The 72,089-nt window shown below is 47.3% G+C and overlaps 2 protein-coding genes across 3 annotated transcripts in view; both read left to right on the forward strand.

Moving 5' to 3' along the window:
* Positions 1-32,889: 32,889 nt before the first annotated feature.
* LOC127583192 (complement C1q subcomponent subunit B-like) lies at positions 32,890-50,542 on the forward strand. 2 transcript variants are annotated; one of them, XM_052038954.1, is made up of 3 exons: positions 32,890-33,011; positions 41,592-41,786; positions 42,840-50,542. In XM_052038954.1, exons 2-3 carry the CDS (start codon positions 41,603-41,605, stop codon positions 43,394-43,396), a joined length of 741 nt encoding a protein of 246 aa, XP_051894914.1. In that variant the 5' UTR covers positions 32,890-33,011; positions 41,592-41,602; the 3' UTR covers positions 43,397-50,542. The 2 variants fall into 2 exon arrangements, with proteins under 2 accessions (XP_051894914.1, XP_051894913.1); XM_052038953.1 differs by lacking the exon at positions 32,890-33,011 and adding an exon at positions 33,058-33,111.
* Positions 50,543-60,330: 9,788 nt separating this feature from the next.
* LOC127583193 (complement C1q subcomponent subunit C-like) overlaps positions 60,331-72,089 on the forward strand; it is an 18,302-nt gene continuing 6,543 nt past the window's right edge. The window contains exons 1-2 of the mRNA XM_052038955.1: positions 60,331-60,439; positions 65,152-65,331. Of these exons, the coding sequence (XP_051894915.1) occupies positions 65,163-65,331 (169 nt within the window). The 5' untranslated portion in view covers positions 60,331-60,439; positions 65,152-65,162. The remainder of the gene's footprint in view (positions 60,440-65,151; positions 65,332-72,089) is intronic.

Below are 72,089 nucleotides of genomic sequence, written 5' to 3' on the forward strand. Positions count from 1 at the left end.
GGGGGACCAAACCTGTCCACAGTGCTCCAAGTGTGGCCTCACCAATGACTTATACAACTGCAACATGATGTCCCAACTCCTATACTCAGTGCCCTGACTGATGAAGGCCAGCGTGCTAAACGCCTTTTTCACCACCCTGTCTACCTGTGATGCCGCTTTCATTTAACTATGCACTTGTACTCCTAGGTTCCTCTGTTCCATGACACCACCTATTGCCCTACCATTTATTATATAAGTCCTACACTGGTTTGACTTTCCAAAATGCATCACCTCATATTTATCTGTATTGAAATCCATTTGCCACTCCTTGGCCCACTTCCCTAACTGATCAAGATCCCCCTGTAATCTACAAAACCTCCTTCACTATCAACAACAACTCCTAATTTTGTGTCATCTGCAAACTTAGAAGCCCTGTGTATTTGCATCCAAACCATTTATATCAATAACAAATAAGAAGGGACCCAACACCGACCCCTGCAGGTCACCGGCCTCCATTCTGAGAAACAATCTTCAACCACCACCCTCTGCATCCTACCTCCCAGCCAATTTTGAATCTACCTAACCAGCTCTGCCTGGAGTTCATGGGACCGAAACTTCCAGACCAGCTTACCATGCGGGACCTTGTCAAAGGCCTTGCTAAAGTTCAAATCAACACCATCCACTGCCCTACCCTTATCTAACCTTCTGGTTACCTTTTCAAAAACTCAGAGATTTGTCACACACATATTTCCACACACAAAGCCATGCTAACTGCTCCTAATCAGACTCTGTCTATCCAAATGTAGATCCTGTCCCTCAGAATTCCCTCCAGTAACGTCCCCACCACTGATGTCAGGCTGACCAGCCTGTAGTTGCCTGCCTTGTCCTTACTGCCCTCCTTAAACAATGGAACAACATTATCCACCTTCCAGTCTTCGGGAACTTCACCAGTGACTAACGATGAAGCAAATATCTCTACAGAGGGCCTCTGCAATTTCTTCTCTAGTCTCCCACAAAGTCTGAGATGCACTCGGTCATGCCCTGGGATTTATCCACCTTAATGCACTGTAAGTCTGCAAATGTCTCTTCCCTGGTGATAAGAATATCCTTCAAAACATCTCAACTTGTTTCCCTTATTTCTTGAGTAATCATGATTTTCTCCTCAGTAAACACCAAGGAGAAACATTCATTAAAAATCTCACCCATCTCCTGTGGCTCGAGACATAGATGGCCCTGCTGATCTCCAAGGGGACCTACTGTCTCCCTTGACACCCTTTTACTCTTAATATAGCTACGGAACCTCTTGGGATTTTCCTTAACCTTACCTGACAGATCCACCTCATACCCTTTCTTGATCCTCTTGATTTCTCTCCCAAGTGTATTCTTAATCTTTTTATAGTCATCAAAGGATTCACTTGTCCCTGACCTCCTAAGCCCAATGGGCGATTCCTTCTTTTTCTTGCCCAGAGCCCTAATGTCCCTTGTCAGCCAGGGTTCCCTAAACTTGCCAAGTTTACCCTTCACCCAAACAGGAACACGCTGCCCCTGGACTCCTGATATCACACTCCCACTTGCCATTCATTCTTTTCCCTTCACACAGGGAAGGGAAAAGAATTCTTTGCCTCATTCCTCCAAAATTAGCCCTGCTCCAGTTTAGGACCCTGACCTGTGGGCCTGTCCAATCCTTTTCCATCACTATCTTAAAACTAATAGAATTATGGTCACTGGAGCAAAGTGCTCCCTGACTGCCACTCCAGTTACCTGCCCTGCCTTGTTCCCTGACAGGAGGTCCAATGTTGCACCCTCCCGAGTAGGTCACTCTATATATTGACTCAGGAACCTTTGCTGGACACATTTCACAAATTCCACCCCATCCAGGCCCTTAACACTCTGGGTGGTCCAGTCAATACTGGGAAAATTAAAATCTCCCACTAATACAATCCTGTTATTCTTGCAACTATGGACAATTTCTCTACACACCTGCTCCTCAAGTTCCCCCTGACAATTGGGGGGGTCTATAATACAGCCCCACTAGAGTGACCCTCCCCTTCTTGTTTCTAAGTTCTACCCATACAGCTTCACCAGACAATCCCCCAAGAATGTCATCTCTAAGCACTGCTGTTACATCCTCCCTTCTCAAAAAGGCAACAGCCCCTCCTCACTTACCTGTACCTCTGTCACACCCATAGCACCTGTATCCAGGAACATCGAGCTGCCAGTCCTGCCCTCTTCTCAGCCATGGTTCTGTTATGGCTGTAACATCCCATTCTCTAGAGCCAATCCACGCTCTAAGTTCATCCACCTTACCTGTTAAACCTCATGCACTGAAATAAATGTAGTTTAACTGGGTATTCCTTTCCCTGCCTTTACTGTGCCCCTGGCTATCCTGATTACAACTTGCTCTCGTTGGCTACTGCTCTATCCCTTGACTTGCTCCTGCTCAGGGTCCCACCCACCTGCCAATCTAGTTTAAACCTTCCCGTGTACCACCAGCAAATTTCCCTGCAAGGACATTGGTCCCTCTCTGGCTCAAGTTCACTTGCCCTCCAAATTTCTTTCTTAAATGCTCTCCTTCGCCTCCTCTGTGCCTCAAGGAACTCACTTGATTTCGGTTGCCTTTACCTGTCACTTGCTCCCTATTTTTTTCTGAATCAAACCTTCAATAACCTTTGTCATCCAAGGTTCCCTAATTTTGCCGTCTTTTTTTTCCCACTTGTTCAATGTTGTTTTACCCACAATCATCTGTTTCCAATCTTCATTTGCCAAGTCCAGTTTTGAGCAATTAAATCAGTGTTCCACCAATTTAGGATCTTAATTTGAGGCCCATCCTTGTACATGCAGGCACAGTAGTGTAGCAGTTAGCGTAACGCTATCACAGCACCAGTGACCCGGGTTCAATTCCGACCAGGAGTTGGTACGTTCTCCCCGTGTCTGCATGGATTTCCTCTGGGTGCTCCAGCTTCCTCCCACATTCCAAAGATGTACAGGTTAGGAAGCTGTGGGCGTGCTGTGTTGGCGCCGGAAGTATGGCGACACTTGCGGGCTGCCCTCAGAGCACTCTGTGCAAAAGATGCCTTTCACTGTGTGTTTTGATGTTCATGTGACTAATAAAGATATCTTATCTCTTTTTACTACCTGAGGTGTTTGGCACACTGGCCTTCATCAGTCAAGGCACTGAGCATAGGAGGTGGGATGTTATGCTGCAGTTGTACAAGACGTTGGTGAAGCCGCACTTCGAGCGTTGTGTGCGGTTTTTGTTACCCTGTTATCGGAAAGATGTCATGAAGTCAAAAGAGTGCAAAGATTTATGAGAGGTTGCCTGGAATCAAGGCCTGAATTATAGGGAGACGTTGGGCAGGCTAGGACTTCATTCTTTGGAGCATCGGAGACTGGTGGGTGGCCTTATAGAGGTGTACAAAATCACAAATTGGCTTTTCCTGGAACTAATCAAATGTTCAAAGATGAATAAAATAACAAGGAAAAGAATGGAGCAGCACGGCGATTCAATTTACCGCGGCTTTCTGAAAACACAAACCATTTCTTCCTTCCCTTCTTACCTCAACTTTCAAGAAATCCAAGCCAAGTTCGTTGAGAATCAGTAGATCATTTTCAGTTGGATTTGTCTCACATGGGGTAAGCATTTAGCTTGACAAACAGGCTCTATTTTGTTCTGTTGTTGAATTCAAAGTTAAGCAACCGTGGAAACCCAGGGTCACATTTGCTGAGGACAATAATTCATAGACAGGCCAAATGTACAGGGCCAATTTCTTGACGAATCTTCATGAGAATCCCACTGTGACTGACCTTTTGGAAGGAAGGCATAAATTAGGCTGAGCTTCAGCATAGTTTGTAGCATTTCCAAAATGATGAAGGGATGGAAAGCACATGGGGAGAGACTTAAAGTGCAAAGGGCAACTACCAGTGCGTCTCCACTTTGATCCCACTGTCGTCCTGAAATCAATTTCCCTATCCGTCCGCTGTAAGTAACACAGTGCCACGAGGTCGATTCGAACAAATACCTTTATTAGCAGTGCACTGCTAGGAGAATTCTCTTCAGCACTCACTAAGAGTCACTTCCCGAGTTCTCTCAGTACAAAGGGGTAGACAGAGATTTATACAGGTATTGTCACGCACACTTTAATGAGTCAGGTGCCGGAGTTCTTGGTTGAGCAGGAAACGGACAAAGGGCTACTGCAGATGGACAAAGAGCAGCCTCACACCACAGGTTCAGCTAATCATTTTGCAATCGGGTGAGACAAAGGCAGGTATCACCTTCATTGTTTGAGACAGCCTTCCCATTTCCAGTTAAGATTGACCATCATCTCCATAGTCAAGCATAATGGGAATCCAATTAAGTTCCAGACACAGCAATTACCACACAGCACCCAGCCCAGGAAAGCAGTGGTGTGGCTGTTCTGGCCTGAAGGACACTTTTTAAATCAGTATTTCGAGCAGCCATAATTCTCATCCGTCTTAAGATATCAATACAGTTCTAGTTTATTAATCCTACACCTCCTCACCACCAACTGCAACATTACCATTAAATTTGGATTCTGCTGGTTCTGCGTAATCTAATGTTGAACATAAAACATGAAACACAGCACAGGTACAGGCCCTTCAGCCCACGATGTCTGTGCTAAACATGATGCCAAATTAAACTAATCAATTCTGACTGCACGTGATCCATTTCCCTCCTTTCACTGCGTATTCATGTGTCTATCTAGAAGCCTCTTGAACACCACCATCGTATCTGCTTCCCCAGGCAGCCCATTCCAGGAACCAACCACTGTCTGTAGAAAAAACATCCTCCTTTAAATTTCCCCACTCGCACCTGAAAGCTATGCCCTCTAATACTTGACATTTCTACCCTGGGGAAAAGGTTCTGACTGTCTACCCTCTCCATGCCTCCCATAATTTTATAAACTACCAATAGATCTCCCCTCAGCCTCTGACACTCTGGAGGTAACAACCCAAGTTTGTCCAACCCCTCCTTCTAGCACATGCCCTCTAATCCAGGCAGCATCCTGGGAAACCTCTTCTGCATCCTCTCCAAAGCCTTCAGATCCTTCTCATAACGGGGCAACCAGAAATGCATACTGTACTCCAAATGTGTCTGAACAAGAATTTTATACAGCTGCAACATGACTTCTTTACCCTTATACTCAATGGCCTGACCAATGAAGAAAAGCCTTCTTTACTACCCTACAAGATATTGAGAGGAATAGATAGAGTGGACAGCCAGTGCCTCTTTTCCAGGGCACCAATGCTCAAAACAAAGGGACATGGCTTTAAGGTATTGGGTGGGAAGTTCAAGGGTGATGTCAGAGGGAGGTTTTTCATCCAGAGAGTGGTTGGTGCATGGAATGTGTTGCCTGGGGTGGTGGTGGAGGCTGATACATTGGACAAGTTCATGAGATTGTTAGATAAGCATATGGAGGAATTTAAGTTAGAGGGATATGTGGGAAGAAGGGGTTAGGTAGTCTTAGGTGTGGTTTGAAGGTTGGCACAACATGGTGGGCCAAAGGGCCTGTATTGTGCTGCATTGTTCTATGGTTCTATGGTTCACTTGTGTTGCACTTTCAAGGAGCTAAGGGCTTGGACCTTAAGATCCCTCTGTGCATCATTGCTGCTACACACCCTGTCATTAGCTGTATATTTTCCCCTTATATTTCACCTCCCAAAATGCAGCACCTCACACTTTCTCGGATTAAGCTCCAGCTGCTGTGTCTCCACCCGTATCTGTAACTGATCTATGTCCTGCTGTATCCTTTGACAACGGTCTGCAACATCCTAATTTTTGTGTTTCTGCAAATTTACTAACTAAACCAGCCACAACTTAATCCCAGTCACATCATAAACTGAGTACAGAAGTTGGGAGGTTATGTTGCAGTAGTAGAAGATGTGAATGAGGCCACACGTGGAGTATTGTATTCAGTTTTGGTCATCGTGATACAGGAAAGATGTTATTAAACTGGAAAGATTGCAGAAAAGCTTGACCAGGATGCTGCAGGGCTCAAGGGACTGAGTTATAGGGAGAGGCTGGACAGGCTGGGACGTTTTCCCATGGAGCTATGGAGACTGAGAGATGATCTTACAGAGGTGTATAAAATCACAAGGTGAATGCACTCAGTCTTTTTCCCAGGGTTGGGGTATCAAGAACTAGAGGGCGTAGGTTTAAGGTGAGAGGGGAAAGATTTAATAGGAACTTGAGGGGTAACTTTTTTACACAAGTTCCACACGGTGGTTTGTGTGCGGAACGAGCTGCCGGAGGAAGTGGTTGAAGCAGGTACAACAACAACTTTTAAAAAACAGTTGGACAGGCACGTGGATAGGAAAGAGTTTGAAGGGATATGGGCCAAACGCTGGCAAATGGGACTTGCTTGAATGGGCATCTTGGTCAGCATGGACCAGTTGGGCTGAATGGCCTGTTTCCATGCTGTATGTCTCCATGACTCTATGATGAACAATAGAGGTCCCAGCACTGAGCCCTGCAGAACACCACTGGTCACAGATCTCCAGCCAGAGTAACACCATTACCCTCTCCTCTATGGCCGTGCCAGTTCAGGATCCAAACTACCAAATTACCATGCATTTTCATCTTCTGGATCAGCCTACCCTGAGATACCTTGTCAAATGCCTCACTGAAGTCCATATCGACAACACCCACTACCCTCCCCTCATCAATCACAGTTGTCACCAGGAGCAAGAGGGAGAGAGTTGAAAGCATGGATCAAAGGAGTCATCCCAGCCCACACCACTCTGGGTGACCCTCACCTCCAACACACAATAGGTAGGGAGGCAGTGAGGTCCACATGCTACCTACTGAAAATACCAAGTGGGGTCCCCTGCGCCAGGGGATGTATCAGCTGCCCCCCATCACACTGCTGTCCCTGGGCAACAATAAATATGCAGGAGACATTTCAAAGCTGCTGATGTAGCCGCAGTGTGAAAAGAAATACACAGAGAACATGGAACATAGAACATTGAACAGTACAGCCCAGGAACAGGCTCTTCAATCCACGATGTGCTGAAGTAATTAAGCAAATGATACTTAATCTCTTCTGCCCACACAATGTCTATATCCCTCCATTCTCTGCACATTCATGTGCCTATCAAAGAGCCTCTTAAACGCCTCCACATCCTTCCTATAATGGGGTGACCAGAACTGAATGCAATCCTCCAGATGCTGCCTAACCAGAGTTTTCTGAAGCTGCAGCATAACTTCCTGACTCTTGAACTCGGTGCCTCGACGAATAAATGCAAGCCTGCCGTACGCCTTCTTTACCACCCTGTCAATCTGTGCGGCCACTTTCAGGGAGCTGTGGACTTGGACCCCAGGATCCCTCTGTACATCAACACTGTTAAGGGTCCTGCCATTAACTGTGTCCTGTCCCATTACATTTGACCTCCCAAAGTCAACACCTGACACTTGCCCAGATTAATCTCCATCTTCCATTTCTCCACCCACATCTTCAACTGACCTATATCCCGCTGTATCCTTTGGCAACCTTCTACACCATCCACACCACCACCAATCATTGTGTTATCTGCATCCACATCCACATTTTAGAACACAGAACATAGAACAGTACAGCACAGTACGGACCCTTCAGCCCACAATGTTGTGCCGAACTATATAAACCTACTCCATGATCAATCTCACCCTTCCCTCCTACACAGCCCATAACCCTTCATTTTTTTCTTAAATCCATGTGCCAATCAAGAGTCTTTTAAATGTGCCTATTGTATCAGCCTCTACCACCACCCCTGGCAGTGTGTTCCAGGCACCCACTGCTCTCTATGTAAAAAATCTACTTCTGACATCTCCCCTGAACATCCCCCCACTCACCTTAAACGGATGTCCTCTGGGATTGGCTATTGCTGCCCTGGGGAAAAGCTGCTGGCTGTCCACTCTATTTGTGCCTCTCATAATCTAATACACCTCTATCAAGTTGCCTCTCATCCTGCGTCGCTCCGAAGGGAAAAGCCCCAGCTTGCCCAATCTTTCTTCAAAAAAATGTTTTCATCCAAATCATTTATATATATCATAAACAGCAGAGGTCCCAGTACAGATCCCTGTGGAACACTGCTGGTCACGGACCTCTAGCTGGAATATGTCCCATCAACCAAAGCACTTTGTCTTCTATGGGTAAGCCAATTCTGAATCCAAACAACCAAGTCACCATGAATCCCACGCAGCTCAATCTTCTGAATCAGCCTCCCATGAGGGACCTTGTTGAGTGCCTTACTAAAATCCATGTAGACAACATCCACAACTCGACCTTCATCAATCACCATCGTCACCTCCTCAAAAAGCTCAATCAAGTCAGTAAGACATGACCTGACCCAAAACAAAGCCATGCTGACTGTCCCTAATTAGGCCATGGTTTTCCAAATGCTCATAAATTTATTCCCAAGAATCCTCTTCAATAGCTTCCCTGCCACCGACATGAGATTTAACAGTCTATAATTTCCAGGATTATCCCTATTTCCCTAGAAAAACAGAGGACTGCAGATGCTGGGATCCAGATGAAAAACACAATGATGCTGGAGGAACTCAGAGGCCAGGCAGCATCCGTGGAGAAAAGCAGACGGTCAACGTTTTGGGTCAGGACCCTTCTTCAGGACTCAAGATAGGAAAAGGAGAACCCAATATATAGGAGGGAAAAGCAGAGCAGTGATAGGTGGACAAAAGAGGGGAGGTGGGGTAGGCACAAGTGGTGATAGGTAGATGCAGGTAAGAGAAAGTGTGGGGGAGGAGGGGAGGGTCAAAGGTAAGGAGAGAAAGGGAAAAGAAAGGTAGAAAAAGGAGGCGAGGAAAGGGAAGAGAAGAAGCACAGTGTGGGGGGGGCGGTGTGGGGGGGGTGTGGCGGGGGGCGGTGTGGGGGGGGCGGTGTGGGGGGGTGTGTGGGGGTGCAGTGTGGGGGGGGCGGTGTGGGGGGGTGTGTGGAGGGGGCGGTGTGGGGGGGCGCGGTGTGGGGGGGGTGTGGGGGGGGAGTGTGGGGCGGGCGGTGTGGGGGGGGGGTGAGGATTACCTAAAGTGGGAGAATTCAATGATCATTGTTTTATTTCAACCTTATTTCCCTCCTTGAACAAAGGAACAGCATTAGCTACTCACCAGTCCTCCAGGACCTCGCCTGTGGCTGGAGAGGGCACAAAGATCTTGGTCAGGGCCCCAGCAATCTCATCTCTTGCCTCTCTCAATGACCTGGGGAATGTCCCATCCACCTTCAAGATAACCAATACCACCTCTTTCTTTATCTCAAAATACCCAGCATATTAGCAGTCTCCACACTGATCTCACTCTCGTCCACGTCCTCCTTGGTAACTGCCGATTCAAATTACTTATTGAGGACCTCACCCACATCCTCTGCCTCCTCATACATCTTCCTTCCTTTATCCTTGAGTGGTCCTACCCTCTCCCTTGTTATCCTCTTGCTCTTGATGTATGTATAAAATTCCTTGGGATTCTCTTTAACCCTGCTTGCCCCTCCTGGCTCTCCGAATTCCCTTCTGGAGTTCTTTTCTGGCATCTTTATATTCTTGAAGGGCTGTGTTCTATTTTAGCTTCCTAAATCTTACATATGCTTCCTTTTTCTTCTTGCCATCCTTGTCCTTCCTTCTTACTGGAACATGTCAGATGTGGACTTGCCCAAAAACAGCGGTTCCCAATTAACTCTCCCTCATTCCTGCATAATATTCTTGTAATTTGCCCTCCCCCAATTAAATACTCTCCCTCAAGGTCCATACTTATTTTTATTCATAACTATCTTTAAACTGAAGAAGTTGTGATCCATGTTCTATCAATGACCCCCCCACTGAAAGGTCAGTCACCTGGCCAGACCTGTTTCCCAATACACAGTCCAGTGTGGCCCCTGCTCTAATTGGGCTATCCACTTACTGTTTTAAGAAACTTTCTTTGATGTAACTAACAAATTCTGCCCCATCTAAACCTCTTGCACTGAGGAGGTCCCAGTCTATATTGGGGAAGTTGAAGTCACCCACAACAGCAGTGCTGTTGTATTTACGCCTTTCACTAATCTGCCTGCATATCTGTCCCTCAATGTCCCGGTGGCTATTGGGGTGGAGGTCTGTAGTATAATCCCATCAGAGTGATTGCACTTTTCTTATTTTTGAGTTCTGCTCGTATAGACTCAGTGGACCAGCCCTGCATTGTGTCCCCTCTGAGTGCAGCTGTGGTATTGTTCCTGCAACTCCTCCCCATCCCCACCATTTACCTTTTTCACTATCTCTTCGCAAACATTGAAACCCTGGAACATTAAGCATCCAGTCCTGTCCCTCTCTCAACCAAGTCTCTGTAATGGCCACAACATCATCGTTCCATCCATGGGTGCTTGCTCTGCACCCACCACCCTCTGTTTGAAAATCTTGTTTAAAATCCTTGCCGAGAAGTTTGTCACTGCACTGCCAAGACTGCACTCTGGCAAGCTGGAGGCGCTCACTCACGAGGTCTATCAACACAAGCCGAGACTAGGCTGTTTCTTCCACTTCCCTTCCTTACCCCCAGCTCACTGGACCGAATGTCTAAAGTTCTCCTGGTGCAGGCTCTGAGTTTGCTTCTGTTTTCAATTCTCACCAATCACTTCTCATGGTGTTTCTGGACTCATCAGCCATGGAGTCAAACTTGATTCTCTTACTCCTATTCCCACCCAGCTGCTGATCATGCAACTTCCCTTCCCAGTCTCAGGGTTACCTGATATCATTAAAGGTTCTGGAGACACAAGAGACAGCAGATGCTGGAATCTGGAGCAATTCAAAAAGCACACTGGAGGAATTCAGCAGGTCAGGCAGCATCTATGGAGGGAAATGGACAGTCGAGGTTTAGGGTCTCGACTGAAATATCAACTGTCCATTTCCCTCCATAGATGCTGCCTGACCTGCTGAGTTCCTCCAACGTTTTGTGTGTTGTTACAACTGATCTGTATCCTGCTGAATCCTTTGACAACCTTCCCCACTACCCACAACCTCCAGCATTTTCTGTGTCATCTGCAAACTCACTCATTAGCCCACCTACACTTTCATTTAAATGTCTTACAACAAGGTGAGGTCCCAGCACTGATCCCTGGTCACCGACCTCCAGCCAGGAAAACACCCCTCCACCACCACCCGCTGTCTTCCACGGCCAAGCCAATTTTATATCAAACTTACCATCTCAACATGGATCGCATGTGACTCAGTTTTCTGGACCAGCCTACCATGAGGGACCTTGTCAAATCCTTCACTAGCAGTGTAGAAAACATCCACTAAACCATGCTTATCAATCATGTTGGATTCTAACCAGCACCTGATGCCAACTGCAACCAAATTGTAGTAAAGTCTGGTGTGTGAAGCCCTGCCCTTGGACCCCACTCATCCCTTGTCTAAGAAAGCTGGAAGGTCTTTTCCAAAAAGCATCCCAACGTCTGGCAGAGTTTCCAACCACTTTAAACTCTAACACCACTCTGAAACAAATTCAGGGTAGTTTTTTAACCTTTTGAAGTTGCCACAGAGTGGATCCTGCAAGAGGGAGGTAACATGCCGCAGGCAGGCTGCTCAAGAGCAATGAGTGTAATAGCTTTTATTATAGACCATAGAACATTGAACAGTACATCACAGGAACAGGGCCCTTCAGCCCAAAATGTTTTGCCAAACTAATTAAAATAGCAATTAATTGCCTAACTAAACTAATCCCTTCTGCCTGCACTATGTCTGTATCCCTCCACTCTCTGCACATTCATGTGCCAGTCCAAGAGCCTCTTAAATGTCTCTGTCATATCTGCCTCCACCACCACCCCTGGCAGCACATTTCAGGCACTCTCTGTGTAAAAAACTTGCCCTGCACATCTCCTTTGAACTTATTCCCTCTCACCTTAAACCGTTCATACAGATCAATTCATTACATGGTGCATTGAGGTCGTACAGGGTAAAAACAATAACAGAATGCAGAGTAAAGTGTCACAGCTACAGGGAAATGCATTGTAGGTAGACAATAAGGTGCAAGGACATAACCAGTTAGATTGTGAGGTCAAGAGTCCATCTCATTGTATAAGGGAACCATTCAATAGTCTTATCACAGTGGGGTAGAACCTGTCCTTAAGCCTGGTGGTACGTACCCTCAGGCTCCTGTATCTTCTACCTGATGGGAGAGGGGAGAAGAGAGAATGACCCCGGGTGGGTGAAGGCTTTGATTATGCTGACTGCTTCACTAAGGCAGTGACAGAGTCCATGGACGGGAGGCTGGTTTTTGTGATGTGCTGAGCTGTGTCCACAACTCTCTGCAGTTTCTTGCAGTCCCGGGCAGAGCAGTTGCTATACCAAGCCGTGATACATCCAGATAGGATGCTTTCTATGGTGTATCGATAAAAGTTGGTGAGTGTCAAAGGGGACATGCCAAATTTCTTTAGCCTCCTGAGGAAGTAGAGGTGCTGGTGAGCTTTCTTGGTCGTGGCATCTATGTGGTTGGACCAGGACAGGCTATTGGTGATGTTCACTCCAAGGAACTTGAAGCTGTCAACCCTCTCGACCTCAGCACCACTGATGCAGGCAGGTGCATGTACACCACCCCCTTTCCTGAAGTAAATGACCAGTTTTTTTGTTTTGCTGATATTGAGGGAATGGTTGTTGTCATGACACCATTCCACTAAGCTCTCTATCTCCTTCCTGTACTCTGACTCATTGTTATTTGAGATATGGCCTCCTATGGTGGTATCATCTGCAAACTTGTAGATGGCATTAGAGCAGAATCTGGCCACGCAGTCATGAGTGTATAGGGAGCAGGGTAGAGGGCTGAGACTGATGCAGCCCTACCAGAGTTTTATAAAGCTGCAGCATAACTTCCTGACTCTTGAACTCAGTGCCTCGGCTAATAAAGGCAAGCATGCCATATGCCTTCTTTACCACCATATCAACCTGTGTAGCCACTTTCAGGGAGCTATGGACCTGGATCCCAAGATCTCTCTGTACATCGACATTCTTAAGGGTCCTGCCATTAACTGTGTACTCTCCCTCTACATTTGATCACCAGAGATCAAATGTAGAGGTACACAATTGATCCCACCTCACATTTGGCTGGATTAAACTCTACCTCCTGATCCTTGGCCCATATCTGCAACTCCCACTGTATCCTACATCAATCCCCTACACTATGCACAACACCACCAATCTTTGTATCATCTGTGAACTTACGAACCCACTCTTATTCTTAATTGACATTCCAAACACTGTGAAATGTTATGCAGTTTCCCACTCTGCTCATTATGCTCTCATGTTCCATGTCTAACTGAGCCACAGAGGAGAAGCTTTGCCAACAAATGTGTGCTTGGCAGACATCTGGTGTTCAGCTTGAAGTATTGTTAGTTCTTGTAGGGCCAGACCTTTCATGACCACTGAGCTTGCTGGTCATACACCCAGTTTTCCCATGGGCACGTTCCTCCGATGGGAAGCCAGCTCCCAGCTGAGCAATGAGGACAATGCAGGGTCTTTCTATGCAAAAGTGGCTGGCTCTACCCCTGAAATTCAAGCTAGTTAATTGAACATTTATTCAAATGTTGCAACGTGTTTTCATAAACATTTAAAGTCTCTTGTCAAAACCTTTTGTGCTGTTTACTCTATTGTTGAAGTCCACTTTAGTTCATTGAATCTTCACACATTCCTCAGTTTACAGTTTCTGTTCAACTAATTCCCAATTTCTCTTGTGGTAACATTGCCATAGCAACAAGAAATATTCTAAATGGATTCCTGCAGACAAGAGCTGTCCTGGAATGGCAGTGACAGCAGAAATGTAAATGAAAAATATCCATCTGTCCCTGACCTCCTCAAATTTGCCTCCAATGTGGCCAGGCTAGTTTAGCTACACATTTCTCTGCCGCACGTGAAATTCATTGGAACTGTACTTCATTCATTGTATTCAACTCTTGTTTCATCTGCAGGGCCTCAGGTTGCTATTGTGATTTTTAAGTGAATTCACAGAAGCATATTGCATCTTCAAATTTCTCAAAATAAGATTTGAGATGTTAAGAATAAAAACTGAAAGGTCTGTTCTGTGTTTCTGGTTGATACAACCCACAATCCAGTAGTGGTCTCACTTGCAATTCCATGAAATAATAGTTCTGAAACAAATAATTGGTTTGATATGGATGTGGTTTGAAACATGGAACCATACAGCACAGAGTGGACCCTTTCAGACAATGTGCTCCGTGCCAACCAAGATGCCTATCTACGCCAATCCCATTGCCTGCACTACGCCTGTATCCAATTACGTCTTTCCTATCCAGATACCCTTCCAAATGCCTATTAAATGTTGTAAATGTATCTGTCTTTGCCACCTCCTGTAGCAGTTTGTTCAAGATACCCACCTCCCTCTGTGTGAAAAACTTACCCCTCAGACCTCCTTCAAAGTTCTCCCTTCTCACCTTAAACCTATGCCCTATGGTTTTAGATTCCTTTCTGCCCTGGGAAAAAGATTCTGAATAGTGATCCCACTTATGCCCCTCATTATTTTATGTAAGGTCACCTTTACTCACCTCTATAAGGTCACCCCTCAGCATCCCATTTTCCAGTGAGAATGGACTCAGCCGATCCAATCTCTCCGTTTAACTACAGCTGTTCATTCCATGCAACATCCTTGTGAATCTCTACTGCACTCTCTCTGATAGTACCACATTCTTCCTGCAGTGTGGTGACCAGAACTGCCCACAATGCTCCAAGTGAGGTCTAACCAATACTTTATACGGCTGTAACAAAATGACCCAACTCTTCTACTCATTGTCCTGGCCTATGAAGGCAAACATACCAAATGCTTTCTTCACTGCCCTATCCAGCTGTGTCACCACTTTCAGGGAACTGTGTACTTTCACTCCTGGTGTGCCACAACTGTGAAGTGAGGCATAGGTTCACATGCATCTCCTCCAACCTTGTCCACTGCATTCGGTGCTCCTGATGTGGCTTGCTCTACATCGGCGAGACCAAGTGCAGACTCAGTGACCATTTCACAGAACACCCACACTCAGTCCCCAATGGCCATCCCGAGCTCCCAGTTGCCGACCATTTCAGTTCCGTTCCCAGTCCCACACTGACCTGTCCATCCTTGGCCTTCTCCACTGCCGGGATGAAGCCCAAAGCAAACTGGAGGAGCAACACCTTATATTCGGCCAGGGTAGTCTACAACCCAATGGCATGAATATTGTTTTCCAATTTTCGGTAAATCCCCCACCCTTTTTCATTTTTTTTACCACTTTCACACTCATTCTTTCTCACCTCCTTCTGATCCTCTGGTCCTCCTCCTTTTTTGTCTCCCTTCTCACATTCCCCCCAGCCCCACTTTGTCCCCTTCCACCTCCGGGCTCCATCCTCCCACTTAGAACCATAGAACCATAGAACAGTACAGTACAATACAGGCCCTTCAGCCCACCATGTTGTGCCAACCTTTAAACTTCGCCTAAGACATTCTAACCCCTTCCTCCCACATATCCCCCTATTTTAAATTCCTCCATGTGCTTGTCTAACAATCTCTTGAACCTGACCAATGTATCTGCCTCCACCACTACCCCAGGCAGCACATTCCATGCATCAACCGCTCTCTGGGTGAAAAACCTCCCTCTGATATCTCCGTGGAACCTCCCACCCATTACTTTAAAACCATGCCCTCTTGTATTGAGCATTGGTACCCTTGGAAAGAGGCGCTGGCTGTCTACTCTATCTATTCCTCTTAATATATTGTATACCTCTATATGTCTCCCCTCATCCACCTTCTCTCCAAAGAGTAAAGCCCCAGCTCCCTTAGACTCTCCTCATAATCCATACTCTCCAAACCAGGCAGCATCCTGGTAAATCTCCTCTGCACCCTTTCCAATGCTTCCACATCCTTCCTGCAATGAGGTGACCAGAACTGGACACAGTACTCCAAGTGTGGCTTAACCAGAGTTTTGTAGAGCTGCATCATTACCTTGCGGCTCTTAAACTCATTCCCATGACTTATGAAAGCTAATGTCCTATAAACTATCTTAACTACCCTAAGTTAACTGTGAGGCAACTTTCAGTGATCTGTGTATATGAACCCTCAGATCCCTCTACTCCTCTATACTACCCAGAATCCTGCCATTTACCTTGTACTCCACCTTGGAGTTTGTCCCTCCAAAGTGTACTACCTCATACTTCTCTGGATTGAACTCCATCTGCCACTTCTCAGCCCAGCTCTGCATTCTATCAATATCTCTCTGCAATCTTCGACAGTCCTCCACACTATCCACAACACCACTGACCTTTGTGTCATCTTCAAACTTGCTAACCCACCCCTCTACCCCCTCATCCAAGTCATTAGTAAATGTCACGAAAAGCAGAGGTCCCAGAACCGATCCCCGTGGGACACCGCTGGTCACAGCCTTCCAATCTGAATGCACTCCCTCCACCACAACCCTCTGCTTTCTACAGGCAAGCCAATTCTGAATCCACACAGCCAAGCCTCCCTGAATCCCATGCCCTCTGACCTTCTGAAGAAGCCTACCATGCAGAACCTTGTCAAACGCCTTACTAAAATCCATGTAGACCACATCCACTACACTACCCTCATCAATATTCCTGGTCACCTCCTCAAAGAACCCTATCAGGCTTGTGAGACATGATCTTCCCTTCACAAAGCCATGCTGGCTGTCCCTAATCAGTCCATGATTCTCTAAATGCTCATAGATCTTATCTCTAAGAATCCTTTCCAACAGCTTGCCCACCACAGATGTAAGGCTCACTGGTCTGTAATTCCCTGGACTATCCCTACTACCTTTTTTGAATAAGGGGACAACATTTGCCACCCTCCAATCCTCTGGTACCATTCCCGTGGACAACAAGGACTCAAAGATCCTAGCCAATCGTTCAGAAATCTCGTCCCTCACTTTGCAGAGCAGGCTGGCACTACACTCCAAGGTTTTTCTGCACATCAATATTCCTAAGGCCCCTGTCATTTACTCTAATGTCCTACCAGAATTTGACTTCCCAAATTGCATTACCTCATACTTGTCTGAATTAAACTCCATCTGCCACCACTCTGCCCATCTTTCCAGCTGATCTATGTCCTGCTGTATCTTTGGACAAACTTTGTTATCCATGACTCCACTCATTTTCATGTTGTCAACAAATGTTCTCATTAGACCATCCATGTTCTCACCCAGCAAACTACAAAGGTCCCAGCACCAATCCCTGCTGTGCACCATTTGCCTCCTATCACCAAGTTTGCCAACTGTGTGGGACCTTGTCAAAATCTTAATCTTATCTTAAATTCAAGGTACACCATGTCTACCACACTTGCTTCATTGATTTTCTTAGGTACTTACAGCATAAAGCCATGCCGATTCCTCCTAATCAGTCCTTGCCTTTCCAAGTGAACAAAATCCTGTCTCTCAGAATCTTCTCCAACAACTTCCCACCACTGATGTAAGGCTCAGCAGCCAGTAGTTTCTCCGTTTATCTCTGCTGGCCTTTTTGGACAAGGGATAACATGAGTTGTCCTTCAGTCTTCTAATGCCTCACCCATGGCTAATGGAAATGCAAATGTCCGACCATTCTCCTCCCTGGTTTCGCTTTGTAACCTGGGATAGTTCCCGTCATGTCCTGGGGATTTACCCACCTTAATGTTCACCAGAAACATTAATGCTTCCTCATCCAGACATGCTGTAGAATATTAACAAAGCCCTCCCCTACCTCTCCACTCCCACGTCCTTCTCCCTGGTCAATACCGATGAGGAACATAGAAACATGGAAACAGAGAAGATTGACAGCACACTACAGGCCCTTCGGCCCACAAAGCTGTGCCGAACGTGTCCCGACATTACCAGGCTTACTCTATTTTTCTCAGCTCCATGTACCTATCCAAAAGTCTCTTAAAAGACCCTATTGTATCCGCCTCCACTGCTGTTGCCAGCAGCCCATTCCATGCACTCACTTAGTATTTACTTCAGACCTCGCTCACACCTCCTGGCTCCCTGAGAGAACCGACTCTTTCCTTAGCTACCCTCTTGTTGCTAAGATATTTATCGAAGGTTGAGGATTGTCCTTAATCTTAAGGATGTATGTTCATTAATAATGGTTGCCGCATTTACTGAAACCTTAAATGACTTACTTGAGAATATTTTCACTCTTTCCCAAGTATATGAAATTTCTCTAAATTTCCCCATAACATTAAACCAAAGGGAATGTCACTGTTGTCATATCTGTGAGAGGTGCTTGAGCTTGCAGACGGAGACAGATCTGCACCCATCATTCCTACAATGCGCAGATGTTTGTGATTTGGCTGCCCCCTTGCATTGTGCATTGCCATTCTGTTCAGTAGTGGGCCTTTAGCCTTCAAATCCCATTGCACAACTCAGGACAATACGCAAAGGCAGATTTTGCAATTAGGAGCTGCTTATCAGGAGCACGGATTTGCCAGAAAGGATTGCATGGGGCCGCCTGCCGTTCCTGGAACACAGATGCACAGGATTGGACCAGCTCTGTCTGCACTGAAGGTGAAGGGGACCAACACTTGGGGAAGGTTGTGTTGGCAACTCAGCGGCAACTCAGCAGCATCACAGCAGTTCAACAGAAGGTTGTGCAATGAGTTAGTCAGACACTGACCTTGCAAACAGCAGAGCTAGTCAGTTGGGACCATTATAGGAGGAACTGATTGTGTGGCCACATGTTATCGCAGGGGAGAAGGATTTCTGCATGGTTACACAGTCAGTAAATTCACATAATCCTTGGTGGTCCATTCCAATGCGATCCAGTTTTTACAATACTCAAACCAAAACAACCGTCTCCTCTATAATTGCATAAAGCTGGAGAAACTATTTTACCTCAAATATAAGACAGCACAGAATATTGTAACTGTTTTACTTCTAATCACTCTTGTGGCTGATGTTGTGAAGCAACCACTCAGCCTTTATATTCAGACGGATGAACACAGGAGGTGAGGCCCCAACCGCCATTCTGTAATCAGATCATGACTGGTTTGTCCCTCCTCCACTGTCCTGACTGATACCCCTTTCACCCAAATCCCTCTGTGTCCTTAAACCCATCTACCTAAGCCTTGAAAATACAGTGACTGAGCATCCACAGCTCTCTGAGGTAGAGAGTTCCAAAGAGCATTTCATTATCCTAGTTTGAAATGTCAGTTGTTATTCTAATACTGTCCAGACACAAGAAGCAACCTCTCAACTTTGTCATTCTGCCCAGAATCTTGCAGGTCTTAATCTGATCAGCTTTATATCGTGAGTATGGGCCTTGGAGGCAGAACGCGTCGCCACGTTGGAGACAAGCTGACTGTTCCAATGATGCACCATATCGCAGTGTTCACCTGGATGTCAATAAATGGCAGCGTTTGATCCCTGCTGGTAAACCTTTCTCGAACACGTAGTACACAAAAGCCATGGGTCACCTCCAGAGCATGGATTCTGTGTTCCAGCTTGTGTTTGCCTAATCCCAAACCACAATGGTCTTTGTGAATCAGTGAAAGTTATTGCTGTCTTGTTTCAGTCTGACAAAGATTGAGTGCAGATCAAGTTCCTATGTGTGCTTAGTATCCTGGTTATCAAGATGGAATATGGTCACTGTTATCATGTGGGTTTTTGACAGATTGCCATTGACAGTGGCTGCAAGCATTGGCATTGAATGCCTGGGTGTGAGGAACCAGGGCAAGTTGACTTTATCACCCAGCGAACATCGCTCATCACCGAATGCAAGTTATTGAGTAGGTTCGGAAAGTGGGAGAGAGGAAGAACAATAGGAGGAGACACCAACTGGAGCAAGAAGCTCTGTGGAGAACACAACTATTCACCGTGTTCATTAATAAATTAAATGCTGGATTAGAAGCACAATATAGAGCATAGGCACTGTATATAGGTGTAAAATTACAGAAGATTATCAGATGAACCAAATGGGCAAATGTGGCAGATTTCAATGAGGGAAGAAGTGTGATCATCCACCTTGATCCTGAAATGGACACAGTTCCGATTTGAACTTCACGGAGGTAAATCATTGTTGACAGGGACAAAAAATATAATCAAAGGCTCACGGAAGTTTTACATGGAGGAGGTTTTGTAAGAGGTTGGGACCCTGCTTGTCTCTCATCTGGAGGCCGTGAGCATTGGAGGGATGGCAATGTAGGTTAACAGCGGAAACACGGGCTCCAAGGATTATGATGCAAGGAGGGACTGGACCAACCTTAGAAGGTTGAGCAGTGACCTGACTGCTGTTTTCATGATAATAAAGGAGACAGGAAAGGGTAGAAGAAAGAACTGACTTCCATCAATTGTGAAGCCCAGGAGGAGGGAATGTAATCAAAATCTGAACCAACCCTCTTGCAAGAAAAGTGTGGGAAGAATTCTACTCACGGAGGGTGGTGGGAGCCCAGACTTCAACCTGCAGATCAGTTAGATTTTAGTTCATTTGGTACATTTTGGTGTAAGCTGCCTAGCAGGTGTTCACTGATAGAGGTAACTCATCTCTGAAAACTGCAACTGGCTCCAAATGTTTTTTTTATATAGTAAATGAGATGGTACAATTCATATATCACAGCACTCCGAGAAGTAAGAGGGCAGAGATGAGCACATTTAACTTTAACGTTAGTTCCACAAAGATATTTCCAAACAAGATATTACCTCCAGTGCCTGACTGTAGGCTCAAATATGTGAACTTGTGATATTTTTGCTGTCTTCCAGCCTTCCTTTGGGACAATACAATGGTGCAGCTTATAGAACTGCTTCCTCACAGTTCCAGCAACCCAGGTTCGACCACAATCACTGGTGCTGTCTGTGTCGAGTTTGCACGTCCTCCCTATGACTACAAGGAAGCCGGGTGCTCCGGTTTCCTCCCATAGTTCAAAGACATGCAGGCTGCGGGCACACTTGCCACTGTAAATTGCGCTTGGTATGTATGTGAGTGGTAGATCCCGCTGGGAGCTGACGGGAATGTGGGGAGAATAAAAGGTGCGGTGAATGTAAATGAGTGGTTAATGGTCAGCATGGACTTGGTGGCAGAGGGGCCTGCTGCCCTGATGAATGATTATGACTCATTTATCGGGTGCTCCGGTTTCCTCCCGCATTCCAAAGATGTATGGGTTAGGAAGTTGTGGGCATGCTATGTTGGCACTGGAAGCGTGGCGACACTTGTGGGCTGCCCCCAGAACACTCTACACAAAAGGTGCATTTCACTGTGTGTTTTGATGTACATGTGACTAATAACAAAATCTCATCTTATCTCAGCCTCCTCTTTAAAGAAAAGTTTGGATCATTCCTGTCTGATTTCAAAGATAGTTCATGTGTGGAGATGTGAAATGTTTGTTGGGCTCAATATGAACTGAAAGAGAATTACAAAACTTTATAAGGCTCTTTTACTGTAGCAAATAATCCCAAGGTTACCTGAAAGGAGTATTATCAAATAAAATGTCCTGAAGCACACAAAGGTGGGCAAATCCCCAGGGCCTGATGAAGTGTATCCTAGGACATTGTTGGAAGCAAGGGAGGAAATTGCTGGGGCCCTGGCAGAGATAATTTTGTACCTTTGTTGGCCTGGGTAAGGAACAGGAAAATTGGATGGTAGCCAATGTTGTGCCTTTACCTAGAGGGCTGAAAAGATAATCCAGGGAACTACAGGTGGGTGAGCCTAACATTGGTGGTGGGAAAGTTGCTGGAGGGGATTCTGAGAGACTGAATCCACCTGCATTTGGAAAGTCAAGGACTGATTAGGGACGTTCAGCATGGGCTTGTGCATGGGAAATTGTGTCTCATGAATTTAATTGTGTATTTGGAAAAGAGATCAAGAGGATTGATGAGGGCAGTGTAGTAGAAGTTGTCTACATAGCCCTTAGCAAGGTCTTTGACAAGGTCCTGCATGGTAGGCTGGTCCAGAAGGTTAGATCACATGGGATCCAAGGTGAGCTGGCCAATTGGATACAAGATTGACTTGGTGGTAGGAGCCATAGATGAATAGCGGATGATTGTTTTTCCAGATTGGAGGCCTGTGACCAGAGATCAGTGCTGGGTTCACTGTTGAGCCCAGGATATAGGCCGAATGCAGGCAAATGGGACTAGCTCAGAAAGGCACCTTGGTCAGCACTGTGTGGAGTTCTGGTCACCACACAATGGGACGGATGTGACTAAAGGTGCAGAAAAGATTCACAAGGAGGGCTTGAGTTATAAGAAGAGACTGGATGGGCTGAGGCTGTTCTCTCTGGAGCAAAGAAGGCTGAGGGGTGACCTGATAGAGGTTTATAAAATCATGAGGGCAGAAGTAGGATAGATAATCACAGCCTTTTTCCCAGTGTAGGAGGGTCTAAAACTAGAGGACATCGGTTTAGGGTGAGGGGGAAAGATTTAAAGGAGATCTGAGGGATAAGTTTTTCACACAGAATGTGATGTGTATGTGGAACGAGCTGTCAGAGGAGGTGGTACAGGCAGGTGATAGTTCAATATTTCAAAGACATTTGGTCATGCACATGGATAAGAAATGTTTAGAGGGATCTGGGCCAAATGCAGCCAAACGGGACCAGCTTAGATAGGCATCTTGGTTGGTATGGATGAGTTGGGCCGAAGGGCCTGTTTCCATGCTGGATAAACTCTGCAAATCTATGACTCTAAAATGAGATGGACTTATGTTAATAGATACAAAGGCAGGTGAACAAAATCTTATTCAGGTGATAGATTTTTAGGGGCATCTTAAAGAAGGAAAGAAAGATGAAGAGGTTTCGGAAGGGAATTCCTGAGCCCAGGACCTGGATCATTTAAGGACTGGCTTCTAATAATGAAGTGATCTATCTCAAGAATGCAGAAGGACCACAGATGGAGGAGCAGAGCGACCATGGAAAGTTATTTGGCTGGGTGGTGTTCAAAGAATATCAAACTTGACACTCACCACTCATGTTTAAGTTAAAATAGCTCTTCACATCTTTTCAGTCATGTTCAATACTTGAACTAAGCACCTTCACCTGCACAAAATCTATTTCCATCTCTCAGACCTCAGTTCCCCTGCAGCCCGTTTGCCCATTGACCCCTTCAGACTCACGTATTGCACTGCTCTCTTGAACAGCTGTAAACACCGACTGATGGAATCATACAGCACAATAGAGTCTCTGCGGCCCGCCAGGACTGCAGTCTCTGAAGGAGAAGCACACACAAAATGCTAGAGGGACTCAGTAGGTCAGGCAGCATCTTTCTTTCTTTTTCAATCTTTTTATTCATTTTCAAATTAATACAGATTGATATATAACGTCAATGTTTGTACATGTAATACACAGGGATCGGGGGAACAACCATGGCACAGATAATCATAAAGAACAATAAAATATAAAAAATCTGTAGATCCAATGATCTCTTAGTAAATGAATATAATATAAAAGAAAGGAAAGAAAAAGATTTATTATATATATATGAAAGAAAAGAAAGAAAAAAAATCCCCAAATCAAGAAGAAAAGTTATAAACAATATATCAAACCAAACTAAACGTAACAGAAAAATTTAAAAAAAAACAAAAAAAAGAGAAAAAAGAAAGACTGGACTAAAATTTCTCAGTAGAAGCAGAGCAATATTATGTTGTCAACTCCATTCCTCTAAGTTGGAAAGTTATTGAAAGGGGATCTACATCATGTGAAAATATTGAATAAATGGACTCCAAATATCTTCAAATTTAAGCGAAGGATCAACAGCACCACTCCTAATTTTTTCCAAGTTTAAACATGATCTAGTTTGAGAGAACCATTGAAAAGTAGTCGGGGGTATTGGATCCTTCCATTTAAGCAAAATGGATCGTTTGGCCATTAATGTAACAAAGGCAATCATACGATTAGCGGAAGCAGGTAAATGGCCAGACTCTATCCTTGGTAGTCCAAAAATTGCAGTGATAGGGTGAGGATGTAAAGCAATCTACATTTGAAATAACATTAAAAATATCTTTCCAATATTTTTCCAAAAGAGGACAGGACCAAAACCTATGTGTCAAAGAAGCCACATTCGATTTACATCTGTCACATATAGGATTTATATGTTGATAAAAACGAGCTAGCTTATCTTTTGACATATGGGTCCTGTGAACTACCTTAAACGGTGTCAAAGAGTGTCTGGCACACATTGAAGATGTATTAACTAAATGAAGAATTTTCTTCCACGTCTCTGTAGGTGAAGATGTCTGGAGTTCCCTTTCCCATTCATTCTTCATTTTGTCCAGTGATTCTGGACATATTTTCATAATTAAATCATAGATTATTGCTATCAAGCCCTGCTGATTAGGATTAAGACCTAAAATTTTTCCTGTAATTTCAGTTTTGTAAGGTGTCAGAAAAGAGGGTATAGTAGCTTTTAAAAAATTTCTAATCTGCAAATATCAAAAAAAGTGTGATCTAGACAAATTGTATTTGTTAGACAGTTGTTCAAAAGAAGAAAAACAGTTATCAATGAATAAATCAGGAAAACATACGATTCCCTTCCTTTTCCGTATGGAAAAAGCAGAGTCAACTCTGGATGGATGAAAGAAAAATTTAGATTGAATGGGACTTGACAAGTTAAATTTATTCAATCCAAAAAATGTATGAAATAGAAACCATATTTGTATTGTATGTTTAACAATTGGGTTAATCATATGTTTACTTAATTTGGTAAGTGCAAAAGGGAGTGAAGCTACTAAAATAGAAACTAATGAAAATTCAAGAACTGATTGGTGCTCAAGGTGTACCCATTTGGGGCATTGAATTACATCTGAATCTTGTAACCAAAAAATTAAATATCTTATATTAATTGCCCATGGCAGCATTTGTGGCGGGGAATGAACAGTCGACACTTCATGCCAAGACTCTTTATCACTTCATCAGCGGATGAAGGGTCCCAGCCTGAAACGTCGACTGTTCATTTCCCTCCACTGATGCTGTCTGACCTGCTGAGTTCCTCCAGCATTTTGTGTGTGTTGCTCCAGATTTCCAGCATTCTCAGAATCTCTTGTGTCTCAGAAGGAGCTGGGCAATTCCTCTGACAAGAAATTTCCCTTTATAAGTTTCAGCTCATCCAAATAATGATGCCCATATGTGAACCCCAACTAATTCCCATTTCTCGATAGTGCAATCTCCAGTGGCTCAGGTTGAAGGTTCTTGTGTTTGTGTTTGCTCCTTCCCATGGATTGTGACTTCTTCTTCCATCTCAACTCTCCCCTCTCCCTCTACTGCTGTGACATACGGCTCTGTCTGCTTGTCCTCCTTTCATCTCACTAGGGCAGTTGTTCCATGAGCTGGCACCTCCACTGCCCCTCTCCTCTCCTTGCCCTCCTGATGTCCCCTCAACATTTGGTCAAGCTTTTGGTCATCCTTGCTATTCTGACTTGACATCTGTTTTTTGTTTGCAGCTCTATGGAATATATTGCTAAGGTTGGCATATAAATCAAATTGTTTTCAAAATATGATTCATTATACAGTAACACATGTTATGTAATCTGAAGGAATTGGAACAAACTTCCCCGTGAGTATAGATTATTTTATTCATTCTTTGGCCACTTTAAAATGATTAATTTGTTGTTGCTTGTCTGGCAATGAGAGGTGTGACCTCCCTGAATTTTATCAGACTGCCGACTCCGAATACTTTGTAAACATTTTACTGCATATTTTGCTTCTGATAACTTTCAGCTGTTAGTGATTAACATTTTGTACGATCTTAGTACGAAAGAAGTCTTCTTAATATCATCAAGAAACCCAGCACATCCTTTACTCTCAAAGTGTCACAGAGTTGTACAGCACAGAAACAGGCCCTTTGGCCCACCATGTCTGTGCTAACCACCATGCCTGTCCATACCAACTCCACTTGCTTGCATTAATTCCATATCCCTCTCTGCACTGCTCACTCAAGAACCTGTCCAGATGCCTCTTCAATGTTTTTCCTCTTCCTGCCTCCACCACTTCCTCTGGCAGCTCATTCCAGATACCAACTGCTCTTTGTGTGAAAAGTTTACCTCTTGGATCCCATTTAAACCTCCTCCCTCTCACCTCAACCTATGCCCTCTAGTTTTAGACACCCCTTCCATGGGAAACAGACACTAGCTATCTACTCTATCTATGCCTCTCATCATTTTATAAACCTCTATTATGTCACCTCTCAGCCTCCTTCGCTCCAGGGAAAACAGTCCCAGCTTGTCCGGTCTCTCCTGATAACTCAAGCCCTCCTGTCCTAGTAACATCCTTGTGAATCTTTTCAGCACCCACTCTCGCTTAATCACATCTGTCCTATCGTTAGGGAGCAAGAGGTAGCAGTGGACTCTTGAAAATATGGTGCAATGCTGAAAGAAGTCCCAAGGCTTGCCGTTGTGTGTGAAAGTGTGAGATGCAGACTTCAAACTGAATGTCAGATATACTGCCCTCAGCTGCATGATTCCTCAAACACACACACACACACACACGCATACACACAGGCACACACACACAGACAGACGCACACATGCACACACACACACACACAAGAATACACACACACACGCATACACACAGGCACACACACACAGACAGACGCACACATGCACACACAAACACACACAAGAATACACACACACACGCACACACACCCACATGCACACGCACATGCACACATGCACAGACATACAAACAGACACACAAACACACACACACACAAACAGACAGACAGACACACACACACACACACACGCACAAACAAGAGAGAAATAGGGTTAATATTTCAAGGTAACGTCAAACCAGAACATAGAACAGCATAGCACAGGAACAGGCCTTTCGGCCCACAATGTCTGTACCAACCATGACGCCAAATTAATCCAATCCCATCTGCCTGCACATGGTCCACATCCCTCCATTCCCTGCCTGTTTATGTGCCTGTCTAAATGACTCTTCAATTCCATTATTGCATCTGCTACCACCATCACCCCAGGCCGCACATTCCAGGCATCCAGCAGCCTCTGTGTAGAAAACTTGCCCTGCACATCTCCCCTAAACCTACCCCTCTCACCTTAAAGCTGTGCCCTCGGGTATTTGACATTTCTATGCATGGATTATGGTTGATTTGATGGAATATTTTAATTTCCCCAGTATTGACAGGGTGTATTGTGGAGAGTCATGGCTGTCATGTGACAGCACTGTCTACTACCTGGTCGGAAGACACACGACTGCAAATCAAGGTTTGGTCCTGCCTCACCCATCAGTGCACACCTGACCATTGGCCCCTTTAAGTACCTTTGTACTTGGCCTTGGGCCATTGGCCTTTGTAGTCGATTAGTCCTTGCTGGCACCGAGCATTCACCCCCTGTAAACTACTTGGGCTGGACGCCCCCAGCCCTCCAGCACCAGAAAGGGCGCCACGTGTGCTCGGCTCTGTCTCTTTTGCCATCTTCGAGGGACCACCCTGCTTCACTCCAGGCCGACTACTCTGGAATGGTGCTGGAGAAATCGTTGGTAATATGTGCACTGTTAAAGGGTTGGGGCATTCTAGTTAGTGTCCCTAGTAGTATAGAGCCATGCCTGCACTGAGTCAAGGGGTAGTGGGTATTGTATTGTTCTTCTTTGATTGTATGCGCCTAGTTCATTGTGTATATGTGTGTGTGTTTTATCCCTGGTGCAATTTCCCACATTCACTATAAACTGTCTGCTCGTGTGTTACTCCCGTTACCATTTTCCCATGCTCGTCTTTTATAAATAAATCATTTGCTGCCAGTCTGTGTTCAGAGTCCTTGCTTTTGAGACCCATCGAATCTGTTTTCTCACTCACAACACTGGGCGATCCAGAGGGTTAAGGGCCTGGACGGGGCGGAATTTGTGAAATGTGTCCAGGAAAGGACACATTTTCCTGAGTCCCTACTTGGGACGGTGCAATACTGGACCTCCTGTCCAGGAATGAGGCAGGGCAGGTAACTGAAGTGGCAGTCAGGGATCACTTTGGCTCCAGTGACCATAATTAGTTTTAAGATTATGATGGAAGAGGATAGGACAGGTTCACAGGTCAGGGTCCCAAACTGGAGCAGGGTTAATTTGGAGGAGTGAGGCAGGATCTCACAGAGGTCGATTGGGTGAACCTGTTTGAAGGGAAAGGCAAGTGGGAAGCTTTTAAGAGTGTGATATCAAGAGTCCAGGGGCAGCATGCTCCTGTTAGGGTGAAGGATAAACCTGGCAAGTTCAGGGAACCCTGGCTGACAAGAGATATTGGGGCTCTGGTCAAGAAAAAGAAGGAAGCACACATTGGGGTTAGGAGGTCGGGGATGAGTGAATTGCTTGATGACTACAAAAAGATTATGAATGCTCTTAAAATGGAAATCAGGAGGGCAAAGAGAGGCTATGAGATGGATCTGGCAGGTAAGGTTGAGGAAAATCCCAAGAGATTCTATAGATATACAAAGAGTGAAAAGGTGTCCAGGGAGAGAGTAGGTCCCCTTAGAGATCAGCAGGAGATGGGTGGGATTCTTAATGAATATTTCTCCTTGGTGTTTACTGAGGAGAAAATCATGGTTGCTCAATAGTTAAGGGAAACAAGTGGAGATGTTTTGCAGAACATTCATATTACCAGGGCAGAGGTATTTGCAGACTTACAGCACATTAAGGTGGATAAATCCCCAGGGCCTGACTGAGTGCATCCTCAGACTTTGTGGGAGACTAGAGAAGAAATTGCAGAGGCCCTTGCGGAGATATCTGCTTCATTGTTAGTAACCGGTGAAGTTCCCGAAGACTGGAAAGTGGATAATGTTATTCCGGTGTTTAAGGAGGGCAGCAAGGACAAGCCAGGGAACTACAGGCTGGTCAGCCTGCCATCAGTGGTGGAGAAGTTACTGGAGGGAAATCTAAGGGACAGGAGCTACCAGTGTTTGGATAGACAAGAGTCCAATTAGGAGAAGTTAACGTGGCTTTATGCGTGGGAATTCATGTTTGATTAATCTCTTAGAGTTCCTTAGCAAGGCCTTCAACAAGGTCCCGCATGGCAGGCTGGTCTGGAAGGTTAGGTCCCATGGAATTCAGGGAAAGCTAGTTAGGTGGATTCAAAATTGGCTCAGAGGTAGGAAGCAGAGGGTGGTGGTTCAAGGTTGTTTCTCAGAATGGAGGCTGGTGACTAGTGGTGTGCCGCAGGGATCGGTGTTGGGACCCTTGTTAATGACTTGGATGAAAATACACAAGACTTGCCCAGTAAGTCTGCAGATGACACGAAATTAGGAGGTGTTGCTGATAGTGCAGAAGGTTATCATAGATTACAGGGGGATTTTGATCAGTTGGGGAAGTGGGCCAAGGAGTAGTAAATGGATTTCAATACAGATAAGTGTGACGTGATGCATTTTGGAAAGTCAAACCAGTGTAGGACTTGTACTATGAATGGTAGGGTACGAGGGAATAAAAGTCTTTTCCCCAGGGTTAGGCAGTCCAAAATTAGGGGGCATAGGTTTAAGGTGAAGGGGAAAGATTTAAAAGGGACCTGAGGGGCAACTTTTTCAAGCAGAGGGTGGTGAGTATCTGGAACGAGCTGCCAGAGGAAGTGGGTGAGGCAGGTACAATAGTGTCATTTAAGAAGCAATTGGATAGGTACATGGAGGGGCAGGGCTTAGAGTGATAGGGGCCGAATGTAGGAAATTGGAACTAGCTGGGTGGGTACAATGGTTGGCATGGACTGGTTGGGCTGAAGGGCCTGTATACATGCTTTATTGCTCTATGACTCCATGAAACAAACTCTGACTATCCCCCCTATCTATGCCTCTCGTAACTTTATAAACCTCTATCAGGTCTCCCCTCAGCCTCCAACATTCCAAAGAAAACAATCCAAGTTTGTCCAACCTCTCTAATCCAGGCAACATCCTGGTGAACCTCTTCTGCACCCTTTCCAAAGCTTCCATATCCTTCCTGTCATGGGGTTACCAGAACTGCACACAATACTCCAAGTGTGGCCTCACCAAAGTTTTGTACAGCTGCAATATGATTTCCCAACTCTTACACTCTAACTTCCTGAGGCTTATACTTGTGACATAGAACCCGGCAAGGGTTGGAGGCATATTCGCCATTTATATCTGCAACACCTCCCACTGTCTCAGAACATTCAGAGCACTTTACAACCAGTCAGGTACTTCTGAGGAGTATTCACTGTTGTGGTAATGTGGGAAAGATGGCAGTCAGTTTTGTTTTATTTCAAAATAAACTTATTCATAATAAAAATATATACAAAAGAAGAAACAGTGCAAAGATAATTTACATTCATGGTCGATACATTCAGTCATGCAAACTTTTTGCAAAAGAAAACCAAAAAAACATAGCACCTTTGCCACTCGCATGGCCCTCTGGGGTGATACTTCTTTCATTGTTTGAGGGCTTCCCCACCAACTCAGCCCCTCCATGTGCAGTAGCAGAAGGAGCTCAGTCTGTGGACCTTCCCAAGAGAGCCTTTGCATTGGCTGCCCCGAGCTTCAGTGCGTCCCTCAGCCCGTCCTCCTGCAGCCTGGACTGTGCCAGTCAGCAGCGTTCCCTTACTGACACCTCACTGCGCTGGGAGACCAACAGGTTTTGGGCAGACCAAAGGGCGTCTTTCACTGAGTTGATGAACTTCCAGCAGTACTGATGTCTGTCTCTGTGTGTGTCCCAGGAACAGCCCGGAGATCAGAGAGTCTCTGTCACGCAGCTGCTGGGGATGAACCGGGACACAGACCCTCGCATCCTTCTCCACACCCTCTTAGCAAATCCACAGTCTGCAAAGAGTTGGGTGACCGTCTCCTCCCCACTGCAGCCGTCCCAAGGGCAGCATGCGTTGGGGGTGATGTGTCATCAGTACAGGAAAGCTCTGACTGGGAGGCCCTTTTCTCAATCAGCCAAGCGAGGTTTTGCTGCTTGTTGGTCAGATCTGGTGATGAGGCATTCTGCTAGATGGTTTGCTCAGGGAACCACTCCACAGTATCCATAGTGTCCCTGTCCTGCACTATCTGCCGGATGTTCCGTACTGACCTCTGGCTGATGAACTTGGTCAAAGGTATTTATTTGGAAGAAGTCTTCCACAAAGGACAGGTAGTGCAGCAATGTCCAGCTGATTGGGGCGTTGGGCGGTAGAGGGGCCGGGCCCATCCTCCGCAACACCAGGAACAGGTAGAACCTCAGCACGTAGTAAGACTTGGTGCCCACATCTTTTGGGTCCACACACCGACTGATACAGCCACACATGAAGGTGGTCATCAGGATGAGGGCAACATTGGGTACACTTTTGCCCCCATTCTCAGGGGATTTGTGCATTGTGACCGATCAGACCCACTCCATCTTGGACCCCAGATAAACTGGAAGATGTCCCGCGTGATTACTGAGGCAGTGGAGCAAGGAACAGGCCACACCTGCACCAGGTACAGTGGCCCTGAGAGCATCTCGCACCTGATAACCAAGTTATGACAATCATTTTAATTGAATTTAAATTCTTCAGCTGCATTGATGGGATTTGAACTCTCTCCTCCAGATCGATATCCCAGACCTGTTTTTTTATATTTTATTTTCAGCGTGGTAACAGGCCCTTTCGGCCCAACATGTCTATGTTACCCATTTTAAACCCCCATATTAACCTACCCGTATGTCTTTGGAATGTGGGAGGAAACCGGAGCACCCGGAAGAAACCCACGCAGACACGGGAGAACATACAAACTCCTTACAGACAGTGACGGGAATCAAACCCGGGTCGCTGGTGCTGTAATAGCATCGTGCTAACTGCTACGCTAATAACTTAACCTCTACACTCCAGTACCCACTAACAGAAACACTGCTCCTCCTGTTGTTGGGCCTGGGTAACCGCAGAGACAGGATGCATTTCTTCAGGGTGTGGGCAGGTGGTGAGGCCAGATTGTATTGCCCACATTTAATTCCCATTGAGAAGCTGATGATGAATTATCTTCTGTTGTTGGTCCGTTGGTAAAGATGCTTTTTGGGATGGTGACGAGAGTTCCAAGAGGAGAGTGAGTAGATAGTGGTCCCCTAGAGCCGTGGTGGATGCGACCTTTGTCCTTCCAGGTGGCAAAGGTTGCAGGGTTGTGAAGTGCACTTGAAAGATCGACTGCAGCCAGAACCCTCGGGACAGCAGGGAGTGACGTCGAGAAGGGGCTTGGAATCCCATCGCAACAGCCCACAGGGTCCTGCATGGTGCCAAACATCTGGAGTATTGCTGGAGCTTCAGCTATCCAGGTAAGTGGAGCGAAATGCACCACAACCTGACTATCATACTTGTAAATGGTGGGAAGTGTCTTCGGATTCCGGATACAAAACGTGTCTACAGGCGCTAGATACACACTACAGTGTGCCCCAAAACAGACACATACTGCAGACTATCCTCACCACAGACACACACTGCAGTCGGTCCCCACCACAGACACACGCTGGAGAGTTTCCCCACCACAGCCACACACTGGAGAGTCTTCCCACCACAGACGCACACAGCAGTCTGTCCCCACCTCAAAACAAACTGCAGTCTGTCCCCACTACAGACACACACTGCAGTCTGTCCCCACCTCAAAACAAACTGCAGTCTGTCCCCACCACAGACACACACTACAGTCTGTCCCCACCACGGACACACACTGCAGTCTGTCCCCGTCACAGACTCACACTGCAGTCTGTCCCCACCACAGACACACTGCGGATTGGCCAATCATAATTTGTTCTTCTTTCCCTCTGTTGTTTCATACTTTGTGTAACTTTCAGCAAGGTTCCTGATTCTCTTGGAATGTTGCCCGTTCAGAGGGAATCAGCCATGAGGGACGTGAAATCATTCATTCTCACTTACTCTGGTTCTCGGAGAACATTTCAATTAATTTCAAATTCTACATTGTTTTTCTCATATCTTTAACAGCAAAGTGCAGTTAAAGTTCAATTCTCCAGCTTTTTTTCTGATGGGGAAGTGAAACTTGGCAGTGGTGTTGGTTGAACACAGGGTCTCATTTGGAAGGCTTCATCTCTGCCAGATGGTTTCATGCAAGCTGCACGAACCCTCCTTCTCAGTGCTGCAGTACTTTCTTTAAAAGTTAGTTTACACACTCCACTGGATTTATTCCTTCATTAAACTTTCAGCCTTCACACAGCGTTCAAGGTAGGATGCAGCAAAACCTCAATTGTTTAACCTAACACTCCATGTATTTTGATATTTCAGACACTGGGTAGAAAAACGAGTCAACAAACTTCTTTATTTGGTGAGAACTATGAGTCGGTTATTTTTATTGAGCAAATTGTGTTGATTCAGAGTTTTGTTCAGAATTTTGTTTTAAGAAATCTTTGGCATTTTGGAGGAAGCCTGTGCTCCTGAAATCAAGCTGAAATAAAATAAAAAGAAAGTCATTAGATTATGAAATATTTCAAATGCAACTGTTCCTTATTCAGAAGTAAGTGATCCTATATTTGGAATTATAATTTTTCTTTCAGGTCGTTATATCTTTGTCACATCAATGACTGTCATATGGCTGTTATAATGTGGGTCCAGGGCAGGAATGGACCCTGTGCCTGGTCTACTTCCACTGAGAACGTTGCTATTGTTCATGCATGAACTGTGACACGAGCATAAACAGGAGGCAGTTTGACTGTGGAAGGTTTTGGTGCCCACACAGCAAATAGCATGTTCTGGCAGTAGTTGGGAACTGGAATCCCAGCTGACTTCAGGCTCCCCCTCACCACCACCAGTCTGGAACATTGGTGATGCCAAAGGCAACAAGAGCAGGTGGTCTGCTCTGTTAATGAGGTTCGGGTCTCCTTGCACACATTCCTTCCATGGTCTTGGTGGAAGAAGTGCTTCCCTTCACTCCAAGGTGAAGCATTTGCTAGGCTCCCTTCATGATGACAGAGAGCAGCTGATGACTTCTTCATGTATTTCTCTCACCTGATAACAGGGTGGGTTATGACAAAAGCCTTGTTGTATTCACCACAGTTTCAGAAGATGAACCAATGACTTGGAGCACTCACAGCCAATGCTCTGATGGTGCTTGCATTTGCTCTGACAGAGTCAGAGAACTACACAGCAGGGAAAACAGGCCATTCGGTCCAACTCATCCATGCTGACCAAGTTGCCTAACTGAGTTAGTCCCATTTGATCTGAACCTTTCCCATCCATGGACCTGTCCAAATGTCTTTTAACTGTTGTAACTGTACTTGCCTCTACCACTTCCTCTGGCAGCTCGTTCCACACACCCACTGCCTGTTGTGTGAAAAAGCTGCCTCTCACGTCCCTTTTCAACCTTTCTGCTCTCACTTTAAACCTGTACCTTCTAGTTTTGGACTCCCCTAGTCTGGGGAACAGACTGTGACCATTCACCCTATCTGTGACCCGCATCGTTTTATAAACTCCATAGGGTCACCCTTCAGCTCCTCTGCTCCAAGGAGAAAAGTCCCAGTCCACCCAGCCTCTCCTGATAACTCAACCCTTTCAGTCCCAGCAACATCCTCTTGAACCTTTTTGTACCCTTTCCAGTTTAATGACATCCTTGAGCTGGAAAAGGGATATCACTAAATGGTGAGACCTTTGAGCTCTCATTCTAACACTTCCTTTCCGGCAGGAATTAGACAAGGGCAAGCACAACATGATCCACTCAGCTGTCCTGCTGCCGATTCCTCCGCACCTTCTCCCGATACTGGTTTGCTGTTTTGAACAGGAAAGAACCGGGCCTAATTTAAACTGAAATATCATCCCAAGGGGAGGCATGAGCGGAAGAGTTCACTTCAGCTATCCTGACAGCAGTCTACATCCTACCCCAAGTGGACGTGAAGCGTGCACTCTGTGAACTATACTCAGTAATCAGCAGTCTTGAAACAGGATATGCCGAGGTCCTCTTCATCATTGCTCGTGACTTCAACCAGGCCAATCTCAAGAGTGTGTTACCAAAATACTACCACCATGTCTCCTGTCCCACCAGGGTGATAACACCCTTGACAACTGCTATACAACCATGAAAGATGCCTCTCGAGCCATGCCCCCCCTCCACCCACAATTTGGGAAATCAGACCACCAGCCTGTGCTCCTTCCCCCCTGCATGCAGACAGAAACTGAAACGTGAGGATCCGGTACAGAGAGTCATGCAGTGCTGGTCTGAGGAAATAGGTGAGCTTCTACGTGACTGCTTTGAGTCAGTGGACTGGTTCTTGTTCAAAGACTCAGCTGCCAGCCTTGGTGAGTGTGTCACCACCATCACGGACTTTATCAGCAAGTGTGTGGAGGACTGTGTACCGAAGAGGACAATAAGGGTGTTCCCAAACCGGAAACAATGGATGAACCGGGAGATCCACTCCCTACTGAAGTCAAGGACTGCAGTATTCAAATCAGGTGACCCTGACATTTTCAAGAAATTGAGACACAACCTCTGTAAAGCTATCAGAGATACCAAGAGACAATATCAGTCCAAAATCGAGCCCCGGACCAGCCGTCAGTTGTGGCAGGGTTTACATGCTGTAACAGGCTACAAAACAAAGTCGGGCAGCATCGCCAATAGCGCATCCCTTCTGATGAGTTTAACGCATTCTATGCAGATTTTGAACAGAAGAGGAGTGGTTTGTCACCACCCACCCTGCCAGTCTCCAATGAACCTGAACCCATGGTCACCATTGAGGATGTAAAATCAGTCTTCCGGAGAGTGAACCGACAGAAAGCATCTGGTCCGGATGGTGTCCCTGGCCGTGTCTTCAGATTTTGTTCTGATCAGCTGGCAGGGGTATCTGCAGACATTTTTAACCTCTCCCTGCTTCAATCTCAGATTCCCACCTGCTTAAAGAAGACCACTATCATCCCGGTACCTAAGGAAAACAAGGTAACGTGCCTTAATGACTAGCACTCAGCGGCTCTGACATCCACCATCATGAAGTGCTTCAAGAAGCTGGTCATGGCACACATCAACTCCAGCCCACCAGACAGCCACCACCCACTGCAATTCACCTACCACCGGATGAGGTCTCCCTGGCTCTGTACTCATCTCTGGAGCATCTGGACAGTAAAGACACCTACGATGGACTATTGTTTATTGACCACTGCTCTGCCTTCAATACCATAATCCCAAGCAAACTCATCTCCAAACTCCAAAACCTGGGACTCAAACCTCCCTCTGCAAATGGATCCTTGACTTTGTGACCAACAGACCGCAATCAATGAGGATAGGCAGCAATACCTCCGGCACAATTATCCTCAACACTGGTGCCCCACAAGGCTGCGTCCTCAGCCCCCTACTCTTCTCCCTATACACTCATGACTGCGTGGCCAAATTCTGATCTAACTCCATCTACAAGTTTGCAGATGACACCACCATAATGGATTGAATGACAAATAATGATGAGACGGAGTGCAGGAAGGAGATCGAGAGCCTAGTGACATGGTGTCATGACAACAACCTTTCCCTCAACGTCAGCAAAGCAGAACAGCTGGTCATTGACTTCAGGAAGGGGGTGGTGTACATACACCTGCCTACATCAACGGTGCTGAGGTCGAGAGGGTTGGGAGCTTCAAGTTCCCACGAGTGAACATCACCAATAGCCTGTCCTGGTCCAACCACATAGACACCATGGCCAAGGAGGTACACCAGTGCCTCAGGCTCTACTTCAGGAGGCTAAGGAAATTTGGCATGTCCCCTTTGACCCTCACTGATTTTTATCAATGCACCATAGAAAGCATCCTACCTGGACGCATCACGACTTGGTACAGCAACTGCTCTGCCTGAGACCGTAAGAAACTGCAGAGAGTTGTGGACACAGCCCAGCACATCACGGAAACCAGCCTCCCCTCCATGAACTCTGTCTACAGCAGCCAACATAATCAAATACCCCTCCCAACCTTCTCTTCTCAAGAGAGACATTCTCTCTTCTCCCTCCTCTCATTGTGCAGAAGATACAAAACGCTTGAAAACACATACCACTGGGCTCAAGGACAGCTTCTATCCCACTGTTAAAAGACTATTGAACAGACCTCTTGTACAATAAGATAGGCTCTTAACCTCACAACCTACCACATTGTGGCCCTTGCACCTTATTGTCTGCCAGCACTGCACTTTCTCTGTAACACTAATGCAATATTCTGCATTCAATTACTGCCTTCCCTTGTACTACCTTGATGCACTGATGTGATGAAATGATCTGCATGGATGGCATGCAAAACAAAGTTTTTCACTGTACTTCGGTGCATGGGACAATAATAAACAAACTGTGGTGACTCACCGTCTAGTCGCGCGAACCGGCTCGGCAGTCGGGTCGGGTGGGTCAGAGCAACGAGGCCCAAGATGGCGGCGGGCCTCGTCTTTCTGAGCGACGGGGAGAACCCGCGCGTGGGAAAGTCCTGATGACGTAGGACTTACGTCATTGCCGGTTGTTTTGGGCGGGAACATTCTCCCTTAAAGGGCCCGCGCAAGGCGGGAAAATAAACCAGTTCTGTTTGGCAATCCTCCGAGTAGAGTCTTGTTTTATTCCGCGGTAGCAACCGCTACATTGGTGACCCCGACGGTCCAAACGGCTTTTGGACCTGCGAAATGGACGACAGCGCAGCAGCCAACGCAGTGGCCCTCAAGCTGCCCACATTTTGGACACTTCGGCCCAGCGTCTGGTTTGACCAGGCCGAAGCGCAATTCCACCTTCAGCAGATCACCTCCGACTCCACGAAGTACTACCATGTGGTTAGCTCTCTGGACCAGGAGACAGCCGCCCAGGTTGGAGACTTCATCCAGTCGCCTCCGGAGGAAGATAAGTACCCGGCTTTCAAAGACCTTTTGATCCAGACCTTCAGCCTCTCCCGTCGTGAGCGCGCCGCCCGCCTGCTTCATCTGGATGGCCTGGGGGACAGATCCCCATCCGCCCTAATGAATGAGATGCTGGCATTGGCCGAGGGACACAAGCCATGCCTGATGTTCGAACAGGCCTTCCTCGAACAACTCCCCGATGACATCCACTTGTTGTTAGCTGATGCCGACTTCAGCAACCCCCGTGAGGTGGCCGCCCGGGCAGATGTCCTGTGGAGGGCCAAGCGCGAGAGCGGTTCGTCCTTCAGTCAAATCACCAGGCCGCGAGCCCAACGCCCACCTCGCCCGGCCCCAGCAACCGAGCAGCCACGCCCCAGGAACGCAGACGACGACACGGGTGACCAGCTGTGCTTCTACCATCAGAGGTGGGGTGCGGAGGCCCGTCGATGCCGCCCACCCTGTAAGTTTCAGGGAAACGCCAGGTCCAGCCGCTGCTGATGGCTACGGCAGCTGGCCACTGACAGAGCCTCCTCTTCGTTCAGGACAAGAAATCTGGATGGCATTTCCTCGTTGATACTGGAGCGGAGGTCAGTATTTTGCCCCCGACAGGCCGCGACACTCGTGACAGGCCACCAGGTCCTCTACTCAATGCCGCCAACGGTACAACAATACGGTCTTTCGGCACCCGTACGCTTCAATTACACTTTGGCGGCAGCCGTTTTACCTGGACCTTTACCCTTGCCACCGTCGCCCGACCACTCCTAGGAGCCGATTTCCTTCGGGCCCACAACCTGTTAGTCAACCTGCGAAGGAAGCTGTTAGTCCACTCTAGCACTCTCCGGACCTATCCCCTGGGAGAAATCAGCCCACCAGCCCCGCGCCTGGACTCCATTTTCCTTTCTGGCGACGATTTCGCCAAGCTCCTAGCCGAATTCCCATCGATTTTGGCACCTTCGTTTACAAATTCTAGGCCCACACACGGGGTACGACACCACATCATTACCACAGGGCCACCCCTTCATGCCCGAGCACGACGATTACCTCCAGACAAGCTCCACCTGGCAAAGGAAGAGTTCCGTCACATGGAGGAGCTGGGGATTGTTCGCAGGTCAGACAGCCCCTGGGCCTCCCCCCTGCACATGGTTCCCAAAGCCACTGGAGGGTGGAGGCCCTGCGGCGACTACTGCAGGCTGAATGACACCACCACCACGGACCGCTATCCCATCCCTCACATCCAGGACTTCGCAGCGAACTTACACAGGGCCCGCATCTTTTCCAAAGTGGACCTCGTTAGGGGATACCACCAAATCCCGGTCCATCCGGATGACGTCCCCAAAACTGCGATTATCACCCCATTCGGCCTGTTCGAATTCCTTCGGATGCCGTTCGGCCTTAAGAACGCCGCGCAGACCTTCCAGCGGCTGATGGACGCGGTAGGCCGAGACCTGGACTTCGTGTTCATTTACTTGGACGACATACTGATCGCCAGCCGTAACCACCCTTTCCCACCTCTGCCAGCTGTATTCCCGCCTCTGCGATTTCGGCCTCACGATTAACCCGTCCAAGTGCCAATTCGGACTTGACTCTATCGATTTCCTCGGCCACAAAATCACCAGCGATGGGGCAACACCCCTACCCGCCAAGGTGGATGCTATCTGCCATTTTGCCCGCCCCGACACAGTCAAAGGCCTACAGGAATTCCTTGGGATGGTCAACTTTTACCATCGTTTCATCCCTGCAGCAGCCCGTATCATGCGCCCTCTGTTCTCGCTGCTGGCTGGTAAGGGCAAGGACATCACCTGGACTGATGAGGCTGCGGCTGCTTTCGTTAAGGCCAAAGACGTCCTGGCAGACACCACGATGCTGGTACACCCCAGGACTGACGTCCCGACTGCCCTCACGGTAGACGCGTCCAACACAGCGGTGGGTGGGGTACTGGAACAGCTACTCGAAGGCCGCTGGCAACCCTTGGCATTTTTCAGCAAGCACCTTAGACCGCCCGAACTGAAGTACAGCGCTTTTGATCGGGAACTTCTAGCGCTGTATCTGGCGGTCCGGCATTTCCGATACTTTCTAGAAGGCAGGCCTTTCACCGCTTTCACCGATCATAAGCCTCTGTCCTTTGCCTTCTCCGAAGTCTCCGAACCCTGGTCAGCTCGTCAGCAGAGAAATTTATCCTACATTTCCGAGTTCACAACTGGCATCCAACATGTCTCCGGAAAGGATAATGTCGTTGCTGATGCACTTTGCAGACCAACCATCCACAACCTATCCTTGGGTGTTGACTACACTGCTCTAGCTGACGCACAGCAAGCCGATGACGAACTGCCCAGCTACAGAACCGCAGTCTCGGGTCTGCAGCTCCGAGGTTTCTTGGTTGGTCCAGGTCAGCGGACCCTACTTTGCGACGTTGCGACTGGTCAGCCCCGCCCTATAGTCCCTGCAGCCTGACGGAGACGCGTTTTTGACTCGGTACATGGGTTGGCACACCTGTCCATCAGATCTACTGTCCGACTGGTCGCCAGCAAGTTTGTCTGGCATGGCCTGCGCAAACAGATCAGTGAGTGGGCCAGGACTTGTCCGCACTGCCAGACGTCAAAAATCCAGCGACACACCAAGGTCCCACCACAGCAGTTCGAGCCTACCTGTAGGAGGTTCGACCACATACACGTCAACCTCGTGGGCCCTCTGCTGCTTTCAAGAGGAGCCCGGTACCTCCTTACCATCGTGGACCGGTTCATGAGGTGGCCTGAGGCAGCCCCCCTGGCTGACATCACAACTGATTCCTGCGCCCGGGCGCTGCTCACAACTTGGGTCTCACGTTTTGGCGTTCCGGCCCACATCACTTCAGACAGAGGCACCCAATTCACTTCCAGTCTCTGGGCTGCATTAGCGAACCTGCTAGGGACGCAGCTGCACACCACCACAGCCTACCATCCTCAATCAAACGGGTTGGTGGAACGTTTTCACCGCCATCTGAAATCGGCCTTGATGGCCCGCCTGAAGGGTCCTAACTGGGTTGACGAGCTGCCTCGGGTCCTGCTCGGCATACGCACTGCCCCCAAAGAAGACCTCCGCACTTCGTCAGCTGAGCTTGTATACGGGGCGCCACTAGTTGTCCCCGGGGATTTCATACCTGCCCTTCGGGACCAAGGGGAACAACCCCCAGCAGTCCTACAAAGACTGCGCGAGAAGCTTGGCGCCTTGGCCCTGATTCCCACCTCACGGCACGGTCAAGCCCCATCCTGCCAGCCCAAGGAACTACGGGACTGTAAGTTTGTTTTCGTTCGCAGGGGCACACCTCGGGCGCCATTGCAACGACCATATGAGGGACCGTTCCGAGTCATACGGAATAACGGATCCACTTTTATTTTGGACATTGGAGGCAGGGAACAGGTTTTCACGGCGGACCGCCTCAAACCGGCCCATTTGGATCTGCAACAGCCTGTCAAGGTTGCCACGCCGCGACGCAGAGGCCGCCCACCTAAGCAGCAGCTGGCACAGCCCACGGACCTTGGGGACTGTCTCGCCGGTTCTGGGGGGGGTTGTGTGGCGACTCACCGTCTAGTCGGGCGAACCGGCTCGGCAGTCGGGTCGCGAGGCGTCGGAGCGATGAGGCCCAAGATGGCGGCGGGCCTCGTCTTTCCAGAGCGACGGGGAGAACCCGCGCGCGGGAAAGTCCTGATGACGTAGGACTTACGTCATTGCCGGTTGTTTTGGGCGGGAACATTCTCCCTTAAAGGGCCCGCGCAAGGCGGGAAAATAAACCAGTTCTGTTTGGCAATCCTCCGAGTAGAGTCTTGTTTTATTCCACAGTAGCAACCACTACAAAACTACAATTACCAATCGCAATCCTTCCTGTACTGGGGCGACCAGAATTGAACACAACACTCAAAGTGCGGTCTAACCAAAGTTTAATATAACTGCAACATGTCTTTCTGATTTTTATACTCGGTGTTATTTTGTTTTTACAGTGTAGTCCGATATGACAATGTCACATCCAGTGCATCACCTGGGGTTGCTTCTCCTTTTTGTCCTCATGGTGCCGACTTCTCAAGACACTTGTCCAGCCTCTTCTAAAATTCATGGGACTCCCGGTCGCCCTGGGATTCCTGGACTTCCTGGGAAAGATGGCTCGGATGGATTCCCAGGGGAAAAAGGAAATCCAGGTAATTCACTGATGTCCAGGTATCTAGACCTCCTTTGGTCAAAATGATGACACTGGAGAAACTAAAGCAAACTAATTATGCTCTCCCAGCGGGAATGTACGGTATCAAAGAACTGGCTGAACTCACACCTGTGAAGATCTGAATGAAGAGTAAGTGGATACAGAGCCCTGCTCCCTCCCCTGCTGGGAACATACCCTGGGCAAAGGTCGAGGAGAACAGCATTTCCAGCCTAAAGGTCTTCACAAAACTTGCAAACCAGAGAATGGTTTCAGTTGCTCTGATCAAACAAAATATAAACTTCCAGACTCAACACTCTTCCAAAAGACTCATCCTTTGTTTCTTTATTTATTTATCCCATTAATCTTTTTTGCTTTGCACTGCCATCAGATGAAAGGTCGCTCTGTTTCTCCCTCCACAGATGCTGCCTGACTTGCTGAGCACTTGCAGCATATGACCATTCTCCAGCCTGCCCCCTGACACTGCTCCCTGTCAGCCACTTAAGATAAGATAAGATATTTATTTATTAGTCACAGGTACATCAAAACACACAGTGAAATGCATCTTTTTGCGTTACTGAGAATGTTCTGGGGGCAGCCCGCAAGTGTCACCATGCTTCCGGCGCCAACATAGTATTCCCACAGCTCCTAACCCGTACGTCTTTGGAATGTGGGAGGAAACTGGAGCACCCAGAGGAAACCCACACAGACACGGCGAAAACGTACAAACTCCTTACAGACAATGGTGGAATTGAACCCAGGTCACTGGCGTTGTAATAGCGTTACACTAAACGCTGCTCTACCGTGACACCCAGTAGGTTGCTGGAATGTGGGCTGGAGTTTGTCAGTTTGACCCTACTCTTCCCCTGAAGATTCACAGGAAATCCCCATCCAAGGGGCCAGGGGAGACATGAGAGAATGAGTCCTTCTTCTTACCTGAGTATGGTGTTCAAGCCCAATTCGACTCGTAGACTGGCTCTACTTTCCCAACAGTTACTGCCAAAAGGATCCAAACAGGTAATTCAGTCACTACCTTTGGGTATTGTAATTTTGACAGGTCCTCCTGGATCGGTTGGGATGACTGGCAGTAAAGGACAGAAGGGTGAGCAAGGCATTGAAGGCCCCACCGGAAAAGTCGGACCTGATGGTGAGAGAGGAGAAAAGGGAGAAAAGGGTGCGGCGGGGGAGAAAGGTCAGAAAGGAGATGTAGGAGGCCACCTGAGTACGCTGAAGTCTGCCTTTTCCATGGCAAGAAGTAGCGATAAGTCGCTGAGGAAAGGGTACACGATAACTTTTGAAAAGGAGATCAGCAATGAACAAGGAAGTTACTTTCCTCGGTCAGGGAGATTCACATGTCGTATCGCAGGCTTGTACTACTTCACATACCATGCGACTTCCAAGGGATTCCTGTGTGTCAACCTTATGCATAACAGAGAAAGGGTGGTCACCTTTTGCGACCAGGTTCTCAACACATTCCAAGTCAGTTCAGGAGGGGTCGTCCTTAAACTGAATCAAAATGACATTGTCTATCTCCAAGCAACGGAGAAGAGTTCGATGCGAGGAATGGAGGAAACTGACAGTGTCTTCAATGGGTTCCTCATCTTTCCTGATTAATAGGCTAACTGGCTATTTGATCATAGTTGTCTCATAGAGTCACAGCCGTGGAGTAATACAGCACAGAAACAGGCCCTTCGGCCCAACTCATCCAAGCTGACCATGGTGCCCACCAAACTAGTCCCATCTGCCTGCGTTTGGCCCATATCCCTCCGAACCCTCCTACCCATGCACTTATACAAGTGTCTTCTGAACGTTGTTCATGTATCTGCCTCAGTCACTTTCTGTGGCAGTTCATTCCATACACCCACCACCCTCCACGCGAAGATGTTGCCCCTCAGATCCCTTCTAAATCTCTCACCTCCCAACTTGAACCTATGCTACCTAGTTTTTGGTTCCCCTTCCTGGGAAAAAGACTGTGTGCATTCACCCTATCTTTACCCCTCATGATTTTATGCACCTCATTAAGTTACCCCTCAGTCTCCTACGTTCCAAGGAATAAAGTCCTCTCCTGCTCAACCTCTCCCTGTAACTCAAGCTCTCGAGCCCAGACAGCATCCTCGTAAACCTTCTCTGCGCTCCCTCCAGTTAAATGATAACGTTCCTTAACAGGGCAACCAAAACTGTGCACAGTACTCCAAGTGTGGTGTCACCAACGTTTTGTACAACTGCAACATAACGTCCCAACTCCTGTACTCGGTGCCTGACTGATGAAGGCCAGCGTGCCAAATGTCTTCTTCACCACCCTGTCTACCTGTGACGCTGTTTTCAGTGAACTATGTACTTTTACTCCTAAGTCCCTCTGTTCCACAACACTCCCCAGGGCTCTACCATTCACTGTATTAGTCCTACCCTGGCTTGACTTCCCAAAATGCAACACTTTACACTTAATCTAATTTGAAAACCATTTGCCAGTCCTTGGCCCATTTACCCAGCAGATCAAGACTCCCTGTAATTTTTCATAACCATCTACACTACCACCTATTTCAGTATCATCTGCAAATTTATTAACCACGCCTTGTATATTTACATCCAAATCGTTTATATAAATAACAAACAACAAAGGTCCCAGCATTGACCCCTGTGGCACACCACTAGATATAGGCTTCCAGTCTGAGAAACAGCCTTCAACCATCACCCTCTGCTTCCTACCAAGCAGCCAATTATGTTTCCAATCCATTATCTCCCCTTGGATTTCATGGGGTCTAACCTTCCAGACCAGCCTGCCATGAGGGACCTCATCAAAGGCCTTGCTAAAGTCCATATAGACACCATCCACTACTCTGCCCTCATCTACCCTCTTGGTTACCTCTTCGAAAAACTCTAACAAATTTGTCAGGCACGATTTCCCACCTACAATCCCTAATTAGACTTTGTCCATCCAAATATTGGGAGATCCTGTCCCTCAGAATCCCCTCCAGTAACGTCCCCACCACCAATGTCAGACTCACTGGCCTGTAGTTCCCTGCCTTGTCCTTGCTGCCCTTCTTAAACAATGTTACAACATTAGCCACCCTCCAGTCTTCTGGAACTTTACCTGTGACTAACAATGAAGCAAATATCTCTGCAAGGACCTCCACAATTTCTTCTCTAGCTTCCCACAAGGTCCGAGGATGCACTCAGTCAGGTCCTTGGGATTTATCCACCATAATGAGCTTTAAGGCTATGAATCCCTCCTCCTTGGTAATTCAGATGTGGTCCAAGGAATCATCACTCATTTCCCTCATTTCTTAAGCATCCATAATTTTCACCACAGTAGAAACTGATGCAAAATATTCTTTAAAAAACTTGTCTGTCTCCTGTGGCTCCACACATAGACAGCAAAGCTGATCTTCAAAGGGACCTATTCTCTCTCTAGCCACCCAGTTACTCTTAATATACCAATAAAATCTCTGTGGAAGATAAGTTAAAAATTATATTTAAAAAACTAGGATTTGAAATAACAGTAGTGAACAGTTAATGCCTGTGTCTGAAATTTCTCTGCTTAACATTAATGAGGATGTTTATTGCCTTTGGCAAAGAGATTTTGGAGGAAAGCGTTCCTGTTTGAAGTACTACTGTCCCAATCCTACTGCTTTCCTTCAAGGCCTCAGAAATGTCATTGCAACAATTGTCCTTTCTTCGATCACTTAACCTAATGCCAGATTATTTTAAAATTGATTGATCGTCTTGTTATATTTCTTGTCATTCATACCCAAAGTTTGTGTGCATGTGCCAAATGAAATGGTGTCAGGTTATAAAAGTTGTAGATCTCCATTTTTCTTTGAATCTCCTTGTAATAAATCAATCTGAAAATTGAGTAAAACTTATCATTTGTGGTATGTAAATTAGCAGCATTGACTTAGCCATCAGTATCCAATATCTGTCAAGGTAACCAAGCAATTTATAAAATTTGTTACAAAGAACCAGAAACTGCAATGTAAACAAAGGTTGCAGTATACTTATTTTTAAAATTAAATAAATCTGATCATTTTATGCAGTGTTGGATTGTAGAGAAAGTGAATCAAGTTCACATAAAACACTATATACAACTGATGGAGTGGTGTTGGGTCTGTAGCAAATGTAGAAAATGGCCAATAATCCCACTCAGGAATCACATTGAAATCTCAAATCACCAGACCCTGCCCCTCCATGTGCTTTTTAAATGATGCTATTGTACCTGCCTCAATTACTTCCTCTGGCAGCTCACTTCATAGATTCACCACCCTCTGAATGAAAAAGTTGGCCCTCAGGTTCATTTTAAATCTTTCCCCTCTCACCCTAAACCTATGCATCCTAGTTTTGGACTCCCCTACCCTGGGGAAAACACTGCTATGAACCACCATATCTATGCCTTTCAAAATTTTGAAGCACCTCCATAAGGTTGCCTCTCATTCTCGTACATTCCAAGGAATAAAGACCCAGCCTGGCCAACCTCTCCCTATAACTCAGGCCCTCGACTCCTGGCAACATCCCCGTAAATCTTCTCCGCAGTCTTTCCAGTTTAACCACGTCTTTTCCAATAACAGGGTGACCAAACCTGACCACAGTGCTCCAAGTGCAGCCTCACCAACGACTTACACAATTGCAACATATTGTTCCAACTCCTGCATTCAGTGCCCTGACTAATGAAGGCCAGCATGCTAAATGCCTTTTACACCACCCTGTCTACCTGTGATGCTGCTTTCATCGAACTATGGACTTGTTCTCTGAGGTCCCTCTGTTCCATTACACTCCCTCGGCCCACTTCCCGAACTGATCAAGATCCCCCTGTAATCTACAATAACCTTCTTCACTATCAGCAACAGCTCCTAATTCCGTGTCATCCACAAACTTACTGATCAAGCCTTGTGCATTCGCATCGAAATCATTTATATAAATAACAAATAACAAGGGTCCCAACACCGACCCCTGTGGCACACCACTAGTTACCGGCCTCCATTCCAGGAAACTCCCTTCAACCACCACCCTCTGTTTCCTACCTCTGAGCCAGCCACCTAACTAGCTTTCCCTGGATTCCATGGGACCTAGCCTTCCAGACCATCCTGCCATGCAGGACCTTTCTGAAGGCCTTGCTGAAATCCAGATAGACACCATCCACAGCCCTACCCTCAGCTACCCTTTTGGTTACCTTGTCAAAGATCTGCAAAAGATTTGTCAGACTCGACTTTCCACACACAAACCACTCTGACTCCTCCTAATCAAACTCTGTCTATCAAATTGCTGGTAGATTCTATCCCTCAGAATTCCCTCCAGTAACATCCCCACCACTGACATAAGGCTGACTGGCCTGTAGTTCCCTGCCTTGTCCTTGCTGCCCTTCTTAAACAATGGAACAACATCAGACATCTTCCAGTCTTCGGGAACTTCACCAGTGACTAACGATGAAGCAAATATGATGAAGGGCCTCTACAATTTCTTCTCTCACCTGGCACAAAGTCTGAGGATGCACTCGGTCAGGCCCTGGGGATTTATCAACCTTAATGTGCTGTAAGGCTGCAAATACCTCCCCCCGGTAATATGAATGTTCTTCAAAACATCTCAGCTTGTTTTTCTTAACCATTGAGCAACCATGATTTCCTCCTCAGTAAACACATAAGAGAAATATTCATTAAAAATCCCGCCCATCTCCTGCAGCTTGAAACAGGCCCTGCTGATCTCTCAGGGGACCTACTATCTCTCTAGATACCCTTTTACTCTTTATATAGCTGTAGAATCTCTTGGGATTTTCATTAACCTTACCTGCCAGATCCATCTCATGCCCTCTCTTAGCCCTCCTGATTTCCCTCTTAAGAGTATTCATAATAGAACATAGAACATAGAAAAACAACCAGCACAATTCAGGCCCTTCGGCCCACAAAGCTGTGCCGAACGTGTCCCTACCCTAGAAATTACTAGGCTTACCCATAGCCCTCTATTTTATTCAGCTCCATGTACCTATCTAACGGTCTCTTGAAAGACCCTATCGTATCAGCCTCCACCACTGTTTCCGGCAGCCCATTCCACACACTCACCACTCTCTGGGTAAAAAACTTACCCCTGACATCTCCTCTATCCCTACTCCCCAGCACCTTAAACCTATGTCCTCTTGTGGCCACCATTTCAGCCCTGGGGAAAAGCCTCTATCTACCCGATCAATACCTCTCATCATCTTATACACCTCTATCAGGTCCCCCCTCATCCTCCATCTCTCCAAGGACAAAAGGCCGAGTTCCCTCAGCCTGCTTTCATAAGGCATTCTCCACATTCCAGGCAGCATCCTTGTAAATCTCTGCACCCTCTCTATGGCTTCCACATCCTTCCTGCAGGGAGGTGACCAGAACTGAGCACAGTACTCCAAGTGGGGTCTGACCAGGGACCTATATAGCTGCAACAATACCTCTCGGCTCCTAAGTTCAATTCCCCAGTTGATGAAGGACAATACACCATATGCTTCTTTTTATAGTCATCAAGGGATTCCCCCGTCCCAGACCTCCTAACCCCAATGTATGCTTCCTTCATTTTCTTGACCAGAGCCTCAATATCTCTTGTTGGCCAAGGTTCCCTAAACTTTCCAGGTTTACCCATCACCCGAACAGGAACATGCTGCCCCTGGACTCCTGGTATCACACTCTTAACAGCCTCCTACTTGCCATTCGTTCCTTTCCCTTCACACAGGCTCTCCCAATCGACCTCTGCTAGATCCTACCTCACTCCCCCAAAATTAGCCCTGCTCCAGTTTGGGACCCTGACCTGTGGACCTTTCCGATCCTTTTCCAATACTGTCTTAAAACTAATAGAATTATGGTCACTGGAGCAAAGTGCTCCCTGACTGCCACTCCAGTTACCTGCCCTGCCTCGTTCCCTGACAGAAGGTCCAGTGTTGCACCCTCCCGAGTAGGGGCCTTTATATAGGGAATATAAAGGGAACCTTTCCTGGACACGTTTCACAAATCTCACCCCATCCAGGCCCTTAACACACTCGGTGAAATATTCATTTCAATAGCATTAATTCGGCCAATCAATGATTTCGAAAGGGGAGACCAACTTGATAAAACTCTTTTCACATAATGCAGTCAGGTGAAAAAATTTTCTTTAAATAAATGTTTATAATTTTTAGTAATTGACACCCCCAGATAGGTAAAATGATTTCTTACAATTTTAAAATATATTTTAAAATATATCTATTTCAGGCTTTACCTGTTTTTATTCCTAAGTCTTTCTTTGACTCTCTTGATTCAATTATATCTTCTTACATATGGAACAAGAAACATCCCAGACTAAATAAAGTTCACCTTCAGAAGGTTAAAAAGAACAGAGGTTTAGTCTTACCCAACTTTAGGTTTTATTACTGGGCAGTCAATATACGAAATCTTACGTTTTGGTTACATTACATTAATCAAGAGGCTTGTCCAGTATGGGTTTCTTCAGAAGCTAACTCTGTTAAAAAAATTTCTATTGTTTCTCTGCTTGGCTCTTCACTTTCTTTATCATTAAATAAACTAACAGATCATTTAGTAGTTAAACATGCTTTGAGGATTTGGTTACAATTTAGAAAAGATTTTGGTTTATTGAGTTTTTCTTTGTCCAGTCCCATTTTCTCTAATTATTTTTTTAAACCTTCTATGACTGATGTAGTTTTTAAAGAGTGGGACAAATTAGGTATTACTTGTTTTCAGGATCTGTTTGTTGGAGGAAACCTTTCTCCATTTGAACAATTGTCTACCAAGTATAATTTACCAAAAACTCATTTTTTCCGATATTTACAAATTACAGATTTTCTTTGATCTCAATTACATTCTTTTCCTATAAAAATTTATTAGATGTAATCTTTAATTTGAAACCTTTTCACAATGGCTCAATATCTAATACTTATGACATGTTACTAGGAATGAGTAAGGTGCCATTAGATAAAATTTAAAACGCTTGGGAACAAGATTTGCAGATGTCAGTTTCTGAGGAAACTTGGAATAAAATTTTTAAATTGGTTAATACTTCGTCATTATGCACCTGTCATTCTCTCCTCCAATTTAAAGTGGCCCATAGACCTCACTTGTCTAAAGATAAACTATCCCGTTTTTATTCTGATATATCTCCTTACTGTGACAAATGCAATAATGGAGGGGCTTCTTTAATTTACATGTTCTAGACGTGTCAGAGTCTTTAAAAATATTGGACAGAGGTCTTTCAAACTTTTTCTGTACTTTTCAAAATAAATTTTAAACTTAATCCTTTGACTGCACTATTTGGGATCACTGGAGAAAAAGATATAACTTTGAAGGCTTCTGATTTACATATTCTGGCTCTTGTAGCCAGGAGGGCCGTGTTGCTTAAATGGAAGGAAGTTACTCTGCCCAATCATGCTCAATGGTTACGGGACATTATGTCTTACCTGAATCTAGAGAAGATTCATTGTTCAGTTTTTGAATCTAACTTAGACTTTCAAACCCTGTGGGGACCTTTTTTGAATTATTTTCAAAACCTTTGATTTGGGGACTAAAATACAGACGTTGGCTGACATTGTTACATTTCAAGGGTTTTTCCTTGTTTTTTTTATTAAACAGCTTCGGTTTTTGGTAGTGGGAGTAGATTTTTTTTATATAACAAAATATTCCAATTTTTCCTTTATTAGCTATTACCTGTGATTATTAATTCAGAGTATTGTGATCTTAAGTATGATTTAACACAATGTATTCAGTAGTATATTTACTCTCTTTTTTGATGCATGTACTTTGTATTTTTTTCGTGGATTTAATAAAAATATTGTTAAAAAACCCTCTGGGTGGTCCAGTCAATACCGGGAAAATTAAAATCTCCCACTAATACAACCCTGTTATTCTTACAACTATGGACAATTTCTCTACACACCTGCTCCTCAAGTTCCCTCTGACAATTGGGGGGTCTATAATACAGCCCCACTAGAGTGACCCTCCCCTTCTTGTTTCTAAGTTCTACCCATACAGCTTCACCGGACCATCCCCCAAGAATCCCCCAAAACCCTGCACTGACTGCCTACTGCCCTTACTTTTCCTGGTGGTCACCCATCCATCTGTAGCCTGCGCCTGAGGTGTGACCAGCTCAGTAAAAGTTTCATCGATGATGCTCTCAGCATCCCAGATGATCCTGAGTCCATCCAACTGCAGCTCTAGTTCCTTGACCTGGTCTGTCAGGAGCTGCAGCTGGGTGCACTTCCCACAGATGTAGTCGTCAGGGAGACTGCGAGGTTCCCTGACTTGTCACATCTTTCAGGAGGAGTGTTCCACTGCCCTGACTGCCATCCTTCATTCTCTTGGCTGCTGTTATTTGGCTAATTAGCCAATTAATGAGACTTGCCTCATTTAAAGTCTCCTCCTCTCACACCACATCCCGACTCCTGAGAATGAATTCCATTTGCCATTCCTCAGCCCACCTCCCCAGTCGATCAGGATCCTGCTGGAATTCTTGATACCCCTCTTCACTGTCTATGACACTAATTATTTTAGTGTCATCAGCAAACATTAACTATTCCTCGTATATTCTCATTCAAATCGTTAATATAGATGACAAATAACAATGGGCCCTGCACTGACCCCTAGGGAACACAACTGGTCACAGACCTCCAGTCTGAGAATCATACTTCCACCATCGCCCTCTGTTTCCTACCATCCGGCCAATTCTGTACCCAGTTTGCTAGCTCTCTTTGGATGCCATGCGATCTAACCTCCCAGAGCAGCCTACAGGCAGAACCTTACTGAAATCCATATATCCTACGTCTACTACCTTCCCCTTGTCAACCTTCCTCATCACTGTAAAAGCAAGGTCATCCAATTTGGAAGGAAAAAATAGAAGATCAGATTATTATTTAAATGGTGAAAGATTGCAGCATGCTGTTGTGCAGAGGGACTTGGGAGCGCTTGTGCATGAATCGCAAAAGGTTGGTTTGCAGGTGCAACAGGTTATCAAGAAGGCAAATGTAATGTTGGCCTTTATTGCTAGAGGGATTGAATATAAGAGCAGGGAGGTTATGCTGCAACTGTACAGGGTACTGGTGAGGCCGCACCTGGAGTACTGCGTGCAGTTCTGTTCTCCTTACTTGAGAAAAGATATACTGGCTTTGGAGGCAGTTCAGAGGAGGTTCACCAGGTTGAGTCCAGAAATGAGGGGGTTAGCCTATGAAGAGAGATTGAGTCGTCTGGCAATATACTCACTCGAATTCAGAAGAATGAGAGGGGATCTTATAGAAACATATAAAATTATGAAAGGACTAGACAAGGTAGAGGCAGGAAGGTTGTTTCCACTGGTAAGTGAGACTAGAACTAGGGGATCATACCCTCAAGAGTCGGGGGAATAGATTTAGGACGGAGATGAGGAGGAATTGCTTTTCCCAGACAGTAGTGAATCTGTAGAATTCTCTGCCCAGGGAAGAAGTGGAGGCTGCCTCATTAAATATATTTAAGACACAGTTAGATAGATTTTTGCATAGTAGGGGAATTAAGGGTTATGGGGAAAAGGCAGGTGGGTGGATCTGAGTCGACGGCCAGATCAGCCATGATCTTATTCATTGGCAGAGCAGGCTCGACGGGCCAGACGGCCTCCTCCTGCTCCTATTTCTTATGCTGTCATGTCACTTCATCAAAAAACTCAATCAAATTCGCAAGACAAGATCTCCCACGTACGAAGCCATGCTGGCTACCCCTAATCAACCCCTGCCTTTCCAAATGTAAGTGCATCTTATCCCACAGAATTCTTTCCAGCAACTTACTTACCACGGATGTTAGGCAAACAGGTCGATAATTACCAGGTCTACCCTTACAACCCTTCTCAAATAAAGGCACAACATTTGCTATCCTCCAGCCTTCCGGCATCTTGCCAGAGGATAGTGATGTTGCAAATATCTCAGCGATGGCTCCTACAATTTCTCCTCCAGATTCCCACTGTGTTCTTGGATATACCTCATCCAGTCCTGGAGATTTGTCTACCTTCATACATCTTAACACATGCAACACCTTTTCTACTGTAATATGGATTGCTCCCAAAACATCTCCATTAACTTTGCCAGGTTCCCAAGTCTTCACATCTTTCTCCATGGTAAAAACAGGAGAAATAATCACTGAGAACTCTGCCCATCTCCAGCGGCTCCACACATAGATTTCTGTCTTGGTCTTTGAGGGGACCTATTCTCTCCCTAGTCACCCTTTTTCCCTTAATATACCTAAAAAATCTCTCAGGATTCTCCTTACTTTTCTCTGCCAAATCCATCTTGGCCATCATAGTTTCCTTCTTGAGTATACTCCGGCATCCTCCATATACCTCCTGTGATCCACTTGATCCCAGCTGCCTGTATCTGACCCAAGCTGCTCTCATTTTCTTGACCAGAGTTACAATATCCCTTGACATCCAGGGTTCCCAAATCCCAGTGGCTTTGTCTTTTGAATTTTTAAAAAAATTTTTTTAGATTTTATTTACAGCGTGGTAACAGGCCCTTCCGGCCCAACAAGTCCGCGCCGCCCATTTTAAACCCCCAAATTAACCTACCTGTACATCTTTAGAATGTGGGAGGAAACTGGAGCACCCAGAGGAAACCCACACAGACACGGGAGAACACACAAACTCCTTACAGACAGCGACGGGAATCAAACCCCGATCGCTGGCGCTGTAATAATGTTGCGCTAACCGCTATGCTACAATGCTTTAACAGGAACATGTAGTCCTTGAACCTTTGCCACTTCATTTTTAAAAACCTCCCACTTGCCGGATGTCCCTTTGTCCACAAACAACCAGCCCACTCAACCTTTGCAAGCTCCTGTCTAATACTGTCAAAATTTGCTTTGACCCAATTCAGAACTCGAACCTGCGGAACAGTTCTCTCCCTTTCCATAACTGTTCTAATACTAACGGAACCATGGTCACTGGTCCCAAAGTGCTCCCCTGCCGTGACCTCAGTCACTTGTCCTTCCTTATTTCCCAGGAGTAGATCAAGCTTTGCCCCCTCCCTGGTAGGACACTCTATATACTACCTGAGCAAACTTCCTTGAACACACTGAATAAATTGCACCCCATCTAGACCATTAACACTCTGGCAATCCTAGTCAATGTTAAGAAAGTTAAAATCTCCTGCGATGAAACCCTATTATTCTTACAACTTGCCCCAAGCTCCCTGCACATTTGTTCCTCTAATTCCTCAGGACTACTTGGGGACCTGTAGTACAATCCCAACAAGGTGATCATCCTCTTCGAATTTCTCAGTTCCACCCATAACGCCTCACCAGATGGTCCTTCAGTAATATCATCTCCAATGACTGCCGACATATTCCCCTAAATCAAAAAAGCAACTCCTCGTCCTCTCTTCCCTCCACCTCTACCTCACCTGAAGCACTTGTACCACAGAACGTGAACCTGCCACTCCTGCCTCCTCCTTACCCATGTTTCTGTAATGACGACAATATCCCAATCCCACGTACTTGTCAATGCCCAAAGTTAATCCACCTTCTCTGTCAGTCCTCTCACATTTAAGTAACTGCATGACAAGATTTGGGGTGTGGGGGGAGGGGCGGGGGTGGAGGAGGGGTGGGGGTGGGGAAGGAGTGGGGGAAGGGTGGGAGAGAAGTGGAGGTAGGGGATGGGATAGGAGTGGGGAGGGGAAGGGCGGTGGTGGGAGGGAGGGGTGGGTATGGAGGAGTGGGGAAGGGGTAGGGGATGGGGAAGGGTGAGGTAGGGTAGGATTGGGGTGGGGGAGGGTTGGCATGTGGAGGGAGGGGTGGGAGTGGTGGTGGGCAAAGATGTGGGGGTGGGGGAGGGCTGGGGAGGGGAGAGTGGTGGGGTGGGGAAGGAATGAGGTGGGGTGTGGGTGGGGTAGGGAAGGAGTGGGGGAAGGTGGGAGAGAGGTGGAGGTAGAGGAGGAGTGGGATGGGGTAGGAGTGGGGAGAGGGAGGGTGGTGGTAGGAGGGATGGGTGGGGTATGGAGGTGTGGGGAAGGGTTAGGGGCTGGGGGAGTGGTGGGGTGGGGAAGGAGTGGGGAGGGGGTTAGGGGTGGGGTCAGGAGGGGAGTGGTGGGGTGAGGGAGGTGGTGTTGGTGGGTAGGGGGAAGGTTTGGGTGTTGGGGAGGGTAGGGATGTGGGGATGGGGGAGGGGTGCGGGAGAGGTGGGGGTTGGGGGAGAGGTGGGGAGGGGTGGGGGGAGAGGTGGGGGAGGGGTGGAGGAGTGGTGGGGGAGGGTGGGGGAGAGATGGGGAGGGGTGGGGGAGAGGTGGGGAGGGGTGGGGGAGAGGTGGGGGAGGGTGGGGGAGAGATGGGGAGGGGTGGGGGAGAGGTGGGGAGGGGTGGGGGGAGAGGTGGGGGAGGGGTGGAGGAGTGGTGGAGGAGTGGTGGGGGAGGGGTGGAGGAGTGGTGGGGGAGGGTGGGGGAGAGATGGGGAGGGGTGGGGGGAGAGGTGGGGGAGGGGTGGAGGAGTGGTGGAGGAGTGGTGGGGGAGGGGTGGGGGAGAGGTGGGGGAGGGTGGGGGAGAGATGGGGAGGGGTGGGGGAGAGGTGGGGGAGGGGTGAGGGTGCTTGCAGATATTTGTTGTATTTCACGTCTCTCTGCTTCCACCTGCGGTGTGTCTGTCTGTGCTTCTGAAATCCATCGATCCACCTTGGATCCAAAACCTCTGGATTCATCCTTATGGAATGTTTCCCACTGTTGGGACAAACTCTCTCACCACCTCTTCAAAAAGCAGGCAAACTCAAGCTATTCTCATCAAAACACCTTCTCTCAGTGAGTGGTAAATCTCTGGAGTTCTCTGCCCCGAGGGCAGTGGAGACCAGATCACTGGATATATTTCAGTTGAAAACAGATAAATATTTGAAAAGTTGAGGATTTGAGGGTTGTGGGGAAATGGTACAGAAGAGGCCGGCGTAGATCAACCATGAGCACGTTAAATGACAGGGCAGGACTGAGGGACCCAGTCCTGCTCCTATCTTCTCGTCTTTGTATGATGTGGATCTGTTTATCTGACCAACAGCACTGTTGCTAAATAGATCCACAACATGCCTAAATACTGACTCAAGTGTGAGAAGTACCTGACCTGAAACAACAGACGGAAATGGTGCACTCAGATGGAAATGGACCATCGTGTTTTCCAGCTACTCACTGCTGTTCAAATCTGCTCTAAATCCTGACCCCAAACCTAGTTTATCTACCTCCGATATGGGGAAATGGTCCCTGCAGTCAACCTGATCTACATATCTCGTCATGTTATCCACCTCAGTCATGTCCCCTCTTAACCTCCTGCCCCAGGGAGAACAGACCCAGCCTCTCCAGTCTCTCCTCATAACTGAAAGGGTCCAACTGGGATAGAGGTGGAACAAAGAGAGAGGGGAGTTGAATTTCTGATTAAGGAGAACATCACGGCAGTAGTCTGAGATGAAATTACTGTGGTATCATCCAGTGAGGCTTTATAGGTGGAGTTGGGAAATCAGAAGGGGTTGATCACTTGCTGGGATTGCACTATAGACCCCCTAACAGTGAACGGGAATTAGAGGAACAAATCTACAGGGAGATTCCAGAAAGGTGCAAGAATAATAAGGTTGACATGGTAGGGGGCTTTAACTTTCCAAATATAGACTGGTACTGCCATTGTGCAAAGGGTTTAGATGGGGTGGAATTTGTTAAGTGTGTTTCGGAAAGTTCCTCAGGAAATATATAGAAGGCCCTGCCAGGGAGAGGGTAAAGCTTGACTGAGTCTTGGGAAACACGGCAGGACAAGTGACTGAGGTGTCAGTGGGGGAGCGCATGGGACCAGTGACCATAGTTCAATTACTTTTTATATAGTTATGGAAAGGGACAGACCTGGTCCACAGAACAAGAAGTTCTAAATTTGGGTGGGGCAAATTTTGACACCGTTAGACAGGAATTTACAAAAGTGCATGCGAGATCATGTCTCATGAATTTTGATTGAGCTCTTTGAAGAAGTAACCAAGAAGGCTGATGAAGGCAGGGCGGTAGACATGGTCAATATGGACTTCAGTAAGGCTTTTGATAAGGTTCTGCATGGTAGGCTGCCATGGAGAGTTAGATCACATGGTATCCAGGGAGAGCTAGATAATTGGATACACAATTGGCTTGATGGTAGGAAGGCGAGGGTGATGGTGGAAGGTTGCTTCTCGGACTGGAAGCCTGTGACTAGTTGTGTTCCCCAGGGGTCGGTGCTGGGCCCATTGCTATTTGTCATCTACATCAATGGTTTGGATGAGAATGTACAAGGCAGGGTTAGTACGTTCGCAAATGTCATTAAAATAAGTGGTGTCCTTGACAGTGACAAGGGTATCAAGATTTACACAGGGATCTTCATCAGCTGGTTAGGTGGGCCAAGGAATGGCAAATGGAGTTTAATTTGGATAAGTGCGAGGTGTTGCATTTTGGGAAGACAAGTGAGGGTAGGACTTTCACAGTGAATGATAGGGGCTGAGGAGTGTTGTAGAACAGAGGGACCTTGGAGTACAAGTACGTGGTTCCCTGTGACTGGCATTGCAGGTGACAGGGTGGAGAGGAAGGCGTTTGGCATGCTGGCTTTCATCGGTCAGGCACTGTATAGAAATTGGGATGTTTTGTTGCAATTGTACGAGAGGTTGGTGAGGCTGTTCAGTTTTGGTCACCCTGCTATAGGAAAGATGGCATTAAGCTGGAAGGAGTGCAGAGGAGATTTATGAGGATGTTGCCGGGACTCAAGGGACTGAGTTATGGAGAGAGGTTGAGCAGGTTGGGACAGTTTACATTGGAGCGTAGGACAATGAGGGTTGACCTTATGGAGATGTATAAAATCATGAGGGGCATAGATAGGGTGAATGCGCACAGTCTTTTTTCCAGGTTTGGGGAATCAAAAATGAGAGGACGTTAATAGAGAGATTTAATAGGAACCTGAGGGACAACTTTTCACCTGGAGAGTGGTGAAAGAGCTGCCAGTGGAAGTAGTTGAGGCAGGTACATTAACAACATTTCAAAGACACTTGGGCAGGTACATGGATGGATAAGGTTTAGAGGGATATGGCACAAATGCGAGCAAACGGGATGAGCTTAGTTGGGAATCTTGAGTCAAAGGGCCTGTTTCTCTGCTCCACACCATGAACAACACCATCGGTATTCACGTCATCTGTGAATGACCACACCTCCCACATCCACATCCTAATCATTCACACTTATCACCAACAACAAGGGTCCCAGTGCTAATCCCTATGGAACACAACTTGTCACAAAAACAACCCTCTTCCATCACTCTCTGTCTCCTATTGCCAAGGTAATTTTGTATTCAATTTACCAACTTGCCCTGGATCCCATGAACCCTAACGTTTTGGACCAGTCTCAATCTGGAACCTTGTCAAAGGCCTTACTGAAGTCCATGTCAACCGCATCCACTACACAACCCTCATCAATACATATCGTTACCTCTTCAAAGAATTCAATCGGACTGGTCAGACAGGGGCTGCTGTTGATCTGCCCTGATCAGTCCCTGCCTTTCCGAGTGATCATTAATCTTGTCCCTCAGAATGTTTTCCAATAACTTCTCTGCCACTGATGTCATGTTCACCGGTCTGTCATGACCAGGCTTTTCCCTACAGCCCTTCTTGAAAAGGGGAACCACAGTTGCCATCCTCCAGCCTTCTGGTGCCTCACTTGCGGTCAATGAAGATTTAAAAATCTCAGTCAGAGCCCCAGCAATCTTTCCCCTCGCCTCCTACAGCAGCCTGGGGTAAATCCCGTCCGTCCCTGGATATTTATCCACCTTCAATCCCACCAAGGCGTCGAGTGCCTCCTCTTTATTTATGGAGAGCCGCACTCGAATTTCACCTTCCCCATCACTGAGTTCTCCAACTACAAAGTCTGTTCCCTTTGTGAATACCAATGAAAAATATTCATTCAAGACCTCACCTCTATCTCTGGCTCCACGTAGAGATTGCTCATGTTGTTCCTAATGGACCCTGATCTTTCCCTAGTTATTCTTTTGCCTTTAATATACTAAAAAAAACTTTGGATTTACATTAGTCCTGTCTGACAGTGATATCTTGTGATACCTCTTTTCCTTCCTGACTTCCTTTTTATCACCTTCCTTTTCATAAAGAGATAGAAGGAAATGTACAGCAGGTCCAGGGAATGGCCTCCAGTTCCCCACACCTGACATATGCTTCCTTTTGTCTCTTTATCCAACTCAATATCCCTCGACGTCCAGGGTTCCGTGTCCATGTTACCCTGGGCTGTCAACCTCACAGGAACATGCTGAACCTGAACTCTTGCCAGTTCTCCTTTGAAAGCTTCCAACTGTGCAGGAAGACTTACCTGCAAGTAGACACCAATCTACTTTGCCATATCCTGTCTTATCTTAATGAAATTGGCTTTTCCCCAATTTAAGACAATAATTCCTGGTCTATCCATATCCTTTTTCCATAAATACTTTGAAACATTCAGAGTTACAGTCATTATCTCCAAACTGCTCCCCACTGACACTCCCTCCACCTGATGGGCTACATTCCCCAGGTCAGGGACCAGTTATGTTCCTTCCCTCACTGATCTACTGACGTACTGTATCAAAAATCTTTTCTGGACACATCACAAAAATTCTGACCCCTCTGAGCCTTTTATCCCTGTGAACCTTTGGGAAATTGAAATCCCCCAGTAATATAACATTGATGAAGGTAGCACATCAATGAAGTTAGCACATGAAAAAGCACATTGATGAAGGTAGAGCAGTTGATGTGGTTTACATGGATTTTAGTAAGGCACTTGATAAGGTTCCTCATAGAAGGCTCATTCGGAAGGTCAGGAGGCCTGGGATCCAGGGAAACTTGGCAGTGTGGATTCAGAATTGGCTCACCCATAGAAGACAGAGGGTGGTGGTAGATGGAGTGTATTCTGCCTGGAGGTCAGTGACTAGTGGTGTTCCACAGGGATCTGTTCTGGGACCCCTACTCTTTGTGATTTTTATAAATGACTTGGATGAGGATGTGGAAGGGTGGATTAGTAAGTTTGCAAGTTCACAGTGTCCACAGTGTCCACAGCTGCTCCACAGTGGGCACAACCCTCAGTGCTACAACTCAGATTGCAGAAAATCACCATAAATGCTTTGTGCGTTTCTTAGTTGAGGCCACAAAGTTTATGGAGCAACTACATCAGTGTGATCCAAACTTCTTTTCAAAGTTGTGAAACAGGGCAAGGTTACTTCTGAATATCCCAACAACCTCTGTAAATATTTTAGTAACATCTGATGTTGTTAATTAAAACTGTCAGCCTCTGTATTTCACAAATCAATCAATGTTTTGTTTGCATGTATTCACTTTCAGTTTTTTACACAGTGAACACCATGAAGTGAAGAGGTTGGCGTGACACCATTGGCTTGAACTCAACATGTTTTTCTCATCCTAACATTGCACTAGACAATAAATGTTTCACAAACAATTTCAGTGCCAGTAAGAAAAAGGGAAGTGAAAGTTGGCACCCTTGTTCAGGCACAGAAGTCAGTTTGAGAACCAGAGCACATACATCAAACTTCCTGTCTAACCCCTCCCTCTCTCCCTCCCTCCCTCCCTCCCTGTCAAAAGCTACATGTTCATCGACAAAGTTCTGAATTGTTCAAACCCACTGGGCTCCATTAAAGTCTGCTTCTTTGTATTGTCTTTCTAAAGGGTCATTTGAAAATAAGGTAAGAATTCAAATCTTTGCATAAAATTCCAAAGAATAAATCTGCTTAAATATTCTAATATTTAATTAACTAGTTATATTGAAATGATTCATGATACAAAATTTGAGAAAAAGTAACCCATTCAACACTAAATGAAAGCTTTGCTGTGAAATGTTGGTGTGAAACATGATGTTATACGTGAGGGAAATGTTCCAGAGGTTATTGTTAATGTTAAATGTGGAAACAGTTGGACCATCTTCCGCCAGTGCTGCTACGTAATTTAGCATTAAAACGTGACTGTTGACTTTAGGCAATGAAAACTATAAATTGTCTGTGAACCGGTTTCAGAGATCTACAATCTGCAAACAACAGATCTCTGACTTAATGGGACTTACTTGTGTAAGCACAGCACAAGTTTGTCACTGGAGCAGGGCTCAGCAGAGTGCTGTTTAAAGCACGAGATGTGTTGCCAAGAGATAGCCTGAAGAAGCTGAGCATTATAGTTAATTTACACTGACCGCCAGACGGTGATCCTGACTGTGAACCACCAGCGGATAATCACCACTCTATCGCACACAGAGACACACAAAACACAGGACAGGCCTGGGCCTGGTACTGGCCTGGTGACCCTTCCGATTGGCTCCAGTCCCTACCCCCCCACTCTTACCTCATCACCATCCTTCACCAATCTTCCCAGCCACGATCACTCCATTTGTTCTTTCTTTGTAGGGTCACGGAGTCACACAGCATGGAAACAGGCCCTTCGACCCAACTCGTCCATGCTAACTGTGTTGCCCAGCGAGCTAGCCCCATCTGCCCCTTTAGACCTCTCCTATCCATGGACTTATCTAGATGGCTTTTAACCACTGTTTCTGGTAGCCCATTCCAAATACCCGCAACACTTTGCGTGAAGAAGCTGCTCCTGATGTATCTTTTAAATTTCTCGGCTCTGATCTTAAACCTACACCCTCTTGTTTTTAGCACCCCCTCCCTGGGAAAAAGATTATGTGCTTTCACCCTGTCTACGCCCCTCATGATATACCTCTATCAGCTCACCCCTCAATCTCCTACATTCCAGGAAATAAACTCCGAGTCTCCACAACCTCTCCTTGTAACTCAGGCCCCCAAATCCAGGCCACATCCTGGTAAATCCTTTCTGCAATCTTTAGTAACATCTTTCCTATAACAGGGTGAATAAAACTGTGTACAATACTCCAAGTGTGACCTCGCTAATGTCATGCACAACTGCAACATAACTTCCCAACTCCTGTACTCAGTGCCCTGACTGATGAAGGCCAGTGTGCCAAATGTCTTCTTCACCACCCTGTCTACCTGTGACACCGCTTTCAGCGAACTATGGACTTGCAACCCTTGGTCCCTCTGTTCCATAACACTCCCCAGGGCCCTATCATTCATTGTATAATTCCTACCCTGGTTTGATCTCCCAAAATACAATACCTCACATTTATCTGGATTGAAAGCCATTTGCCAATCCTCAGCCCACATCCCCAGCTGATCAAGATCCCCCTATAACTTTTCATAACCTTCTACACTATCTCCAACACAACCTATTTTAGTGTCATCTGCAAACTTACCATGTCTTGTATATTCACATCCAAGTCGTTTAATATAATTTAGTAATTAAATTTGTAATATAATTTACAAACAACAAAGGTCCCAGTGGCATCCTCTGTGGGACACCATTAGATATAGGCTTCCAGTCCAAGAAACAACACTCGACCATCCACCTTTGCTTAAATCCAATCCGCCCTCTCCCCCGGATCCCATGCGATCTAACCTTACAGACTAGCCTGCTACGAGGGACCTTGTCAAAGGCCTTGCTAGAGTCCATACAGACAACATCCACTGCCCTACACTCTTGGTTACTTCAAGGAACTCCAAGAGATTTGTCAGACACGACTTCATACGCACAAAGCCGTGCTGACTGTCCCGAATCAGACCCTGTCTCTCCAAATGTTGGTAGATCCTGTCCTTCAGAATCTCCTCCAGCAATTTACCCAACACCCATGTCAGACTCACTGACCTGTAGTTTCCTGGCATGTTTTGCCACCCTTTTTAAACAAAGATACCACATCAGCCCCTCTCCCATCCTCTGGAACCTCACCTGTGGCCAGAGATGAAGCAAAAATCTCTACAAGGGCCTCCGCAATTTCTTCTCTAGCTTCCCACAAGGTCCGAGAATGCACCAGGCCAGGCCCTGGAGATTTATCCACCTTAATGCACTTTAAAGCCTCCTACACCTCCTCCCTGCTAATTTGTATCTGGTCCAAGACATCACCACTCATTTCCCCCATTTCCTTAGCTTCCATCGTGTTCTCCACAGTAAAAACTGAAGAGAAATGTTCATTAAAAATCTCTCCCATTTCCTTTGGTTCCACACACAGACGGCCATGCTGATCTTTAAGGGGACCTATTCTCTCCCTAGCCACCCTTTTACTTTCAATATACCTATCGAATCTTTTGGGATTTTGCCTCACCTTGGCCGCCAGATCCCTCTTGTGCCCTCTCTTTGCCCTCCCAACTTCTCTGTTAAGTGCACTCCTGCACTTCCTGTGGTCATTAAGAAATTCCCTAGTTCCCTATTGTTTATGCGCAGTATATGCCTCCTTAACCAGAGCCTCACTATCTCTCATCAACCATGGTTCCCAAAATCTGCCAGCCTTGTCCTTCACCCTAACATGTAGGCCCCGAACTCCTGACATCACACGTCTAAAAGCTCCCACTCAGCAGACACTCCCTTCCCTGCAAACAATCTCGCCCAGTCATCCTCTGCAAGATCCTGTCTAATGGCTCCAAAACTTGCTCTGCCCCAGTTCAGGACCTTACCCTGTGAACCGGTCGTATCCTTCTCCATAACTGTTTTAAAACCAATAGAATTATGGTCAGTCACCCAAAGTGCTCGCCGACAGACACTTCCACCACTTGTCCGACCTCATTCCCCAGGAGGACGTCTCGTGTTGTATCATCATCACCTCTGAACACTCCACCTGCAACCTCTCCACCTGTGACCTCTCAACCCCTAACCCCCTTGTGACCTCTCCACCTGTGATAAATGCACCTGTGACCTCTCTACTCGTGACCACTCCACCCGTGATCTCTCCACCTTTAACCTCTCCACTTGTGACCTCTCCACCTGTGACCTCTCCACACCTGACCTCTCCACCTGCCACTTTTCCATCCATGATCGCTCCATCTATGATCTCCCCACCCGTGTTCAGAATCAGGTTTATTATCTATTATCACTGACTTACAATAACATGAGATTTGTTGTTCTGCGTCAGCAGTACAACACAAAGACATAACTTACTATGAATTACAGAATAAAACAGTGCAAAACAAACAGATAACAGGGTTGTGTTCATGGACGGTTCAGAAATCTGATGACGGAGGGAAGAAGCTGTTCCTAAAATGTTGAGTGTGGGTCTTCAGGGTCCTGTACCTCCTCCCTGATGGCAGTAATGAGAAGAGGGCATGTCCCAGGTGGGGAGGGTCTTCAGTGACAGATGCCGCTTTCTTGAGGCACCATCTCTTGAAGATGTCCTCAATGGCAGGGAGGGTTGCGCCCATGATGGAGTTGGCTGAGTCTGCAACCCTCTGCAGCCTCTTGTGATTCTGTGCATTGGGGCTCTACACCAGGCTGTGGAGCAACCAGTCAGAATGCTCTCCACTGTACATCTGTAGAAATTTGCAAGAGTCTGTGGTGACAAACCAAATCAAACTCCAAATGAATTAAAGGCACTGGCGTGCCTTGTCCGTGATTACATCAATGTATTGGGCCCAGGACAGATCCTTCAAGATGCTGATGCCCAGGAACTTGAAGCTGCTCACCCTTTCCACCGCTGACCCCTCAGTGAGGACTGGTGTGTGTTCACTCCATGTGATCTCTCAGTGTGTGGTCTCTCCACTCACCACCTCCCCCGTGATCACTGCCCACAGTGCTGGGCTCTCATGCTTCATGGTTCTCTCCATTCCCCCCTCCCACACTAACACCTCCCTCCCCCCTCCCCCCACTCCACAAGCCAGTCCCTTGCTCTGAGCACAATGTCTCCTCCTTCTGTCCTTGATGTCAGATGGGAAGAACGTCACAAAACCATGAAAAGTTTATGTTGGGGAAGGGGATCAGGTATCCGGGTGTGTCTGTGCCAAGTGACACAGTTCCCCACCTGCACCAGCTTCCCACACTGAGCCCGTCTCTTCAGGGGCACATCGCCGAGGGTCTGTGCATCTCCCACCTTTCCAGCCAGAGAGTCCCACACCCCCACCACCCTTCCCTGATAGAGCTTTCTAATCCCAGCAAAATGCTAGTAACTCTGCTGCCTGCTCCCCAGTGCACATGTCTGCAGGACTGTAGAAGCTGCTCTGGAACTGTGGCTTCAGGGTTTTTGCCCAAAGTCTGGTCCCCACCCTGTAGAACTGCAGGTGCTCAGGTGCCTTGGAGAATGTCTGCCTTCAGCTGGCTTTAGTTCTGTCAGCCTTCAGTTGGACAGTCAGGAGGAGCACAGGCGGAGCAAACCACAGCAAGAAATGTGGCCAGCTGGCCGATTCATGACTGGTTCCTCATTTCATTAATGACACAAGTAAGCATTGAACCTTGCAAAGTTTGACACATTTCATTCAGTCCCCATGTTTTTGATGATTACACCATGAACAAGTGCTTCCGCTTCTTGAGGTTTGCTGGTCTAATCCGATTGTCCCTGTTTTTCACTCCACAGACAACTACACCATGGAATCCAACTGCATCTCCCTGTTGCTGCTGTTGGCAGTGCTGGGATCACTGATATCAGGTTTAGAGCCTACCTCGGGAATCCCTGGGATATCAGGGTGTCATGGAACACCAGGAGTGCCAGGCAGAGATGGCAGAGATGGCAGAAAAGGAGCAAAAGGAGAACCAGGTAAGACCACAATGAAACCGCTGGGGGTGGGGGTGATAACACCCCAGAGAATTCCTCAGTCACTCCACTCCGAACACAGAGCGGGAGCGGTGGCCAGTGCACCAGGGCCACACAGGTTCACAAACACAATATTGGACGGCACTGTCCCTGCTCACACAGCTGAAAGTTAACCTCACTGTGCAGAACCGCAGCACAAACTCCCAGATCATCCCTGACCTCTTGTACCTACCTGTTGGTGGGGACTGAGGGGGAAGGGGAGTGGGAAGGGGAGGGGTGGAGAGCATGAGGGATGTGAAGAGGGACGGGGTGGGCTGGAGGGGGAACAGGGTGAAGAGGGAGGGAGGGTGTGCAGAGGTGAGATGGAGACGGAAGGCTGCTGCACCTCTGGGTCCAACTCCAGCTGACACCAGTGGCAGCAGTTTGAGAATCACCCACGAGAGGATCATCCTCACAGCCCACACATCACACCCACACCCACACCCCACACCCGCAACCACATCCTACACCACACACCACACACCCCACACCCACACCCCACACCCCACACATCATACCCACACCCACACCCAAACCCCACAAGCCACAACCCACACCACACACCCACACCCATACACAAACCCCAAACCCCACACCACACACCACACACTCACACCCAAACCCCATACCCCACACCCATACACACACCCCCACCCACACCCCACAACCCACACTCACACCCACACCCGAACCCCACAACCCACACCCCATTAACAACACCCCACACCCACATCCAAACCCACACCCGAACCCCGCAACCCACACCACACGAACTACACCCCACACCCATACACACACCCACATCCCACACCTACTCCCCACACCTACACTGAAACCCACACACAGACCCCACATCCCACACCCCACAAACCACACCCCACACTCACACCCCACACCCACATCCCACACTCACACCTCAAACACCACACACACACCCCACAGCCATGCCCCAAACCCCATACACACTCCCCACACCCACACCCCACACCTACACCCCACACCTACACCCCACACCTACACTCCACACTCCAAACACAGTCTCCACACACACAAACATCCCACAACCACAGACCTCACACACACACCACCCCACACACAAAAATCCCACAAGCACACCCCACACCCACACCCACACCCTACACCCACACCCACACCCCCATCCCACAAACCACACTCACACACCACACCCACTCCTACACCCCAGAAACAACACTCACACCAAACACCCACACCCCACACCCACACCACACACCCACACAAACAGCCCACACCCACACCCCACACCCAAACCTACATGCCACACCCACACCCCACACCCACAACACAAACCCACACCTACACCCACACCACACACTGCACACGACACATCCACACCCATACACACACTGCACACCCACACCCACTCCCCACAGCTACACTCAACACTCACACCCACACCCACACCCCAAAACCCAACACCCCACACCCACGCCCCACACTCACACCCATGCCCCATACTCACACCACACACCCACAAAGAACACCCCACACCCACAAAGAACACCCCACACCCACAACACACACCACACACCCCACACTCATACCACACATCCATACCCCACACCCTACACCCACAACCCACAGCCACATCCCACACTCACACCCCACACCCCAAACACACACCGAAACCCACACCCTGCACCAACAACACATACTCACACCCACAACCCACACCGCACCCCGCAGCCCACACCCTGCCCCAGAGCCCATACCCCACACCACACACCACAAACCCCACACCCATGCCTGACACCCCACACCTCATACCCCACGTCCCACACCTCACACCCACACCTATAGACTATACATAACACCCCACAACTACACCCCACACCCCAACCACACCCCACAGCCCAGATCCCTCTCCCTAAAGCCCACACTCCCACACCCCACACCCTCCCCCTACACTGCACCACACCACACACTCCAAACTCCACAAACCCACACCCCACACGCCCACCTACACCCCACACCCCACACCCATGCCCCACACTCGAAACTCCACATTGACACTCCACAGCACACCCTACGCCAACACACACAGCCCACACCCACAAGACCACACACCCCACACCATACTCCACACACCCCACACACCACATACCAGAGCCCACATGCTTCACCCCAAACTCCACACACCCCACACACCACATACCAGAGCCCACATGCTTCACCCCAAACACCACACCCCCACACAACACACCCACACTCTAACGAAACCCCACACCAACACCCACACACCACAACCCACACCCCAAACACCACACCTCCACACCACAAAAACAACACCCATACCCACACCCCACACACCACACACCCCACATTCACAGCCCACTCCCTACACCAACAGCCACACCCCACACACCACACCCCACAGCCAACACCACACACCCCAAACCCCACACCCCCACACACCACACCCACACTCCACACCAGCACCCCGCACAAAACACCCTGCACCCAAAACCCCTTACTTCACGGCCCACACCCACACGCAACACTCCGTGCCCACACCCCACACCCAAAACACCCACCCACACCTAACACTCACACCCCAAACCCCACACACACTCCCCACACCCACACCCCACACCCACACCACAGAACCGCAACCCACACCCACACCCCACACCCAAATCACCCACCTACACCCCACACTCACACCCCAAACCCCACACACACTCCCTACACCCACACCCACACTCCAAACTCCAAACACAGAGTCCACACAACGCCCACACACAAACATCCCACAAGCACTCCCCACACCCACACCACACAAAACACACTCACACCCCACACCAACACCCCACACCCCACACAACACCCCACACCAACACCCCACACCCACACCCACACCCACTCCTCACACCTAATCCCAACACTCATACCCCCACCTCACATCCCAAACCCAGCACCCCAACCCACACCCACACCCCACACCCACACCCACACCCACACCACACCCACACCACACACTCATACCCACACCCCGCAACCTAAAACCCAACACCGCACACCCACGCCCCACACCTACACCACTCACCCCACACCCACAGCCGCACCCGACACCACACCCCACACCCATGGCCCACACCCAAACCCACACCCTGCACCCACAACACACACCACACCCCATAGCCCACACCCCACACCACACACCACATCTCCACACCCCACACCCAAACCCCACACCCATGCCCCACGCCCCACACCTCACACCCACACCCATAGACCATACGTAACACGCCATAACTACACCCCACACCTCAAAAACCACACCCCACACCCACACCCAGCCCCTACACCACACACACCACACGCTCTAAACCCCACAAACCCACATCCCACACCCCCACCTATACCCCACACCCCACACCCAAAACTCCACACTGACCCCCCACACCGACCCCCCATACCCCACACCAACACACACAGCCCATACCCCACACCCCACGCACCACACACCACAGCCCACACGCTACACCCCAAGCCTCACACCCCCACACACTGCACCCACACTCCACACCAGCACCCCGCACAAGACACCCCGGACCCCTTACCTCATGCCCCACACCCACACCCAAAACTCCATGCCCACACCCCACACACAGCCCATCTCCACACCCCTCACACACACCCCTCAGCCCACATCCCACACCACAGACCCACATCTCACACACCAAACCCACACACACACCACACCATACACCCCACGCCACATCCAGCACCCCACATCACACCCCACACCACATACCGACAATCCACACCCCACACCCGTGCCCAACAAGCCACACCTCATACCCCAGACCACACACCTCACACCCCACAGCCCACACCACAGACCATATACTCCGCACTGACACCCCACACCCAAACCCCCACCCCACATTCCACACCGAAACGCCACACCCCACACTGACACCCCACACCCCACAACCACACCCCACACCCCACAACCACACCTATACCCCACACCCACACCCAACACCCACACCCCACACCCACACCCAACACCCACACCCCACACTCTCCACCTCTGACACTTCCCCATCTTCACATCTCACAATCTCGCACCTTGTTTACCCGAAACGTTCCCTCAGATTCTCTCTCTACCGATGCTGTCCAACCTGCTAAGTGTTTCCAGCATGTTATGGTTTTATTTCAGATTTCCAGAATATGCAGTTTTTTTACTGTTTGTCCCCGTTTCCGGATCATGTTTTGCTCTCCCAGTGTTCTGTCATTCTCCTTAATAAGGATTCAAACCCAGGTGCAGCACGAAGTCCGGTTGTGACGATAAACAACGTACCTGACACCTCTGGGTACAGACTCACTGCAGAAAATCATTTTGTTCTCTGATATCTTAAAGGCCTCTGTTAGATCATTCCTGATGTTCCATGGAAACCAATCTCACACTCTGCACCCTTTGCTCTTAATTGAATTTTGCTCATTTTTGCATGAAAATAGCTAGGAAGCTCTTTGAAGTTTTTCCCATTCCATGTGGGATACTCATCCAGAAACCTGAAGGCCGTTTCTAACCCTGAAGGTTTGGGCCCGATAAATCTTTGGCCACGTTTACCTTCCTGAAGGCACAGAAATGTACTGAGGAGCTGAAGTCAGGGAGCTGATGTCCCAAATATTCAGCAGAACTTCAACCTGGATAAATTGTCTGCTAAACACCAGGACACTCAGGAAACTGGTGGAAGAAACTTTTACTGATACAAGATGCAAAGGACATGCAAGCAATGGAACTAATTAGAAGTTTCATTCAAAGGACCAGCATTGTGAGCTTCCTTCTCTCTTCCACTCTGATACAGAGGTATAATGGGCACAAATTGTGTTCAGTTCTGGTCACCTCATTATAGACAGGATGTGGAAGCTTTAGAGAGAGTGCAGAGGAGATTTACCAGGGTGTTTCCTGGATTGGAGAGCATGTTTTATGAAGATAGGTTGAGTGAGCTAGGGCTTTTCTCTTTGGAGAGAAGGAGGATAAGAGGTGGCTTGATAGAGGTGTACAAGATGATAAGAGGCATAGATTGAGTGGACAGTCAGAGACTTTTTTTCCAGCGCAACAATGGCTAACACAAAGGGACATAATTTTAAGGTGATTGGAGGAGGGTATAAGGGGGATGTCAGGGTTAAGTTTTTTACACATAGAGTGGTGGGTGCGTGGAACACACTGCCAGCAGAGGTTGTGGGGGTAGATATATTAGGGAAATTTAAGAGACTCTTAGGTAGACACATGAATACATGCATGAAAAGAGTCCAGAAAAATAGGGGGCTATGTGGGAGGGAAGGGTTAGATAGATATTAGAGCAGGATAAAACGTCAGCACAACATTGTGGGCTGAAGGGCCTGTACTGTGCCGTAACGTTCTATGTTCTAAAACCAAGAAAACCTCCCGAGTCAGTGGTGGAACTGAAGAGACAACAATATGTGCTTTTGAAGAGCTGTTACTGGGAGATCTGGTGAGAAAGCAGACGGTGCAGTCAGAAATAAGGTAGAGCCAATGACATTTCACTGACCTGGGTCAGTCTCTTCATTGCTGGTAATAAAACTGCAGATTATTAAAATGCAGAGACCAGTGTCACCATTTTAGGTTTACTCCCAAACCTGGAAGGGATAATCCTAGTTTACTCCCAGCTCTAAAACTGAAGGTATCAATTTACACCTGTGTCTTGACTGGATTTCCCACTGCCCTAGCCTCCCCCTTGGACTGCAGTCGATAAATCCACATACTCCACCTGCGGCATTGATCTCAATGTCTGATGTGGATAATCTCGAATTATTCCGTTTATCACTCCTACTCCTGGCTTTCCTGATGCCAGATTCATTCCAGTCACCACCACTGAAGTTTATGTTGAAACTGTCTACTTTGCTGTTTCCTTCAAGCAAGGAAATCACTGCCCAGATCTCAGGATGGTTCTTGCAGTTGTCTTATCCAACAGTGACATAGAGTTGGGAACAGCCCCCGTACCTTCCATTCTGTGGGAATACGACCTGGTCTTCCACGTTTCAGAGAATGGGAACAAGGTCCTGTTGGACGTGCTACAGATGTTCGTGCTACTCCAAGGGTAGCACTCCTTGCCCAAAGCAACTTCGTTTCCTGGATAATGAACCAGTTCAGTGGTTCAACAATCATTAATGTTCTGCCACAATGGATTCCTTTCCTTTCTCAGCCATCTGGTGCCTTCAGTTAGATAAAGGGCTCCTGAACTTCATCCCACCCAGACTTTGAACAAGTCTGAGCGTCAAAGCATGATGGCAACACAAGTGGGAAGGCAGTGAGTGGCGTGGCCCCACTTTCTGTGGTCAATTTGATTTGAATAAAATATAAACGACAAAGGAAAACTTTGAACATTGCAGGCTCAGTGAAGTCCTTCTGTACAGATCCATAGAGTCATGGATTCATACAGAACGGAAACAGCCCCTTCCTCCCACCAGCTCTATGCCAACCAATGGGCACCCATCTCTGTTAGTTCCACAGGTGAGCACTGGACTCATTGCTTTCGAAACGCTCATCCCGACGCTTCTTCAATGCTGTCAGTGACGCTGCTTCCACCCCTCTCTCAGGCAGTGTGTTCCAGCTACTCACCACTTGGAGTGAAAAACATCCCACTCAAACGTCCTCAAAATCTCTTATCCCTGACCCTAAATCTCTGTCCTCTCGTTGTATCCACCCC

This window comes from Pristis pectinata, chromosome 26 (assembly GCF_009764475.1).
Source record: "Pristis pectinata isolate sPriPec2 chromosome 26, sPriPec2.1.pri, whole genome shotgun sequence".
In the NCBI taxonomy this organism is placed as follows: Eukaryota; Metazoa; Chordata; class Chondrichthyes; order Rhinopristiformes; family Pristidae; genus Pristis; species Pristis pectinata.

Bases quoted from the DNA above. Each gene is read 5' to 3' on its own strand.
- LOC127583192 (XM_052038954.1), top strand. From the start codon at position 41,603: ATGACAATGTCACATCCAGTGCATCACCTGGGGTTGCTTCTCCTTTTT. The intron at 41,787-42,839 runs GTAATTCACTGA...TAATTTTGACAG, and splicing joins AGGGGAAAAAGGAAATCCAG to GTCCTCCTGGATCGGTTGGG.